This window comes from Arvicola amphibius, chromosome 1 (assembly GCF_903992535.2).
Source record: "Arvicola amphibius chromosome 1, mArvAmp1.2, whole genome shotgun sequence".
In the NCBI taxonomy this organism is placed as follows: Eukaryota; Metazoa; Chordata; class Mammalia; order Rodentia; family Cricetidae; genus Arvicola; species Arvicola amphibius.
Genome location: NC_052047.1, coordinates 175,025,248 through 175,096,391, shown reverse-complemented (window position 1 = coordinate 175,096,391; position 71,144 = coordinate 175,025,248). Strand labels below are relative to the sequence as shown.

Sequence of the window (71,144 nt, the reverse complement as noted above, 5' to 3'; positions counted from 1 at the left end):
TTATTTCCCATAGCTGAGAACATGAAAATGGCAAAAGCAGCACAAATCCCAGGGCCACTAGCTGAACACCTCCAGGATAGTGTGGGGGTTTATAATAAAGCCAAGCTGATTCCCTGCTTATCAGCTCAGCAATCAGGGGTTAGGGGCTACTCCCAGTAACCCCAGACAGCGAGGACCAATTACAAGTGGTCCAAGCAGGGAAAAACAAAACAAAACAAAACAAAACTAAACTAAAAATAACTCCAGAAGCTCCAGGACCCAAAAATCAAAGCACCGCTCAGTGAGTGCAGTGCTAGGGGTGTTGAACAGCACTATGGGAAGCAACCAGAGGTGAATGTGAGCGAAAGCTGACTTGAACAAGGGAACCTTACCATTTGTAGCATTGGAAAGTGGTCTGAGTCCAGGGTCCCTACATGTCCTCAGCCGGCCCACCCGCAGGCAGGAGGGAATGTGGAGAGAGCCTGTCCAAGTCATGCACCAATTTTATTCTTTTTGGAAGGTCAGTCCAATAAGGGGTGATGGTCCCCTGAGGGGCAGCAGTGGGCCAGGAGGGGCCAAGGCAGGTCACCCCAGGTCTTGGCAGGTTATCTCAGCAGGGCAGCTGCAGATGGGAGACCACAGCAAGTAAGAGACAGGCAGATGTCCATGCAGAGAGAGTTTGGGTATAGAGTTTATTTCGTGGGTTCTGGAAGAATAGGGGAAGGGGGAAAGGGAGGGAGAGAGGGGGTGAGAAAGAGGAGGAAAAAAGAGAGAAAAAGGGAGAGGAGAGAGAAAAGTTACTTCTTTAAAAGAGAGATGGGGAGAGAGCATGCAGGCAGGTTAGAGGAGGTGAGAGATCAGCTTGCCTGGGAGGAAGGGGAGGGTTGGAAGTGGGTGGGGCTTGTATCTTAAAGGGAAAGAGTACCCAGGTGACAAACCAGGCCAGTAGACCATAACAGTAGTAATAAACAGGATCTTTTGTTGGATCCATGGGTCAAAATCTAGAATAACAAAGGGCACAGTCAAAACATTTTTAAAACAAATAAATAAACAAACACTCCTTATAATAGAATCAAGATAATATAAAAATATATCAGGTTTTCAGACATCAGTTGTAGAAATCTCCCTCTTTAAATTGGTATATTACTTTTTCAGGTCTGAGCAGGGCAGAGATATTAATGTCTCCCTTCTTATGAGTCCAACTCAAAGGTCTTGGGTGCCATAGACAAAACCAGCCACTGGGCCTCCCCATGGAGGACAGCCAACCCCTGTAGCTATCCCCAAATGACTGACAATGATGATATCTACATTTCCCATTTTCTTCTCATCACTAGAAACTACATTTCTTGTGTTCTCTAGCACAAGCATTGAAAGGAACAAGTATGCCGATATTCTTATAGAAAAATGCAAGACCAGAGACAACCCTTTATTCTAGACCTTCTTATTTTTAAATTAAGTTGTATCTCCAAAAATAATACTAGACTATTTCAAACAACAACAAAGCAAGCAAACAAACAAACAAAACCAATCCTCATGTAAGGGTCTGTGCTCTTCCTAAGGGTTCCTAGCACACAGTATCCAGGAGTTACTAGGCCTCATTGTTATGGTTTTGGCTCTTTAAGAGACAAGCCACACCCACTCCCGACGACCCCTGCCCTGCCCGCCATCTCGGATCTCTCTCTGTCTCCTCTTGGCTGCACACACATCTCTCTGTCTCTCCGGCCCTTCTCTCTTCTCCTTCCCCCCCCCCTCTCTCTCTTCTAAGTAATAAATGTCCAGTTCTGATCCATACGATGTGCCTGTTACATGTCCCTACCCATACGCCTGCTCGTTGGGAACCTGCTCAGTCGCTCACTGCTTGGTGAGCAGCCCGCCTCGCCAGGGACTCACCGCTCGCGGCTGCTCTGTGAGCTCGCCACCTGCTCATACCTGCCTGCTTGGGTGGCTCTCCCGGGACCTGCGAGTCTCTGCCTGGGACTGGCTACTCTGTGGGCCTGCCTGCCTACGGCCATCCGCCGGGGACCCACCAGCATTTCCCGCCGCCAGCTGCAGGGATCTCGCCAGCATTTTAAAAAAATCATAAAACTCATGTCCCAAGAATTCCAGGAATGTGAACCATGGCTATTATGATGTTCTGGATCTTGTTAAGTGCCAAATAATAAATATTTTCTCTGTTTTTGTAACATAAGAGAGCACTGATATAATAAATTATTTACTGAAGCAAAGGGCAAGCTACATCTGACCTCGGGATGATAGTTTGTTTGCCCGTGTTCTATGACTCTATGCATCCTTCGTACTCAAAAGTATCTTGAAGGAGGGAGGGCCTATCTTCTGCATGGTCTTATTTATTAGCTACTGCTTTATCTGAAGGGTCCAAGAATAAGAATATTAAAATGTAGATTCCAGAAATAAGACTGTAGAAATAAGAAATATAAAGTTGTAAGCCTAGGAGACTGAGAGCAGACTGTCAGCAGCTTTCTCAGCAGCTTAAGGATTAGCTATTAACAGTGCGTTACTCTGCTTTACAACCCAGAGCTCTATTTACAAGGCCAAAGCATCTCTCTGCAAACTGAGAGCCTAGCACCCCCTCCCCTGCCCCCAGCCATCCTTGATTAATGATGGATATGAGCTGAGTCAACTTTTAGGAAACAGATGTATGACCTCTGGGTTACATATTATCCCTGCTATGTGAAACTGGCAGCATCAAAGGGAAGACCACAGGGCTTCAGTAAACACTGCCAGAAAGTACCAAGGAAGACAATAGATTAAGTAAAACACTACTTTAACTAAATAACTCGGTTAATAAAGATTGTAAAGTAAGGCAATCTGTGTTAGGAATATTTCTTAATATTAGTTACCTGCCAATGCAAAAATTCCTAATCAAGCCAAATCAAAACAAGCCAAATTAAGAAATATGCAGGTTTAATGGGAGATCTGCGTTCTCGGGTGACCCTGAGGGGGAAACCGGGAAGCTGCAAAGTACGCGACCCCCAAGAGGAAGAAAAGGAGACCACATGTTCTTCTTTTGGGGGATCATTTAAGTACCCTGGGGAGTGGTCCTGACCCCTCCGACCTGGCCTGCTGGGATTTGAAGTCCAGACCAGGCCTGGGGGCTGGGATAGATGCGAGGGACTGGGACCTATGCTCCTAACCTAACAATCTGTATCTGAGTTTTACCTTGAGACTGTAAAAATTCCTTTGTTCAGACCTAATGCTTGGTGCCCCTACTAGAAAAAGGTGGATTTAGAAACTGTCCTTTGCCACAGCCTTACAAATTTCATCTCTGGCTGTGGTCTCAGCTAGTTGATAAACTTTTTGTGCCCCATGGAGATTTTTTATTTTATTTTTTCTTGGAATTTGGTTTCTGGAATAACGTTTGCTTCTGGTTTATTAGACTTTGGTGGTATGGGTATGGCCCCATCTTTGTGTGACTCCCCTGAACCCAACATTATCCTTTTGGAAAACATACTTTTGTTTTATCTGAATCTTTGTTGGTAAGCAGCATCATTGTGATTTTTCCAGAGCTGAGCTCTTGCTGTCCTGACTCTTGATTTATACTTCTTGCTTTGATCTATACAGGGGCTCAAAACCTGACAGTACTGCCAAGTATCCTCCTCACATAAGATATAAATGTCACAAATGCCTTTGGGAGCCTTCCTCATCTCTGAACTCAACAATCCGAGATTCCCAGTCCCTGTTAGCACCCTTTATCCCGCCCTTTCCTTTACCAAAGTTTTGAATTTAGAAAATATTAAGACAAAACAAAACAAAAAAAGGAAAGAGAAATGTTCCTTGTGCGCTCCCAACCTCCACAAAGAGAGGAATTCCCTATTAGCCATCTCTTTAAAACACCAACCCAGCAACAAACACACACGCACACGCACACGCACACGCACAAACACACACACGGGATCGGGGGCGGGAGAGCATTACACACTTAGTATAATTACAGAATTGAGAGACTGGGGCATAAAAAAAGTTCCTTCAATTTCCGGCGCATTCCTTCTGAAATAAACAACCTGGACTGGGCGAGGGTGGGGGTGGGGGAAGTTGTTTGCGACCGCCTGCTGCTTGAACTGAGGTCTGAGTAGGAGGGCCACCCAGGCACGTCTCAGGAACAGGAGTCCACCAGTGCCCCCTCGTGGGCGAGTCCGGGAAACAATCTCCACCCAAGTCTGCTAAAAACCGTCTCTAGATCTCTTCTCCGTGTGTTTTGCTGATGGGTAAAAGAGCAGTAGCCACAGATGACCAGGACTTGCTTTTCGGCAGAACGGAAGCTGCAGGTGGGTGCCTCGTCAGTGGGTACTGCTCAGGGCCGCCGGGTACCACTCCCCGCAGCCAAGTGTGCTCCGCGCGCCACATTTGGGGTTTGCGGACCGGAGCTAGCCTAGTCAGAGCTACACATTCAAAATGCCTTGCCTCATTTTGTGTGTCCTAAATATTTGTGGCGTTAGTTAGGTGTGTGTCTACCATACATGAATGCTTTGGGGGGGGACGCGCTACTGCTTCCTAGAGGGAGTCGCATCTCCAGGGGCAACTACATCACTCAGCTAAGGGTGGGAGCTTGCACTCACTCAAGCAACCTAGCTGGAAGAAACACTGCTCCTTGGCAGCCTTGCTTTGAGGTAACAAAGCTTCCCCTTGAGGTCCTGCTTTTGTCGCCACGGGGTGCCTTTCTCCACCGCTCTTAGCTTTGGTATATTCCTCCGCACTTTGAGAGTTTGCAACCCAAACACTTCCAGAACGGGAAGAGGGCTGATTTTATTCATTTATTTTATTTTACTTTATTTTATTCATTTTAGTAATTCTTCTAGAAAGCCCCTCCTTTCCAGCCTCTGGGCCACGGTGCTCTAGCTTAGCTCCAGAAAAGAATTTTCCTTGCACAATTCAAGACCAGACAGGATACTTTAATGTACTTTCCCACTTTTAATGTTTACTGAAATTGTTCCCTGAAGCAGATTCATTCGCAGACTGTAACATTCTGACCAGCAGAGATAATACCTAATTGATTCTTACAGGATGACTCCCTTGTTTCCAGCTCTGTGGTGAGGGTAGCATCATATTGACGGAGAGATCATCCTCATGGATTTAGTTCTCGGAAGATCTCTGGGATTTAAATTGAAAGGGAGGCTCAAAAGATGGCTCCACAGGCTAAATCGCTTGACTTTAAGCTAGATGACCTGATTTGGTACCTGAGTCCAATCTCAGGGAAGGTAAGATCTGACTCCTGCAAGCTGTCCTCTGACCTCCGTGTGCCACCTCTGATAAATGAATGGATGAATAGAAAATAAATGTAATTAAAAATCCTTTAAAAGAAAGTAAGGGTTCCATGGCTAGACTGTTGCTCAGTGGCAGCAGAGCTCCTGCTCAAATTCCTGGCTTTCATCCTTAGAACTGAAAAGGAGAAGGGGGTGGAGTAGAGGGTGAGGGGCGGGAGGGGGGGCAGGGGAGACAGCTAAGACACCTGACTCCATTGCTTTAGTAGTAATAGTGAAATGCCATCCCGACAATCCGTCATACCACTCCGTGATGCCCAGTGGTTAAACCCTGTCACTAGATTATACATCTGACCTTGACAGTTTCTTCTGCATCCTAAATTGAGTCACGTCTTTGTAAGATATTTCTGCGGGGTATCTTTTTTGGTATACTAAACTTTTGTTTCCCATCTATAAGTGTAGTGTAGTTCTATTTATTGTTCCATATGTTTGTTTGTTTCTTTCTTCATGTTTTCAGAGAGAAATGCAATCACCCTCTATGGGGAGAGATTCACAATTCTCCTGTGTTAGACTAGACAAGCCATAGTCAGGTATTTTATGGTGAGTGATCAAAGTAGAATATCACAGAACCCAGTGAGATAGCAGCTAGGAAGGCTAGTAGGCAGATAGTGTAAACGAGATCAGAGGTAGCTGTATGAGAAGATAGGTCAGGTGTAATTAGAGGTGAAACCTGACGTCAGTGGAATATGGGGAAGAGTGTGTTCAAACTACTGTGTATATGTTCATGAACATGTGTGTAACCCTTTACAATTCTATTGTTTATTTCGAAGACGTTGTCAGTGGAAAATATATAGAACAAAGCAGGGAGAAAAAGAAAACTACAAGAGATGAAAACCCATGAGAATGATCAGCTTTTGGACAAGGACAACCAGATGCATAACCAGGGGTCAAGAAGAAAAAGATAAGGCTAAGATATATGGCCCAGTGGTTAAAAGCACCAGCTGCTTTTCCAGAGGACCTGGCTCAGATTCTCAGCACCAACAGGGTGGCTCACAACTGCCTGGAACTTCAGTTCCAGGGACTCACCTGCCCTCATCTGGCCTCCCCAGACACCAAGCACTCATGCAAAGCACAGACATGCATGCATGTGAAACTCATACACATAATAAAATTATAATTGAGAGAGAGAGAGAGAGAGAGAGAGAGAGAGAGAGGTTAGAAGCAATAGAAGCAATATTTAAGGAGATCGCGAGTGACCGCAAAACTGCTTAAATATATCAAGTCCCAGATTCAATAAGCCCCATAAGCTGTACAAGGAGAAACTAACCATGATTCCCAGGTTTATCATAAAGAAAGCAACCCCCACCACACACCATTAATCTTTGTTGTTGCTGTTGTTTTCCAGAGCTACTGTTCTTCAGAGTTCCTGTTCTTCAGGGCCCAGGTAGGCACAAACACTCATGAATGACAGCCAGATCAGGTGTTCCTGTTTCCCGCTTGCTGTGGTTCAATAGGACATTGTGGGGTTTTGTTCATAAAGGACAGTTCCAGGAAAAAGAACAAGGAGCGTTAGGAAACATTACCGAAGCGCTTGCGGCTCTTCCTTTGTACCTTGGCTATCAACAGTAACATCTCCGTGCGCCTCAAGCTGGCTCTGTGACTATAATTGTGCTGAGAAGTTTGTAGCTTAGCAATTTTGTATTGTTCCCCTCCTAATTGTCAGATGAGAAGAAATTCTAGACCCCAGTTCTTTAGGCTATCTGATAAAATATGAGAAGAGACTTTACAGCTGTTTTAATGGAATTTACTAAATAGTAATGTAAATATGTTTAACATATGAAATTAAGCTGCTGGATTTCTCAGTAGGATTCTTAGAGAGAATGTTTTGTAGGTAGTGCTCACTCGAGGACCTTGCTATTGTATAGGTCTGAGTGAGGTCTGGCCCTTACATAAGCCCCAAAGATGTCAGCCTGCTTGCCTGAGGACCATTCTGCGAAGACCTGCTCAACCCCTGGCCCAGGATAGTCATGAATGTGGTTCAATGCAAAATTATGACTTACTTAAAACATGAGGTGTGTGTGTGTGTGTATGTGTGTGTGTGTGCATGAGAGAGAGAGAGAGAGAGAGAGAGAGAGAGAGAGAGAGAGAGAGAGAGAGAGAATAACTTTGTAAATGATGTCATGTCTCAGTGTTAAACATCTGTATTCCCCACTTGGTCTCAGGATACCTAAAAAAAGGAGATATGAGAAAATCAATGCATACTTGGCAAAGCTGGTATTCAACCAGAAAAAAAAAACAAACAAACAACAACAAAAACTATTGAAATTCCAGGACCACCAGAGGGATAGATGGGAGTATTACTGTATAGGCATATTGGTGTGTGTCTTAGGAGCAGGAGACCTTAGCCATTGCTGAAAGGAGAATGGAGAGGCCCTGAGAACAGCTTGTCCAGAGTCTGAGGCTATACTGAGGTCAGTGGGGGAAAGGACGGTCAGAGGCCCGGTCCCACTTAATTCATACCTTACTGCTTGTGAAGTGGTTTGCTCTGATGGTGTGCTCTGAGCTGTATTTCAGTGGTGTGTGTCCTAAATTAGAGAGTTATTGATAATGCTTGCCCATGGAAACAACAGAGCCCCAGATATGAACACTGGCCTCGAAATTCCCATTTTTATCATCTTGTCTTCTGCTACTTCTCAATAGGCAAACAGGGATTGGGTAGGGGAACTTCAGGAAAGGGAAAGGCCTGGGAAGAGGACATGAAAAGGCTACCTACCCCTTTCCCAGGGCTGCACACCAAGTTTAGGTTGAAGAAGGGTAGACAAACTGTGTAGTGGCAGTCGAGAGTGGACTAACCGGGCAGGGTAAGGGATCACTGTAAGACTGTATAAAGATGGGGTATGGAATGCTGAAACAGCACCCCAGAGGGTAGGAATGGGCAGGAAAGAGGCTGTTTCTTGGTGGGTGCATCCCAACAAGTTCAACCTGTTCAGTGTGAATGAACATCAGACGCACAAGTTAGAACAAGGAAGAAAGGAATAAGCTGGGAGCTTGCTTAATTGTGTGCTTTCGGGAATTCTGTAAATCCTCCAATTCTTAGAATGATTGGAAGCTGTAGTCTCGGAGCTGGCCAAGCAAACTACAGTTGGCAGGAAGTTACAATGAACTCTTCTTCCCGATTCCCAGGGCTCATGGACTTAGTGGGGCCCCTGTGGGAGAAGCAGATCTGCTTCCCGGGTCCATAAGCCACTGCATTCCGATCCTTTCCTCGCGAAGTTCTCAGAGATTTGGCCTAATCTCTACCCTCTCTCCTGTTCCTCATCTATAACAAAATGAACACTGAAGACAAAAAGCAGTAGCACACTCTCTGTCTTCTCTGCATTTCGTTTGCTTTTAAACCATGGAATGCTTTTCAGATGGTAGGATGCCGAAAGAAGATCCACAGAAAACGGGAATTATAGTGGAACTGAGCTTGGGCAGATGGTGTTAAGATGTAACTTAGTTCTAAAATATCATATAAAAGTATAATACGAACACTAATTCCTCATTAGCCATCTATTAAGATAAAACAGCACAGCCTGAGAGACGGCTCGGTAGGGAAAGTGCTTGCTGCACAGACAAGCAGACGTGAGTTCAGATCTCCAATACTCAGCTGAAACCCTGCACACCTGCCGGGAAGACCTGGCATGTAAGCAGATCCCTTAAATTCATGGAAAGTGGATCTGGTCAGTTCAGTGGGAGAGCTGCCTCAAAAACGAGTGGAGAGTGACTGAGAAAGACACTTGGCATTGACTGCTAGCGTCCACACATGGACACATGACAGGAGCATTTACACACACATACATGTGTGAATATTCTTACTGTTAGGAGTTTTTCCTAACGCGAGCTCTCTGCCGACACAAAAATTCCAATCAAGCCAAATCAAAACAAGCCAAATTAAGAAATATCCAGGTTTAATGGGAGATCTGCGCTCTCAGGTGGAACCGGGAAGCCCTGAAAACGGGACCACAGGAGGAACGAAAAGACCATGTGATCCTCTTTTGGGAGGTCACTTAAATACCCTGTAGGAATGGTGACCTGGCATGCTGGGATTTGGAGTCGAAACCAATACAACCCTCAGGCCTGGGGGCTGGGGACTACGCTCCCAACTTAATACTTACATTACACACCTGCACACACACGAATGAATGAATGAATGAATGAATGAACAAACACAAATATTCACACACCCATGAAAGGCAACGTTGTCACAGAGGTTTTGGAGGCTACACATGATGGCACCCTAGCCAACTTCCTCCCCTTTGTCCCCCACCTCTGGCAGTGATTTTGCAAACCAAGAACAGCAGAAATGTAAATTGCAACAGTAAACCCCAAATTATTACAGGGAAAGACTGCCAAACCACACCAGGATGTGAACCACAGCTTAAGGCTTTTCACACCAGTTTGCTCGAGGCCCTGTCTTTTTAAGTGGCTTGATTGTGATATAAACAGCATGTCATAAAACACCCATTTCAGCTGCTCAGTTCTGTGGATTTTAGTTTTCTAAGAAGTGTGGTTTAATAATCCCATTGTCTAATTAATTTAATTCCAAGGTATTTTTTTTATTACTCTCCAGATAAATCCTATCCCATTAGCAGTCAATCCCCATTTCTTTCTTACCCAAGTCTCTGTAACCAATGATATGCTCTCTTTATCTATGACCCCACCTCTTCTGGACATTCCACAGAGATGGAATCAAGGCAATATGTGAGCTTCTCAAGGGCATTCCCTGGGTAGCGTGGCCTAGCACTTTGTCCTTTTTTTTTTTAACTGCCAAATACCTACTACATGAATATACCATCTGCAACTTTCTCTTCAACAATTGACGGGCCTTTGGGTAGTTTCCAAGCTTCATTGTATGAACAATACTGCCATGAATGTACGAAGACAGGTCCTCAGACATGCATGTTTCTGTTCTCTTACGTGTGTACTTAGGAATAGGAGTGCTGGGTTGCGTGGTAGCCCTAACTGTAGCCGTTTGAGGATTTCCCAGGTTATTATCATTGTAGCACTTCTTAATCTAGGGCTATCTCATTGATGAGAGCCAAATGTTAACACTTCCTGGGCGTTTGTGCCAGGAACCACTGTATTGCTTTGCATGGGATCTGGGCAGTTCTTTTCATAACATTATGATGGAGAAGTTATGGTCAGGTCTCCATTTCTGTGTGTTCTACAACTGTATTTTTAACCAAATATAGATTCAAAATATTAAAAACTGCATTTGTGCTGAACATGTACAGATGTTTTCCCTGATCGTTCAACTATTTCCTGAACAACACAGAATGACAACTGTCTATAGAAGAGTTTACATGGCGATAGGTGTCTATAAATACTTTTGACAGCACTTAAAGTATATGGAAGGACACAGTTGATTAGGTTATATACAAATACTATGTATTTTACAAGGATTTGAACATTTATGAATTTTGATATTCATCAGGGCTTCGGGAATGAGTCTCCCATGGAATCTGTGGGACAAATGTACTAGTAATTGCCTCAACTGACAGACGACAAAAATCAGCGATGCTGATGCTATGTCACAGATCAGTAATGTGCACTGAGAGGCAGCATCTAAAGTCTGAAACCTTAACAAACTGGGACCTGTGTCAGGCGTTTTCTTGACATCAAGTATCACTTGGAAAAAGCAAGCAACATAGGTAATGCTGCTGGCAATCTCCACCTTACAGAAAAGATGCCCAGGAAAGAAAATGCAATAACTGTTGTGGAAAAGCCTGCACAGTGCCCTTTAAATTACTAGTGTATTAAAAAGCTGCCAGAAATATTATTTCTGACACATGGTCTAACAATTTGCCTTTCACCAGTTTTATCTGGAGTCAGTGTATGCAGGTGTGGTAAAGGGCACGTGAAACTGGAGACACTGGCTTCATCGAGAAATCCTGTTTGAGATAAATCTTAGAGGAGGACCGGGTGTGTATTGGGCTGGGAGCTTGGCAGTAGGTGTAGCACGGACTGTGGCATGGATGGAGATGTTCCAAATAGAGGCTGTAATAGATAGAAGGGATGGCTTCCTAGGGGCTGAAGCTTATTGGACATGGCAGTTTAGGACTGGAGAGAACATTTGACCAGAAAAAAAAAGGCTGAAGATGTAATGGAGAACAAAGCATGCAGACACAGTCATCCTAGGAATGGGCAGAAGCAGTCAGGTATCCTTCTGAAGGATGGTGGACCACAGAAGCAATGTATGTATGATAAGGGGAAGAGTCACTTGCAAGACCCTCAGAGCTCTTGTTCAAAGTGATATGTTGGCATTGACATCATGTCAAGGCCCCAATCTCCTTTTATGTATTTTTAAGAATAATGAATTAATAATAAGAAAAAATACGTATTTTTAAGAAGTTAGGATGAGATGGTTTATATGTGTATATTAAAGGTTAGAAGTGTACATAAATACTTCTAACCTTTAATTGTTAAATGCTAAATACAAATTTCCAGACCACTCTCTGAAGGCTTGACTGGTGCCTGAAACACAGCTGAGGGCCTCCGGGTATGCTGTCTGGATTGGGCATGGTTCTCAGTTACACTTATGTGGAAGGTCACGGAAGGCACATGCTTGCATATCAGCTCAGGGTTAGATCTTTAGCGTGCGCTCACCGTTGATGCTAAAGAGAATGGGCTCTTATTCTGAAATGTCTAGAAATTCTTCTGGTGCTGGTGTGTGCCATGCCTTTCGCCATCCACAGGAACCAACTAGAACAAACTGCAACTCACTGGAAGGGCCAGAATATATTGGACAAGGAAGCAACCCTGGCTTCCTGCCTGGAGAGTCCTGGCTTCCACTACACCACTTTTCCCTCATAGGCCCTCCCCCTGGCTACATCATGTTCGCTCTCTAACTTGTTTTCCTTGGTCATTTCAACTAGATGCCAAGAACAATTTCGTCAGAGTTTACAACAGGAATGAAAGAAAACAAAACAAGATGCCTCCGTTTAGGAAGCAGGGCAGTCACAAGAACTTTTGGAGCACACAGAGATGGTGTGCCTTGGATTCTTGAGCACTGACATATATGTGGGGCTGATGGATATGGGGAGCAGTAGTGGGCAAGCAATGGTCTGGTAAGATACAAGATCTCTGGGTACCAGGGTAGAGTACGATGTCTTTGAGTCTCAAATGAAGAACCAGAGTCTTCTTGAGGAAACTTTGGCCTTTTTCTAATGGAATGGCCAGATGATATTCAAATTTTTTTTGTTTTATTTTGTTTGTTTGTTTTGTTGGTTGGTTTGGTTTTCATCCTTCTCCCCACTTTTCTGAGAGATGTCAAGATCTCGTGCATCCTAGGCTCATGAGAGGATGTGAGCTTGAACTTCTGATCCTCCCGCTTCTACTTCCTGGGTCCTGGGATGACAGATGTGTGCCACCATGCCTGGTTTGTGGAGTCCTAGGGAGTGAACTCAGGGGTTTATGCATGCTGCATAACTGTATGTGTGTAAATATTACCTACATCCCACCCAACCATTTCAGTCTCTGAAAACTGCCCAGCCCGTGACTCCCCACACTTTCCTGTGCAGGCCAGGAGAGAGGACTTCTGTGGGAAACTGGGACCCACATACCTCCAGCACAATACTCTGTGGGCAGGAGCCAGATAGCCTTGCTCAGCTCAGTTCAGTCTTAGACTGTGTGTCTCATCTGCAGAAAAAGAGCCCTGTTGAGGGGGGCACTGGTTCTGTAAGGCAACATGAATCAAGTACGTGGGCTTGCATCTAGCTCACAGGAAGTATTCAGTAAGTAGTAACTATTGGTATTTTTTATTTAAAAAATGTTTACATTTATTTATTTGCACTCTTTCCCTATGTGTGTATGCACATGCACGTGTGTGTGTGTGCATGCCTGTGCACGCACATGTGCATGCGTTTGTGCAGATCAGACAACAACTTACAGAATGAGGTTGGTTCTCTCCTTCCACTGTGTAAGTTCTGGGGATGATACTCTGGTCATTAGGCTCAGTGATAAGCATTCCTTACCTGCTGAGCAATCTTGCTAGTCTAATAGTATTTTTCGATGGTATTAGGATTAACTAGGATTCATGCAGGCTAAGTCACACATATTTCAAGTTGTATTTGCTGAGTCTAGACATAGGCATCACCTGGGAAGGCATCATGATAATGAAGACAATGAACAGAACCTGTTCCTCTGAAAGGGTGCTCTTATACCTTCTTACACCTTGGTAATCAGTCTCCACTTCCACTTATCCCCAGATCTTATCTCCAGATAACCTAAGCTAATCTTTCTTTTTTCTTTTCTTTTCTTTTCTTTTTTTTTTTTTTTTTCCTGAGACAGGGTTTCTCTGTAGCTTTGGAGCCTGTTCTGGAACTCCCTCTGTAGACCAGGCTGGCCTCGAATTTACAGAGATCTGCCTGCCTCTGCCTCCCAAGTACTGGGATTAAAAGTGTACGCCACCACTGCTTGGTGCTAATCTTTCTGCTACTGGAGTAAATTTTCATTTTTAAACTTTTATGTAAAGGAAATCATGTATATACCATGAGTCATTCACATTGCTGGGTTTATCAGTAAAATGCTTATTGATTTTTTTCATGTAGAAGAATATTCTACTTTATGGATATAACACATTTTTCTATTTCCTGTTGGGGATATATGTCTTGTTTCAATTTGGTGTCATTATAAATAAAGCTGCTATGTGTACACAGGCTTTCATTTCTCTCAGGTAATTTAGATTGTTTCATTTTATTTTCCAGATGGGGATTTCTGTCTTAGTCATGATCTCTATGGCTGTAATAAAAAAAGCAACTTGGGGAGGAAAGGATTTATTTCAGTTTACAGTTCCACATCACCATCCATCACTGAGGGAAGTCAGGTCAAGAGCTCAAGGTGGGAACCTGATTGGTTGCAGGAGCTGATGCACAGACCATGGAGGGGTGCTGCTTACTAGCTTGCTCCTCACAGCTTGCTCAGCCTGCTTCCTTAGAGCACTCAGGGCCACCAGCCCAGGGATGGCAACCCCTACAGTGAACTAGGCCCTTGCACACCAATCATTAATTAAGAAAATGGGGCTGGAGAGATGGCTCAGTGGTTAAGAGCATTGACTGTTCTTCCAGAGGACCTAAGTTCAATTCCCAGCAACCACATGGTGGCTCACAACTATCTATAATGAGGTCTGGTGCCCTCTTCTGGACTGCAGGCATACATGGAGGCAGAATGTTGTATACATAATAAATAAATAAAATCTTTTTAAAAAAAGAAAGAAAATGCACCACAGACTTACCCACAGGCCATTTTAGTGGGGGTCTCAATTAAGTTTCCCTCTTTCCAAATAACTCTAGCATGTGTCAAGTTGACATCAAACCAGCCATCATAGGGCCTCATTCTGTAGCCAAGTTTCTGTCAAACTCACCACCCCTTTGGGTAATTATTAAAGAGTAGAGTACTTGGGTCAAAAAATAGGTGCCTTTGTAACTTTTATTTTTTTATAATGCTCACACTGTTTTACATTCCTGTCAAAAGTGTATGAGAATTCCAGTTATCTGCTCTTTCATCTGTTATGAGACATGGTCTGTGCGAGAGTTCAAAGTCATTCTGTTCTTCATCAACATTTGTTATCAAAAACATAACGGCTATCCTTGTAGGTATAAAGCGGTACTACGTACTACTTCATTGTCACCACAGGTGGCCTTTTGAAGAGCAAAAGCTTTCTTAAAATCTTTTAAAATGTTTTGTTCTTTCCTCTTTTATGGTGTGTGTGGTGTGTGTGTGTGTGTGTGTGTGTGTGTGTGTGTGTGTGTGTGTGTTGTATTTAAGGAACCTGACTATGCAGACAGCAAAGCTGGAGGGGCAGAGCCATCTGAACCCACTGAGGGTGCTCATGGAGCTGCAGGATTTGCTATTTACCCTGCTGGGTTTTGGTTTTGGTTTGGTCCAGTGTTGACTGACTATGTTCCCATTCTTCCCGTTTGGAATAATAATGTATATTCTGCATTATTCGTATGTTGGGAGTTTATAATTGCTAGCTTTTTTTTTATTTTACAAGGATTTACAATTAAAGAGATTGCCTTGAGCCTCAGAAGAGATGTTGGGCCTTTCCTTTGTTGTGACAAAACCATCACAATCACAACCAAGGCAGCTTACAGGAGAAAGAAGGTTGTGGTTTTGGTTTTGTTGTTGCTCAGTTACCCTGGACTGTAACTATGAGTTGTCTGCAGGCCATCTTTTGGCCACTGCAGGGCTCATTTCACTTCTTTTCTTTCTGTTGGAGCTTGTTCTCCTGCCCTGTGTGTTGTCCAGTAGGAAGCTACTGTTTCATCACTTGCTGTTTTTCTTGGTTGTGTATGATGGGAGAGCAACCCTGGCCCTTGCTAGCCTATCATGACTGGATGTAGCTTTTCTAATAGCATTATTGTTTAAGTATTTGCCAATCTGGTTTATAATGTCGAGTGCCTATCCTGGGGCTGGGATTGTAGCTCTATTGCTTGAGTGTCACATGACAGAATGACAAAAGAGATTTTCCCTTGGCGTGGTTTCAATCAAGAGCTTATCTGTTGTGTGTGTCTGATTTATTGCTGCTGTTTGTCTGTCTTGCCTCTTCCTAACAAAGAGCGTTGCTCTGTGCTTATTGAACAGTGCAAAAACATGGTATGGGAAGGGAATGAGAATTTTTTATCTTTATTTTTATTTTTTTTTTACAAAACTCTTTAACAGAATTATTCAACCTTACTGATCTCCAACTGATACAGAAGAGTACTTAAACTGTACACAGATGTTAGAACCTATCCACATGTTGCTTCCAATCTTTATGGTACATGTGCATGTTTGTTGTTTAATATTGCTATCAACCTCTTGGCAGAAATCATTCCTAACACACACACACACACACACACACACACACACACACACACACGCAAGCACAAGACAAAGTCAGGTTAGTTACAATGTGTTCTTCATGGCAGGATAAAGTTAAGCAGGCTGAATACACAGTTGTACATCAGATTGACTACATAGTTCTAAATGATCTTAAGACAGATTATCAACTTGCTTTCAAGGTCTGGCAAAAGTTCAATCTCTCTTAAGACAAGAGATGTTTTCAGAAAAAGACATCACCACTCTATAGTATAATACTTGCTTTATTTTCTTTTCTGTTGCTGTTACAGGACACTGCTCAAAAACAACTTGCAAATGAGAGGGTTTGTTGCAGTTTACAGATTCCGGTCTGTCATCAAAGGAATTCAGGACAGGAACATAAGGAAGAAACCCAGAGGCAGGAATGGAAACAGAGGCTATGCAGGATGCTGCTTGTTACTGACTTGCTTCCTCTGATTTGTTCGAGTCAACATTTTTATACAGCCTAGGCCCAATTGTCTAGTGATGGAGCTGCCCGCAGTAGGCAGGTCTCTCCTATACCAATTAGCAAATAAGAAAATGTTCCTACGAACATCCCCACAGGCCAATATGATAGAGAGATTTATTCAGTTGAGGTTTCCTTTTCACAGATATATCAAACTGACAACTGATGCTAACCAGCTAACCATGACACCTAGCATATATGAATCCTTGACTTCTGTCTCCATGACCCTTACCCCCCACCACCACACAAGCCTACCTTGAGGGCATTGACACATAATGTCATTACCACCACCACCACCACCACCACCTGCTTCCTCTCATAATTAACATCTGGGTGAGTTACTAGTCATTGTGGGTTCTAACAGCCTAAAGCCAAGTGCATAAGTTCTCCCTCATCTGGACAGTGAGACTTCTTGGTAAGTATGGGCTGTTTGCTCATTCATTCACACAGTATGATGTGAAGTTAATTTTCCTGGATTGCATTTTGGGTGGCGCCACTTTCTGGCTCAGTGACATAAGGCAAAATAACCTTCCCAAACTCAATTTCTCTTTATGTAAAATGAAGATACAGAGGTCTTGTTGAGGATTGAGACCCCACGGAAAGGGGCTTCGCGTCACAATGAATCCTGCTCAGTGGCAGGACTCTGCTTACTGGAGCCATCTCTGACCCTTGCTGGCGGCTCCTTCCTCTCTCTTGGTGCCAAGAGCAACATCCTCAGGTCTCCAGGGTCTTCTCAGCCTTTGTATTTGCTCAGTCTCTAAGTACTTGCTATGTAGGTTGACTTCATGGGAGGTCTCATCTAGTCTTCCGGGCTTCAATTCTATATCTAAACTTAGTCTCAAATAATATCTGTAGCTTGGAACTTGACTTTGAATTCTAGCCCTAAATATTCTGGTTTTCATCAGCATATCCACATAAATGGTTTTTTGTTGGTCCCAGCTCATTTCCGGTGCTTCCCAGATCTCTCCTGTATTGCAGTGGGCATAGGGTCCACCCTGAATATGTGGCATTTCGTAAACTACTGTGATACCCAGCTTCAGCCTGCATTTCATCAACAGGAAGGTTTCCAGATGCCAGGGCAGAGAGAAATGAAAAGTCCGACATTTTTAATCCTTCTGTTGTTTGCAGGACTCTATGGCAGAGGCTGCAGCTAAGTCTTCAGTCTCAGCTGAAACTGTCTTCCCCTATTGTGCCCCAGCCACTCCCATTGTCATTAGTAACCTCTCGGGCACCTGGGCACACCCGGCTCAGCTTTTCAGTGATGCCTTTACGTTTACAACCAGTTTTTTGTGTTTGGCATAGCCTCAGCGATTTCCTTTTCTGATGTGACCTTACTTGATCGAATTCTTTAAAAGGCATTTCAAAAATCAACACACCCATTATGTAACAAGCTTAATTCGCTTCTCAGCTCCTCTTCCTGGTATTATCTCCATTTTCGCTCCTGGTACTGCTGTTTTGCTCGCTGAGACAGTGCCCTCCTTGGCTTTTTCCTCCCTCTCCTACTTCCGTTGAGTTCCCTGGCAAGTGCTGTTGTTTCTTCAAGAGCATCCCCACAGCTGACTGTTGTCTGCCTCCTCTGCTCTCACTACCATTGTCCAAACCATTGACTCTTGATTGGACTCTCTTTGGAGTCCAATAGTCTCTGATAGTCTCCTCTCCACAGCTGAATTCAGTTACCAGAGTAACCATTCTGTTAACCTTCACTAACTTGTTTTCTTGGTTAGAAGAAAAAAAAAGCACCTTGGTCACTGATCCCCAAGCTAACTAGCACTTTCCATTTTATTTATTCTTAGTGTGTTTCTTCCCCTTAGAACATGAGCAGAGCAGGGGTTTAGGCAGCACAGTGAGTACTTCATGTCAGGATCCCCACTAAGTGTGTTGTATGATGCTTGTGATTTGTTTTTATTTATAAAACTCATGTGTTCTACATCTCAGCTTCTTCAACTGTAGGTCAGAACCTCACATGGGGGTGTCACAAAAAAATTGACCACAAAAAAAGGCTCCCGAATGTGCAGTGACCAAAAGAGAAGCCAAAATCAAGCATGTAGCAAGGTGGATGTGTTTCTAGCAGTACTTGCTTGTGTTATTTTTCACAATATCACTGTAGTCATGGCTCTGAACATGCAATATGTGCACTTTGTTCTGTGTGTGCCAGTGTGCATCACAGACAGCCTGGAATATTTTTGTTCACATTAATGACTATTCTGAACATGCAACATGTGCACTTTGTTCTGTGTGTGCCAGCATGCATCACAGCCAGCCTGGAACACCCTCGTTCACATTAATGACTACTCTGAATATTCAATGTGTGCACTTTGTTCTGTGTGTGCCAGCATGCATCACAGGCAGCCTGGAACACCCTTGTTCACGTTAATGACTACTCTATGCTATGAGTTGCAGTGTTTGTACTGCACATACAAAGTTTTCTGCTCTTTATATAGTGATAATAGTTAAATTATGGAAGCCAAGGCTTTTAATATTTTCCTGCCATCATCACTCAGCATGTCAGTATAAAAATCAGCATACCTTTGGATTCTATTGTGTTTCAATGTTTGATTTTAAATGTTATTGCTTGGGTTCCTGACTGCCTTTCATAAAAGTCATAAACTGAAGTTGGGCTTGAGATTAGGACAAAACCTCAGGAATGTTTGAAGTGGCTCTAAACATACCTCTGCCATTCTGCACTACATATTTATGTGCTGCGGTGGTCTCACCATGCGACAGTTATGACATCAAAACACCAACCTGCCATGAAAACTGGATGCTGCTGGACGGATCCTGCAGTGAGAAGTATTCAGTCAAGATTTCTTTATGTAAAAATAAGCACACCTGTTTCTAGTATACAAATTTGTTTCCACAAATGGTTAAATTATGCATATATAATTATATATAGACATATAAATATATGTGCTATGCATTAACCAAATAATTGTTTTAAAATAAATTTCTTTGTGATTTATCATCAAAACATGATTGATTTGTGTACCTATTGCGTATACCTATCTAGTGGAGGTTGAAAGATAATTTCTGAAATGAAAAGGGGTTCCGAGAGGGAAAAGTTTAGGAGCCCTGCTAAGTGGTGTGTGAACAGGGTATCCTCCAGCTCTGGAGCAGGAGGCAGCTCTGACGTGCATGGCTTGGAGCAGGGCCAGGCTGGGCTGGGCCATGGGGTAGACAAAAGACGCATGCTCCTTTGAGTCTGCAATGGCTAAGCAGACGGCCGTGAGGGGTGGAGTCACCAGGGCACTTCCCGGCAGCTTCGGCCCTCCCACCAGATCTACGTAGGCTGCAGGCTGGCCACTCTGCCTGGGCTGTAGTGGGCTCTGCGCCTGGAGATAGAGGTTGGAAGATCGCTCTGGGTGAGTGAAGGCCTCGGGTCTGGCCCGGTGCAGGGGACTCGGGAGCTGGTGTCCTGCGGCTCTCTAGGACAGGTAGGGGAGGTTTCACCATGGTCTCTGGCCCCCCAGTTGCTCTGTTCCCGGGGCTCGTTCTACCCTGGTACCTGCAGGTGCTTTGAGGGTGGTGATGCCTTGGGTCTTTTCAAGAAGCAATCTCTCCTTCACTGAGAGCCCTCCGCTTCTTGGTCAGGCGCGACCGCGGATCAGGGAACCTGCCCCGAGTTCTTGATCTTGCGACAGATAGAATGCCTGCTTCTCAGACTTCTTCATCCATTCCTCCCGTTATCTCTCCTAGGAAGTGTTAGCCAAACACAGGGTCAACAGCGATCTTGGGCGTGAGTCCTGGTTAAAACCTCAGTATAATTAGCTAGCTCTTTGCTTACAGTATTTGACTGGTGTTATCATGATAACGTCAGTTATCATGAAAAAATGGGCTTACTAGTACTGTCGAGTTGGTAGGAGTAGACTGTAGGAAGCCCTGTTTGCAGGCTGGGCATTGCCAATAGTTTGGTTGTTATTGGAAAACTACATCGGGCCCTTATTTTCTGCTGTCACTGAATTGCAGAGTTGCCCCAACCCATTTTTCAAAAGTAACACCTGTATGTTTAGTTTGTGCAGAACTTGGCAGAATCCTGGAGGTTCAAAGTTGAATTAGACTTCAGCTCTGCCCTTCCCTCTTTTTTGGGGTGAAACGAATGCAGACAGATAATGAATTGGATTATGACAGAGCCATAAATAGTGTGATAAAGGCGTTCTAAGCGCCTAGAATATCACACCAAACCCAGCTCAGAGCCTTATGAGAATTTCTTCTATGAGAATTTCTTGTCAAGTTTATTGAGCCACAGTGTTATGAGGAAGGAAAATCTAAAAAGTCTAATGGATGATCTTCAGCTTCCTTCTGGAGTGAGTGAGTGCCCTTTGCCCAAGACGGCATCCAGGTTCTGTAAAACCAGCTGCTTATTTTAAGCTATGCTGAGAACCTTTAGTTTGTTTTCACACCTTTACCTTTCAGGTTATTTTTTTCTTTTTCCTTTTCTTTTCTTTTTTTTTTTGGGGGGGGGGGGCGGGGTTTTCTGTGCCGAAGGGCCTCTGGGACAGTGTTCTTAAGAAGATAAAAGGTAGCGTTGGGCTGTACTACGTAAAGCCAGGCTGGTAACTAAAAGCAGTAGGCTTGCTTGGCCAGCACAAACGCAAACTAATGTCCTTTTATGTCTAGAATGCTGAGATTCACCGTTGCTTGGAGAAATAACTTCAGGAGAGGTTGTATCTACTGAAGGGAGTCAGATCTCCTCTGCAATCTCCTGAGAACCAATTTCCAGAAATGTGGAATACTTGATTTAAGAGAGTCTTTATTATTTTCAAACAACAGTACTGAGGTATTAACATAAACTGACAGGACCCAGTTTTAACATGTGCAAATACCTGTGAAATTAGTATATTTGGTAGTACAAAGGTAGGCACCACCTCCAAGAGCCCGTGTGCTGATCGTTGAGGATTTTTGGCCTCTTGCCAGTTCCTCTCAGACCCTAATCAGCTTTCTGACAGTATAGACTATGTTACATTTTCTGACAGTATAGACTATGTTACGTTTTCTGACAGTATAGACTATGTTACGTTTTCTGACAGTATAGACTATGTTACGTTTTCTGACAGTATAGACTATGTTACGTTTTCTGACAGTATAGACTATGTTACGTTTTCTGACAGTATAGACTATGTTACGTTTTCTGACAGTATAGACTATGTTACGTTTTCTGACAGTATAGACTATGTTACGTTTTCTGACAGTATAGACTATGTTACGTTTTCTGACAGTATAGACTATGTTACATTTTCTGACAGTATAGACTATGTTACATTTTCTGACAGTATAGACTATGTTTCATTTTCTGACAGTATAGACTATGTTACATTTTCTGACAGTATAGACTATGTTACATTTTCTTCAAGAAATTGTTGAATTGAAACAGTTTCTTCCCTCTCAACTCTTCCCGTTTCCCTGTAGTTTCTAGAGCCTGTCCTGGAACTAGCTCTTGTAGACCAGGCTGGCCTCGAACTCAGAGATCCGCCTGCCTCTGCCTCCTGAGTGCTGGGATTAAAGGCGTGCGCCACCACCGCCCGGCTCCCCTGACTTCTTTGATATAGCATAATTACGTTGAGATCTGTCCATATTGTATGTTCACTGCTGAATTATGTATATATGTATTATATGTATAATGTAATTTGTTTATCCATTCACTCATTTGCTTTGGCTCTCCACCCCCACTCTGCCCCCACCACCCCCGCTTTTGTGTTACACTGTAATTTTGAGTCATCAGTGGGGTGATCATGGTTGGTGACTGGAGAGTTTCTCTTTTCTTTCTTTTCATTTTTGTTCACTTGAGTGACAGTTTTGAATCCCGGCATATGGTTTTGGGAAAGAGAAAAATTGCAGACAGTGGCAGGTAAGAACTAATGTTGGCTGAACTTGGAAATATATAAATCCCAAGCAGAGGGGATTTCTGTGGCTCCTCCCTTTTCTTATCCTGTCTAAGATTCCCTCTATGTCACTTCTCTAGGAATAGTTTGTTTGAGAGGAAGTGGCGAGTGGGTGTGCAGCATGAGTTAAACTCGGGAGGTGTGATGGTTCTGGAGGCTTTTTAGTAAAAACAAATCCATGCTTTGCCCTTCCAGACACAGTTCGAGCCGTTTGTTTCAGAGCTGTCTTTCCTGTGGGATTTTATCCACACTTGGTTCAGGATTTTTAAAGAAGAGCTTCGCTCTGTCAATGCATGTTCATTCAGTCGGCTGCTTTAAACAGAAGAAGATGCAGCTCCTGGGCATGGTGGCCTATCTCATTCTTGCAATCCTGCTTTTTGGGGGACCCATGGAGTCCGTCTCAGCTGTGGACCCTGAGGCAAATATGAATGTGGTGAGTTTCTAAAATTCATATACTTTTAAAATGCAACAGTGCCAAGAGTTATTTTCTTAAATAGAGTTATATGAGCTGTAGGAAGCCATAATTCCAATCTCTTTATGGCTCATTATGATCTTCACTTTCCTGAACTGCAGATGTCATTTTCCCACTAGGGCTTTTCCCCACTAGGTACCGCTGACACAGCAGCTTCATTAGACTGCCGAACACAATACAGGGCTTACTCTAAATAATGTGTTTTAGTAATTTCATTTTTAAATTGTTTTAAACATTCTTTAAAACTGAGAAAACGGTGTAAGCCCTTCAGAAGAATGCCTTTGCCGAGTGCTGAACTTGGGCTGAGATTGAGACTGTCTAGGGAACAGAACATAATACAGTTGTAAAAATGTTAGATGTTAAAAAATATTAAAATTAGTAATCTTAAGTAAACAGTGAAATCTGGGAAAAGCACGCATAAAAACACAATAGCAATAAAATATAGGTTATTAAAGAAACAGAAGCTTTCAAACAGGCACTGGATTGACCCAGCTGAAGAATCTGGTGACTGCAGAGACAGAGTAATTCCCAGAAGACAAGATAGTAGGGGACGATACAAGACAAGGTTAAGCTTTCTTTTGGCACCTCCCCCTCAACAGTTCCTTCCTAAGAAAATAACAAAATTAAAGTCTTTCACGTATTTGTGACAGAGAGGATAATGAACACTTCAGTCTTCCAAGTAACTGATTTATGCTTTTCCACCAAGCAACACTTTCCATGGAAAAGGAGAAGTGAGTTTGAGGACAGCTTCCCATCTTTCAGCTTTTCTTCAGCCTCGTCTTCATGTTCTAACCAATTGTTTCTGGCTCCATGGATGAAAATGAATTTTGTTTTATTCTTATTGCTTAAGCCAGGAATTTGATGAAACATGAAACATGCTTACAAAAGAAGTGTTTATTTGTACCTGGTAGGTACGATAGAAACAATAAGACCCCAAATTTGAACATGCTACAATAATGCGCTACCTATGAGTCTAAAAGATTGCGTCCTGGGATGGGATCTTGGTTACTAGATTGAGCAGACCCAGGTAGCAATGATTTCCTTTAAAAAGCTAAAAACAAATGTCATCGTGTTTGTCTTCTCCTGTGTCTATTATTTCTGAAGACTGAAGAACACAGTCCAGCATAGACTGTCCATTGTCCTTTCTCTCCTCAGACTGAAATCATCACATACTGGGGCTACCCGAGTGAGGAGCACGTGGTCCAGACGGAGGACGGGTATATTCTGAGTCTTCACCGAATCCCTCATGGGCGGAGCAACCATTCTGACAGAGGTATGGCATTCTCTATGGCAAGATGTAACAGCTTTTGGAAGTCACCACATTGTCTGAGTTGGTGACCAAATTCAGGCTTCATTTGATAATGTTGCTACAGGACAGGCTGGAAGCAAAATTATCAGCTAAACCAGGCTGGCTTGCCTAATTTCATAGTTTGTACTGGATTCAAAGGTCAGATGCCATGTAGAGTGTCAAAATTCTACTTCCATTGTTTCTCAGGTCATCATTTATCCAATGAACTTTTCTGTGCATGAAAAAGATTCATTTTGCAATTTTAAAATTACTGAATTTGTTGAAAAGATAATATATTAAAATTCTGTAATATATTCAAGTAACATATAATATACAAATAATATATGCAAAAATCAAAAAATATACAGTAAATCCTTCTTTTCTATCTTTCTGTTTTTAAAGCGTTCTTATATAATATCTTCATTTAAAATCTTTGTACCTTCCAAACATTCATTAGAAACCAAAATGGATTATTTTTATGTTGCCACCTTTTAAATTCAAAAGTTGTTATAAAGGGCACAGTATTTTATTATTTATTCACGAGTTGTTATAAAGGGCACAGTGTTTTGTTATTTATTGATTTATTTGCTGTCAGCAGGCTCACAAAAGCTGAATTTATTTACCATCACAAAAATCTTCACCATAATTCATAGAACCCTTACCTGAAGATAAGTGTATTCCATTGTATGTTTGTATCCTGATTTGCTTAACAAGTGTTTAAGTTAACATTAACTTAACAAGTGTTCCGTTAATGAACATTTGGGCTAATTTGAATTTTCACCTAATAAATATTGCTGCTGAAAACAACAAAACAAAAAACCAAGCATATATATTGTGTAAGTTTATTTAGAAGGTAAATTTTTCCCCAGAGAACTTTGAAGTCAGAAGATATGTGAATTGTGTTTTTGACAGGCTTTGGGGAAATTGCTCTCGATGGATGCTTGTATTGACAGTGAATTTTGTTAGGAGGATATAAACGTCCTTATAGATTTGCTTTAAAAAATATGGACCTTGGCATATATTTATATCTTTCTTTGATCAGTTTATAACACAAGCAAAACTGTGGTGCTGACGTAGATGATGGCATTTCTAGACAAACTACCTGAAAGTGGTAACAGCCGTCAAGATAATAAGTCTGCCTTCAGTCGTCTCTCAAGATACAGCCTATTGCTCTTTGGAAAAATAAGGTCTGGGCTAAGGTCATTGGCTGGCTCTCCCTTCTGTTAGGGCTTTAACCAGACAGAGAATGTTCTTAGCCTCACATACTTCTCAAGGGATTCTTCAGAGCAGACCACAAATCCTGGTCGAATGTGAGCGCAGCATCAACATCTGCCTTACGCTTCTCCTGGGTCACATGCTATACCTATTGTCTTTCCCCTCAGGCTCTGCCTATCACAAGACACTAAATAATGCTCACATGGCTATGGGGGTGTTCTTTGTGAAATCCGTCTGAGATTTTGCTTTAGTGTTTATAGCTCTATACCATTGTATTTCCCTCGTGAATTTTTTTGCAAAATGAATGATAAATTGCATTGATCTGTGTTGCCTGCTTGCAAACACATAAAAGTATATATCTAATGCAAGAGCGAGCATGTGATTTCCCTGAGTATGTTTCCTGTTTTAGACTCTATCTAAAGACAAATAAGTATGGATATTATTTCCAAGAAAGTACTTGGTCAATTACTAATTACTAATATGAGCCATTGTTCAAAGGTCCTAGGTCAAACCATGCTGAGAGAATGTACCACCTCTTTCTACATCCATTCCCGCTTCTGTCTCCACGCTGCTTTCCACACTGTAATTAAAGCACACAGGGCTCCTGCCTTGTGCACGCTCATCACACTGTGTCAGGTGGAGGTGCTTCCTGTGAAGGAAGGTGCCCCCTCAAACAAAGAGACTGCAGTCTTTGGCTGGTCCCTTGCAGGCTGGGGAAGTGGATACTCTTGTCTTCAGAATGCGGACCACAGACCTAGAGTGTTCTCAGCCAAATCTGGCTTTAGCTTTAGGTTCCCATCTTCCTTCACAGTTCAGAGGAGCCCCCACCCTCCCCTAGGGAGGTCAGTGATCTGTGTATTTACCAGCGAGCCTCAGAGGGGGCTTTCCAATTTCTGTGACTCAGTTCTCTAAAGGGGTCGTTATTTTCCTAAGGACTGCTTAGATACTTTTACTATGGTTTGCTCTCTGTGATCCAAGCTCAAGTAGGACAACAGCTCTTTCTTACGTCTGTTGAGGACCAGTGTGCTGGCAGCGATGTTTATCTGCCATGTTGAAAGTCAAAAACGCTGAAGAGAATCCACAGTCCCCCAAATGGCATCATTTTCATGAATGCCACTTCCCTTCTGACTTACTATCAATAGCACCACTGTCCTTCCAATGACCTAGACAAGAAATTGCAAAGTCATTTTCGTTTTGTTTGGTAGGCTGGGGGTTGAGCCCAAGTGCTCATGCATACTAGGCAAGTGCCGCTGCCAAACTATATCCACAGCCCGTAGAGAATAGTTCTTGATCCATGGTTTCTAGATTACCCACAAAATTTCCCTTGTTAATTCCTTTCTCCCTTGTTTTGACCATACCTCACTTTAGGCCCTTGCAGCCATTCAGATGGGCACCTGAGACAGTACAGAAACTGAGAGAATCTTGAATAACTCACTTTTTTGAGGAGAAGGGGTGGGGTCTCCATGTACTAGAGAAAAAGAATCTCAAAGCAGGAAAATGGAAATACAATATTATGTTTTGTGAAATTATTGCTTTTAACATATAGAAAGTAATTTCATATAGCCTTATTATTTACAGTTAATTATAAGATGCATTAAAATATTTGTTTATTGAGGTGACATTCTTGGGGAGCACTCCTTTACAGATAAGTGATTAGTGGGCTCTTTAGACAGTATGAATAGCTTCACTGGGGTGTCACAGGTTCTGTGTGAACACAGGGTTCTGCCCATGTCCGGCTGTAAGCTCTGCTGCCTGCTGCCTCCTGTGCCAACCTCTATGTCTTCCTCTGTCCTATGTAGGTTTTGTAGATGAAGTATCTTAAGGCCCCACTAGTGTGTGATGTTGTGAGGCCGCAGTCTTTATGAATCCAATGGATGAAGATACACTTGTCTGCACTTTTCACCCCATCCAGAGCAACAGACTTTTGTATTTGTGGCTATTGGAGAGATTCCTGCAATTTTCCATCTAAAGTACATTTATTTGATGTGTGCACACGTGCGTGTGCATGCGCACGTGTGCATCATGCATGTGTATATGTGTATGTCCTAGTGAATGCCAGAGGAGACATTGGCTATTCCTCTGTCACTCCCTACCCTAGTCCATTGAGACAAGGCCTCTCACTGAGCCTGGAGCTAGCCTGGCAGCCAGCAAGTCCTAGCAATCCTCCTGTCTCCATCTCACATTCTGTTAGGTTTCATATGTAGGTGGTGAGGGATTTGAACTCAAATCCTCACAGTGTCACAGAAAGTATCCTTTCCCACGGAGCCGGCTTCCCACTTTTAGGCAGCTGTTCTTATCAGCTGTTGAGCCACCAGTCTGCTGAGTGCTTAAGGGAACTGAAATACAGAAATGAAATATCATACAGAGAAGTGGTTTTGTTTTTATCTGCTCAACCTTCATGCTGAGTGTTAATGTTCCAAGGCTCTCATTTCATGCTTGGACTAAGAATTTGAAAAGCTTGTACCTTTATAACATACTCCTGGCAGACTTCAAGATATCTAGATTTTTGTGTTCTTGAACTATACACTCATTTCCTGCTCAAGACAGCCAAGGCAAAGGGTACTCACTTGGGCATTTTGACTGCAGAGGCAGTATTCCTTGAATTGACAGTGTGCCCTTATTAATAAGTTGATCCCATGATAAGCACAATATAAACTTTATTTAGCTACAACACGGAATTACTACTTGTGTCAGCATTAGAAATAAAATAAACAAGGTAGATATTTTCACTAATTATCTAACTGAGAAACCAGCAAGTTTTTAAAGAGAACCTTATTTGCACCTGAAACCTTATTTTGCATCTGCTGGCCTGGGCGTCCAGGGCCCTGTAGACCTGGAGACTACAGGCGACATTCAGAAGCAGGTTTCTCAACTGTGGCCTGGGCACGGTCTCCCCAGGGGTTGCTCCCCAAGCCAGTTGAGTCATAGGCGAAAGTTCACAGCATGACTTGTGAGTTGTCATCCACAGAAAAGCCTCCAGGCCTTGGTTTTTATTTGGTTATCTATATTAGCATCCTGACCAATCCTAGGTTTTTCTTTCCTTAGAGAAACCGTCCCTTTGAAAGAAATCATTTGTGGGTTTCTGGCTTTATTTGATTTAATTATTAATTAATTAATTAATTTTTAATAATCACAGTTTCAGTAGGCCTACATACTCTGGCATGTAATTCCTTGTGCCAGAGGCACCGAGCACATGCAGGTTGAGCTGAGCGCGTGCCCAGGCTTGCTGAGCTTCTGCTCGGTGCATTGGATAGAAGATTGCACTTGGATCTTTGAAACTCAGCAACATAATAGTGGTAGCTGCATGGTTTGCCTCCCATACCCTGGTTGAGGTTGGGGCAAAGAGGAAATGTAGCACAGGGGAGCCTGTGCTGTTGCTCGCTTGCCCCCTCCTTCCCGTGCACCGCTCCCCTTCTTGTCTAGCTGCTGCTAAATACCGTGTGTCTGGGAGATGTCCCCAGACACTCAGAAGAGCTCAGGCCCCTGGGGCTGTATCTTCTGTGTTTGTTTAACAGCAGTTGGGTCAACAATAACTCACATGGAGGATGGCATGTGTAATTACGGCCTTCCCCACAGGGCTAAGTGCAGTGGGAGCCCTGAGCAGGCCAAAGTCTTCTCTGACTCATTTACTTTGACAATGCTGGAGCCCAAGGACTCAGCCTATCCCTGAGAACTTCTTTAGCCCTTTGGGGACTGGGGCGAGCAAAGCACCGAGACTCTGAATGTTCCTTGTTCTATGTCACATTTGGGTCAAAGTTTCCCTTTCTTCCAGAGTCAGAGACAGCCACGGACAAAATCTATGGGCTTACTGTGTGTGTGTGTGTGGGGGGGGGTCCAGCTAGAGGTTGTGTCACCTAGTGGGAGCATACCAAAAGTACCAGCCTCCGGTATATGTGTGATGGTAACAGATTGCTTAACCTCTCTGAGTTCTAGTTTCTTCATCTGCTATATGAGAGAAATAATATTCAGCCCATTGTTGTCATAAGGACTGTGAGGCACCTAACTCTGCACAGTGAGGCATCTAAGCCTGCACAGATTGGTACCGAACCTTCTCTCTTTCTATCTTTCAAACATCACCATCATCTCCAATCCCTGCTTTCTTAGCATCTAATCATCTGTGGCAGGGAGTGTATCCTGAACTCCAGGGAGAGAAGGAAGTTTCCAGAAAGATGTCTAAATTTATTTACTGTGGGTAGAAGACCCTTAAGATGCAAACAGTGGGTAGAGCCACCTGGAAGTCAGGTGCATGTGTTATCATCTCTGTGTATACTCCCATGCTGATACTGCCTCTGTGAGCCCCTCTACTTCCCTCCAGAGAGAAATCATCTCCCGACGTTCATCTACTGGGAGCTCATGTTGTGGTTATGTGCAGCTTCTCTGAGGATCTGGAAGGGCAGCGGAAGGCAAAAAGGCAAAAAGTTCAAGACAGGGATGTTGGGCACCTTGATGTTGTGCGGTATAGATTTTATCTACCATATACTGTGTGACTGGGGGACCTGGTCTTCTCTTCAAGATTCAGTCTGCAAAGAAGAATAATAGAAAGGGTGTCTCTCCACTCTGACTGTGTGGTGAGCTCTGTAATGCAGTGTTCTATAGGGAGCGTTTGGAGCACCTGTAGCTCTGTCTGTGCCTGTACCTAGATGACTCTTGGTCTTCACTTACCTGTGGGTAATGAATTTCAGTATCCCTAGCGGGGATATTCCACAGATACTATGTTTTTTTATACAGCTATATCCATGATAAAGTTTAGTCAATACGCTAGAGTTGGTAGGAAATTGGCAAGAGTTATAGTATACTAGAACAATGATCACAGTGTCTTATGATAAGATTGCCAGCATTGTTAGCTTATGCTGTGAGCTATTATTATTAAGGAAGTCTTAAACACAACCACGGCCAGAGTGTTTCAGTAGATCTGCAGTTGGAACAGCTACATACGAAGTGGTTGCTGGGTGGGCCGTGTACACAGTGTGGACAGGGTGGTTCACGTTGTGGGTGGGTGGGAGTCAGCACCTTGAACAATAGGAAAGTGTGGCCCTTTCCCGTGATCGCTGCTCCAGGCCCAGCAGTGAGTGATGTGGGTCCCATTGCTGCCTTGCTGCTTAAAGACCACAGTGACTGTCACCAGGGGTGTGAGAACAGCACTGTGTTAGAGATGGGGCCCGGTGATGCAGGGTCTTTTGTTTACTCAGGCAGTGCAGGTGGCTGCCTTTCTGGCAGAGCGACTTTGAAATGTGAGTCCAATGGCCGGGACACTGACAAAGGCCACATCGCTTTCGAATTGCTTTCTGTGGACAAGCTAAATGCCCCCTGTCACACATGAATCATCAGATAAATCATGAGGACTCTGGGTTAGCCTGTTTCACAAATGGGGAAAACAAGGTTGTGGGGGTTAAGTAATTTCCCTTGAAAAAACAGCTGGGGTGACTAAAGACAAGCTTCCTATGCCTTCTTCCCTCCCACTCAGTCCTCGTTGTTGGCCCTTGGGGTGCAGTGTTGTCCCTGATAAAGCCACTCACTTATCAGATTCTCTTGTTCAGCCTCTCCTTCTGTATATTGGCCCTAAGCCCCGCCCCGTTTCTTTCTCCATAGAGTCCTCTTCCTTTGCCCTGCGCCTCTTTACTCTGTCACCTTCTGATCTGGGCTAATGAAGGGAAGGGCAGCCTCAGACTTCTGAGCCTTGAATTGGAAGTTGTAAATCTCCGTTTTGTATAAATTAGCCATTCTTTGGTGTTTTGTCACGACAACAGTCTAGGGACACAAAAACCTAGAGTATTTTAACTATTATGTTTTTAAGGCCAATTCTTCAAACTAGAATTAGACGATGAAAATTCACTCAGGGACCCTTATTTTGGGTAACTAAAAACCCAGTTGTTGTTTTTAATTTGTGTGGAACTGAAGAGCAAGCCTGGGACTTCACATACGTTAGGCTTTGCTGTACCAGAGGGCTATCAGTCTCCAATCCTCTCTTACTAATAATTGAGAAGGAGGCCCTAAGGATCCCCTCTGGAAGCTTGGGGAGGAGTATCTATGTCATATGGCTTTTTCCTGGGCATTTTAGGCAACTCGTTCTTTCTTGGCCCAGCTTGCTGAATCAAGTGCCTGGCCATAACTTCCTGTAAGTAGGTTTGAGTATAGCTCTGGTGGGCTGAGAGCCAAAGGAGCTTCAAAAACAAGGCCTTTGAGGCCAGGCTCTGTGTGTGGAGTTCCTCATTTTCCAGGTCAGGACAAGAGCCAGTGCTGGGTCTGTTTCATAATCACTCAGGACCGTTTCAACATACAGCAAGTTTTGGCAAAGGATGCTTGGCTTGCCATGAGCTAGCAAGAGACAGAGCTAACATTTTTGTGCATACTTCTCCACTTTAGTTTCTGAAATTCCTTTTCCTTTAGATCACTGAAGCTTTGAAGTGAGATAGACCTGGATCTCAGGGTTGGCACAGTGCTGACAAAGTGTCTTAGGGACAGTTTTCTCCACATGTTGGTCACCTTATCCTTAATATGGATGTGAAAAATGTAAGCCTTATACAACATGATGCCTTGACTATAATTTGTACCTGTTTGAACAGTTTAACGCGATGAGCCATCCAGACTGTAGAAGCTTGCTTGGGTTATTATGTGAGTAGAGTTGATCACAAAGCTCTTAGGCTGACGTCTATCACAGGGATGGTTGTGCTAACCCTTGGACATTGAGTTTGTCTGGAGCAGAGGTCCCCCTTGACTGGCTGCTGAGCTCCTGTGAACTGGGTGGGTATATGTGGCCAGTTCTAGGAGATGTAAGCTGAAGGGCGGCTCTAGCTTTATACTCCCTTGTGTGGAATCATGGACATGGGTACATATCACATTCAAGGTCTCTCTTACTGTTTTGTTTACAATCTGCTTTTGTAGAAAGATACACAATCCTGTCATGGGGTGTGTATGCTTTTCCCAAGCTAGCAAGGAACTTAAGATGTCAGGCTGCAGAAGGCCTGGCAGTTCCTGGGCTAGGCAAAGAATTCTCCCGTTTAAAGTTAATTCCTTGAGGTGGGTCCATTGTGCTGGGTGGGGTCTTAGCCTTCCCTAGGCACTGCAAGGCCCACCTCACCTCACCCTGGAAGTCTAAGACCCCCTCAGTGGCCCTGGCTACCAGGAATAAGGTTCAGTCAATCCACTGAGACTTCATGACTAGTGAAAGCTGAGGTCTGTGTCACGCTGACATGCTCAACTTTGGCCTCCTCACGCTTGATTTTATTACTTCCTTCGACCTCAGCTGGTTCCTCATTAGTCCTCAGCTGGTTCCCCATTAGACCTCAGCTGGTTCCCCATGACTTTTTGGAGCGAAGTGGTTTCCCATGCAGACTCCTGTCTTGGGAGGCAGGAGGAATCGCCCACACACCAAGCCTTCCTCTTGTGAACCACAGTCATTGCCAGGCCTGGCTTCACCCAAGGTTTACCTCATTGGGCAGGCAGCATTACAGTGTACAACCATGGGGTTGCTGTCCCCAGCCTGCTTAGGTGACTTGGATGGAGTCATTTTGCCTGTTCTTCGTTAGGAAAATGATGCTTCAGCTTCTTTGGATTAGCTCTCAGATGCAGGAAATTCAGGAATTGGTGTCACTCTGGTTACCGTTTCAAGCTTCTAATGATTATTTTTCATATTTCCCAAGAGGAATCCAAGGCTTCATTGAAGGCAGGAAAGGCACATCTAGCCCAGTGCCTTGAAGGGAGCTCCTTTGCAATAAATTCGGTCTTGCTGATGTAGCCAAAAGTGCCGTTAGGAAGCAAAGAAGCTAATGGACCCCAGGGTTGGTCCGCTTTCTTTTCCATGTTTCTCCAAGGTGGTGTTTTCTTTTGCTTTTGCTCCTTGCTGTGTCTGCAGTGCTGAGAAGGCCCCGTCACACTGCTGGTGCAGCAGAGGGGTTTGCTTGGTGAGTGACTGCATCAAGTGTCAGCCCTGTAAGTCTCTGGAGGTCAGGTTGTCTTGGGGTGGAGAGGATGGGTTGTACTTCTGAGTCTTTGTTTTTCTTGCAGTTTAACTGTCTCAGGAAGAGGCGAATCGATGATAAGTTTATATACACATTTTGAATTCATGTGTATATATTTTTAATTTAGCATTTTTTTAACAGTTTTGAGGATTTAGTGCACAAACACTACATGTTTATGATACCTTCCCTTCCCCCGTCCCCACAGTTCCTCCGTGTTCCCCTTCAGATTCCCATCTCAAATTCATGTCTTCTTCTTCTGTAAGACTTTGTTCTACAACTATACATTTTTAAAATTAGACTTTGCTTTTTTAAATAACAGACTTAGGGTCACTTCAAGATTAAGCAGATGCAGGGCTGAGCAACCAAGACTTCCACATTTTGGCAGTGAATAAATCTGCAATAGACATCAATAGATAGAGATTTCCCATATGCCTCTGCTCCAGCACGTGCATGGCCCCGTCCTCTATGAGCACCCTAAGTTGTGTGCATTGACCACTGTCACTTTCCATCTATACTTAGTTGTGTTCAAATGTTAGAAATGTTGAGCAAAGCTGCCGCCCTAAGCACTCGTGTGTGTCTCTGCCATCCCATTGCCGTTATCTCTGTTTAGGGTTCAGCCATTGTTGCTGGTGTATAGAGCCCTCTCGTTGTGTGTGACATTTTCCTCCCAGTTTATTTTGTTTGGAATCATTGGGAGCAAATTATAGGAACATTTTGCAAGTTCCCCCAAATAAATTAAATTTTATTTTGATGCTTAAGTCAGTGGTTTGTTACCAGACATGAAAAACAAAAACAAAAGGCGGTGCTTTGCTCGTCGATGCCATTTAAAGGAGACATGCCCCTTAGCTTGTAAATTTGTTTCTGTTGCTCCATTTGCTTTGGTTCCTCTCAACGGTTGACTGTTTAGCAGGACATCACGTTTGCTGAGAAGATGAGAATAACACCTAAACATCAATGTTTTCCAGGTCCCAGACCAGTTGTATATCTTCAGCATGGCTTTCTGGCAGATTCGAGTAACTGGGTCACAAACATTGACAACAGCAGCCTGGGCTTCATTCTGGCGGATGCTGGCTTTGATGTGTGGATGGGAAACAGCAGGGGAAACACCTGGTCTCGGAAACACAAGACGCTCTCAGTTTCTCAGGATGAATTCTGGGCCTTCAGGTATATCACAGTCGATTTTGACTTGGGTCTGTATCTTTAGCATCCTTTAGGTAGACACATGGGGATTTAGCTGGAAGGTAGGTTCAGGAGTGACTCTGAGGTTGTATAAGGAAGCCAGTGTCTTTTGAACAGTTCTAAAACTTGTCAGGAATTTAATAACCAATGTGAAGGCAAATATATATATAAATGATTGCATAAGTGATTAGACTCAGTTTGCAATTCTTAAGTTATTCTTAACATCCCTGGCATTGGGGAGGAGCTGGCAGATTAAAAATCAGCCTCTCTCCTTATAACACACATACTCACATGTACATGTTCATTTGACTACTCTCTCGATCTCCCATTCTTACTCCTTGCTGAGTGACACTTAGCACAGCTATAAACTGTCTGTGTCTGTTTCCTTATCTATAAAATGAGGATAATAAAGTCCTATCTCATACACTCACTGGGTCCTAAAGTAACTTTGAGGAAGGAGTCTCCGCAGAGCCTGGAATATTCTAAGTACTTTTCAACCATTGGATTGATGCTACCCCCCCCCCTCTCTCTCTCACACACACACACACACACACACACACACACACACACCCCTACACCTACCTACCTTGTTAAAGACTACAGCTTAGTGTACCAGGTATTATAGAAGGCTTTAAGAAAGAACTTTTACCAAAAGGCATTTATTAGAGAATGCTTATTGTGACATTGTTTAGAACAATGGATACTCAAATAATTCTTCAGCCATGCCCAGAGTGTGCTAACGCGCTTCAGGCCAAGTAACTGTACTGCTCTACCTTTGGTGCTATTTCAATTGAAGAGTCCTTTGTTTTTTAAATTGTAGTTTTGATGAGATGGCAAAATATGACCTACCTGCTTCAATTAACTACATTGTAAATAAAACTGGTCAAGAACAAGTGTATTATCTGGGTCATTCTCAAGGCACCACCGTAGGTATGTATACGATAAAGTGGGGGAAAAGCAGTTGTCTCTGAAGGGAGCTGACGCAACGCAAAAATGTTGTTACTTCAAATACAGGTTTCTTTGTTTTTTAACTGTCCAGCAGAAATCATGAATAGGGCAGGGAATTTTTAGTAATAATCTACAGAAACTCAGAATTTACTGTACGTTGTTAAGTATCTTAAAGTTGAAAGAATTGATGTAAGGTATATCTTGTTATGTGTTTTCTAATTTAAGCAGCATAGGGATATGAGAGGTTTGAAAAATGGGAAGTCTTCTAATGTCAGAAACTTCAGAGATTAATCCCATCATTCGGGAGGCAGAGGCAGGCGGATCTCTGAGTTTGAGGCCAGTCTGGTACACCAGAGTGAGTACCTGGACACCCAGGACTACATAAGAAAAAAACAAAAGCAAAACCCTGTCTTGAACCCCTCCCTCCCAAAAAAGAAACTTCGGAGAGTCATTTAAAGAAAACACTTTGAGTGTTTAGTGCCAGATTGGGGTACAGCTCAAAGTAAAGTGCTTGTCTCATATATTTGAACCCCAGGGTCTATCCCTTAGCACCACCGAAAATAAATAATCAGTAACTAAAGAAATAAAGGTAAGAGAAGCATAAATAACTAAGATGACAGTTTAGACTCAGGTTTGAAAAGCCATTTGCATTTTTAATTTATGTTGATTATAAAAGTAATATGTTTTCATGTGTATGTATATTTGGGTGTGTGAGAGCATGTGTATGTATGTGTGTGCATGTGTGAGAGAGTGTGAGTGTGTGTGTATATGAGCATGTGTCTGTGTGTATGTGTGTGTGAGCGTGTGTCTGTGTGTGTGTCTGTGAGCGTGTGAGCGTGTGTGTCTGTGTGTGTGTAATAGAGAGCATGAGTGTGTGACTGGGTATGTGTGTGTGTCTGTGAGTGTGAGTGTGAGCGTGTATGTGAGTGTGTGTAGACCAGAGGATAACCTTCGCTCTCAGTCCTTTGCAGGCATTGCTCACCTTGTTCTTTTGAGTCTCTCACTAGCCTAGGCTAGCTAGACATTGATTGGGCTAGACCAGCTGGCCAGCCAGCCTCCAGGATGCCCCTGTTCCTGCTGGCCCAGTGCTAAAACTAAAATTGCAGACCACCGCACTTGGCTGTGTGATGTGGATTTTGGGGACTGAACTCAGGCTTTGTTTGTGTGGCCAGCCCTTTATGAATTAACTTCTCAGTTCATTATGTTTTAATTATAAAGAAAAGTACAAAATTTTGCAAAGTTTTAAAAAAATACAGATTAGCATTAATTTTAACAAGTAAGTTTCTCTAACGAGAGGCTGGGAACATGTTCCATAATTTATTCAGTTCTGCCATTTGGGGTTTACAACACAACGCCTTCATGTTCATGGCTCGTGGTCTGTATAGAGTACATTCTGTAAGGAGAGTCACAAAAGGAAAGGTGTGGGGGCTTTTCAGGGTCTGAACACGTTACTAAATTGCCTCGGCCTTCAGAAAACGGAGCTGCCGATTCTTCTTTAATTACATCTTTTGTGACTAGGTGACTTGCATGTTTCTAGAGTGTTCCAGGGACAAGTAGCATGGGGGAGATCTGAAAGAAGTGTGAAAGGTACTTTACAGCCAGTGGAGTCTGTTGTGGCTTTGGAATCACTGTGTTCTGAAGATTAGGAATGGGAGGAGGGGGAGGGGTAGAGTGGCGGGTGGAGCTGTAGAGATTCTCCCCTGTGTTGCTCCTGACACAGGGGAGACTTTGTGAATATCTTACCCTGGCCTTCTTTCCATGTGAATTATAGGCTGAAATCTAGACCTAAATTCTGTTTCTGAGCCGGAATGTTTGAGGAGCTCTGTTCAAGTGTTCGAAGCCAGTAGCACTTGAGCATGAGTGGGCTTCCTCTGTAGGGCACAATGGGTGACCTTTATTGTGTGTGTGTGTGTGTGTGTGTGTGTGTGTGTTTTAGGAAGTACTAAAAATTCTAATTCTCTCTTTTGCCCCATAGGTTTTATAGCATTCTCACAGATGCCTGAGCTGGCAAAGAAGATTAAAATGTTTTTTGCCCTGGCTCCCGTGGTGTCTCTCAATTTTGCCCTGAGCCCTCTGGTCAAGCTTATACGGTTGCCAGACATTCTTATTGAGGTACTTGGGTGGCACCCACCTCCCTTCTTCTCAGATATTCTCTTCTGAGCTGAGAAATTAGTCATTGGAGGCGAATCGACAGTGTTCTCTGTATGTATGTGCTATTGCTGGAATATACATATTGTATATGTATGCGCAGTGGGTGGACTTGCCTTCACTCTGAGTGCAGAGGCGCCTAGGGAGCCACTTTCTTAACTAGACACACAGCTGCATGTATTCATAGTTAACATGTTAGTTAGGCTTCCTACCTAATACGCAAAGAAGATACAAGGAAGTCTTTGAAAAAGGAACTTAGAGTGCTTTTCATCCACAGGGCAAGTGAGTGCACAGGAGTAGACAAGAGATAGGAGACAAAAAAAAAAAATGCCATTTCTATGTGTCTGCCCCTAGCCATACTGAAAATGATCTAAGGCATTATTGGGCCCTTAAACATATCTGTGCAGAGCCCTAGAGCTGTGCCATTCTCAGTTGCATTCCAAGGGGAAAGAGCACTCATGAGGAGGAGTTTAAGCTCATTAAGAATGGACAGTCCATTATTCCTGCATTATATATTTTAAACACACACACACACACACACACACACACACACACACGAAATCCTGTACACAGCATTATATACAGTATGGGTTTTTGATGGTTTGGTTGTGAGCCTAACCTTTAATGACTGAGCCATAAGTCCTGTCCTGTAATGGGCTTTTGACAAGAGAATCATGCACTGGATTGTGGTCCCAACAGGTTACAATGAAACTGAAAACTTCCTATCAATTAATGAGAGTTCAACATATAGTTCACATACAAGAATCTATGGTCACCAGAGTTATATGAAAGCGTAGGGCATATAGTTATGCATAGTATTTATGTCATCGTTGGCTTCAACTGCCAACTTGACACAGCTTAGAGTCATCTGAGAAAAAAAGTTCTAATTGAGGAATTGCCTAAGTCATACTGGCCTGTGGCATGTCTGTGGGAGACTGTCTTGACTATTAGTACAGGAAGTCTCAGCCCACTGTGGGCAGCAGCATCCCTATGCAAGCAGTCCTGGTTGTATAAGAAAGCTACTTATAAGAAAGTGTCAGCCTGTGAGTGTGCCAGCAAGGACCTCTGTGGTTCCTCCCCTTTAAGTTCCATCACTGATTTCCCTTTGAGATGGCATGTGACCTGGATGCAATAAACCCCTTTCTTTCCCAAGTTGCTTTTGTTTGGAGTGTTTTACAACAACAGCAGAAGTGAAGCAGAATGCCGTTCTTGGTCATGGAAATAACCATCGCTGGCTTATTCCCACCCTATTCTTTAGATCATTATTTTAGCATGTTCTCCTTCGTCTCACAAAAGTGCTTATTGTAAAGGCATGTGGCATGATGTGCCAGCAGTGGCCTCATGAATCTCGTGTTCATCACATTTTTTTGATTTTGTCAAGGGTCTGTGTCAAGTGATTTGACCTACACCGTCTAGAGTTGTGTAAGGATACTACGTGATGGTTGCACAATGCTAGTGTTACTTGAGAACTTGATTCTTATAACTTACCCCTGCTATTAAGTGACTCATTACTTAGAGGTGGGTGTAACGTGGCTCTCTCTCTCTCTCCCCCTCTCTCTCTGGCCATTTTAAAGTCTTTTACGGGAAATATGTACAATGCTCTTAATGAGACCCTCAATGAGGTAGAACAACTGTAATGTTGTACTCCATTGTCTTTGTAACTGCGGTGCAGTAAGTTTTAGGGTACAAAGAGCTACCGCTCACTAGACTCTTGTGGTAGGAATTCAGTGCATCAGCAAACATGCTGGCAAAATTTTGTTTTGACTGTCTCCATTAATAGAAGTATTGATTTATATTATAACGACTTCAGAAATTACAAGTACTTCCTGAATACTAGGCCTCCTCCCTAATACCTGTTGTTTTTTTTTTGTTTTTTTTTTAGAATTACTCAGTTTGGGGATCTTTTCCTATAGACCCCCTATATGAATTTATGCACATAGAGATGCACCAAAAGAAAAATATTGTTTTGTTTCAGCACAGATGGTACCCAACTCCATAGATTGTTTTGCAGATTGCCTATTTCTCCCACGGAGAGCTAGCCTGTTAATCGATTTGCTTATTAACTGCGGCATAGGCAGTTTTTGATGATGAAGACCTGCTGTTAATTAGCTGCACTACTATGGTAGACATCCAGGTTAGGTGGTAGAGCTCTGGAGTAGACAGGGGAGTTGTGGTTGTCAGAGCTCCTGGTGTAGGCATGCATGTCATAAATCTAGCTTCTTCCTTAGAGTTTATGAGTTAGCTTTGAAAACCAGAAAATGCCACACTTCTCCCATCCCTCTTTAGAAATGGTGTTTTGTAAAATCTGGAGTGGAGATCAGGGATCTGTGTTTTTGCAAAACATTCTTTATAGTTTCTGGTGAAGACTATGGGCCTGGCACTTGGGATTCATGGTATCAGACTAGAATGCTTTCTGACACATACCAGGAAAGTTAAAATAAAAACAAACAAGCAAAAAAAAAAAATAAATAAATATTCCTAAAGCCGTTGGATTAAGCAGGTGTGAAAAATGAATGCTGCTTTTCTGGAAGAAAAGTGATCCCCTCTAATCCTTTGAAAAAATATAAAAGTTTGATTTATAAACTATCCAAGTTAACTACAAATAGTTAGGCAAATTCTCCTCTATCTGTATCTATCACCTGCATGGATGTGGTTTTCTGGGGAGTTTGCCACAGTCGTAGCTGGATCAGTAGTTTTCGGCACCAGGTCAACTTTAGCTCCTTCATCGGCCCAAAGGCGTGGTGGACTGTGATATGAGCCAATGATGTCCTGCTAAACAGAGAACTTGACAAGCGCGTGCATTTGTCACCGTGACTGTTATGAAGACTAAGCCAAGAGTTGTGAGTGGGCTTGCCTTCCAGGTCACATGACATTTTCTCCATGTGGAAATTCTGGTCCTTTTCAGCTACTTTTGCAGCTGTTGGGTGAAGATCATTTAGGCCTGATGTCTGTTTTCAGGTTTGATACATTGTCCGACAAAAGATTGACTTGACAGTGTGCTGGCTAGTTTTTGTCAGCTTGACACGGGTTACTGTCATTTGGGAAAGAAAACCCCAACTGCGAGATGCCCCCTATCCAGCTGGCTTGTAGGCAAGTTTTGGGGGGTCATTTCTTAGTGATTGATGCTGGAGAGAGCAACCCATTTGCAGGTGGTGCCACCTCTGCGCAGGTGGTCCTGGGTTCTAGAAGAAAGCAGGCTGAGCAAGTCATGAGGGAGCAGGCCAGTAAACAGCACTCTGTCACGGTTTCTCTATCAGTTCCTGCCTTCAGGTCCCTGCCCAGTGTGAGTTCCTACCCTGGCTTGCTTAGATAGTGGACAGTGATATAGAGCTATAAGCTGAAATAAACCCTTTCTTCCCCAACAGACTTTGACCATGGTATTTTACCGCAGTAATAGAAATCCTAACTTAGACAGACAGAGGTCCCAGGCTATCTATCTATAGATGGCCAAGTTTTCTTGAAGAGACTAGAGTACAATATTATACATTTAAACTAGTGTGATATTTACCTGGCGGATCAGAACACTGACTTTTTTTAAAGGGAGGACAAAGGAAGCTGTGTTTCGCCTTCTGCGAATCAGTGATGAGTCAGAACAAGCAGTAGTTACGCATGGTGTCGAGCTCAGCGTGAACTCAGTTTTTGTCAAAGTTGTTGATATTTCCCCAGTCATCCACTCAGAGGCAGAGAAGCAGGCTGCATGGGAGGCTGCACTCATTTGTGTTTGCCGTTTCCCTGTGCTGGTCTCCTAGGCCCTACAAGCAAAGGTGTTGCATGTCTTGTCCTTCCTGGTGGTGTGCTGGTGAGCTTTGGCCATTTTGGCTGTGGAAGCATCATCCTAGTTTCTGCCTTCGTCGGCAGTTTCTGTTTTATCTTAGTTTCAGTTAAGTGTCCATTACTATCTTTGTGGCCAGAATCCCCATCTTTAAAAGTACACTAGAAAAGACCCAGTCGCTAAATAAGACCATTCTCAAATACTGACAGTGCACACTTAAATGTCACTCTTTTAAGGGGACGTAACTCACAACATTTCCTTCATAGATATTTGGGTTTTCCGTTCTTGCTTGTCCTAGCATGGGTGAGTGTGTGCAAGAGTGCAAAGGGACAGATCTGAGTCCAGCATAAGGAGGACCGGTCTCCTGTTGTTGCATAGGAGTGATGGTCCCGGCTGTGCTGGAACACAGATTCAGTGACTATTGGTTAAGGACAATGTAGACTAGGGACTGGGAAACTTCTTTTATAAAGAGCCAGAGAGCAAGTGAGTTTGACCTTGTGGGCCAAGTGGTTTCTGTTGACTGTTCCTGTCTACAAAAGCCAGAGATAATTCGTAAACTGATGTGGTGACTGTATTCCAGTAAAACTTACAAAGCCATGTGGAGCTGGGGGCAGAGGAAGTGAGAAGTAATTAACCATCTGATGGGTTCAGAGTAATTGTTTAATGGGCCTAGATGCAAGAGTTCTGAAGATGGGTCATAGGGATAATCACCCAAGTGTGAATGTGCTTGCCACTGAACTGAACAGTAAAAAGTGATTCAAATAATAAGTGTTTTATCACCATAAAATATTTCTTAATAAATTAAAAATAATCCTTCATGGTAGCTCACACCTATAATCTAACCTTTGAGAGACTGCGGCAGCAGGGCTCTCATGAGTTTGAGGCTAGCCTGTGCTATGTGTGTGTATATATTATGCATGTATATATGTATGTATACAGAATTATGAATCCAGCTAGAGCTATCCAGCAAGACTCTATTTTGAAATAAACAAGCAGTGAACAGCCTACAGGGGCTCTGGATTTGGCCAATATTGGATTGGAAGGAAACATGCGTAGGAATGCTGAAGCAGGTACACCAGGTTGCAATGCTGACGGCCCTTGGGTTTCTTTTTATCTTGCAGGACTTGTTTGGACACAAACAGTTTCTTCCTGAGAGTGCGGTGCTGAAGTGGCTGAGCACTCACGTTTGTACCCACGTCATCATGAAGGAGCTTTGCACAAATGTCTTCTTTCTTATATGTGGCTTCAATGAGAACAATTTAAATGTGGTATGTTCGCTGGCGCGGAGGCTTGGTCTCAGCTGTCAGTTATTATCTACGTTAGAGTCTTCCATTTAAGAACACAACAGTCAGCTTTAGCAAGTGGTACCATCTGCTGCTGCCTTCGGGCTTGCTCCTGTCACCCTTCTACATAGAACCCATATAGAAACAAATAATGTGTGGATCAGTCATAGTCATAATATTTTTATAACATTCATTCTAGTAATGTGTTCTATAAAAAAAGCTATGAGTGGCCGGGCGGCGGTGACGCACGCCTTTAATCCCAGCACTCGGGAGGCAGAGGCAGGCGGATCTCTGTGAGTTCGAGACCAGCCTGGTCTACAAGAGCTAGTTCCAGGACAGGCTCCAAAGCTACAGAGAAACCCTGTCTCGAAAAACCAAAAAAAAAAAAAAAAAAAAAAAAGCTATGAGTGTTTAAACTTGGAATATCATATACGTATACACACAGAGATACATATTATACTCATTTCTCTATACATATGTATTCATGTTTGTTCTGAGGTATAAATCTCTGGCTTACAATATGCTTGTGCTTCTAAATGCATTTGTGTTTTGGAATGTTGAATTCTGAAAACAGGCTCTAAAATTCTGGAGTAAAGGCGGGTGTGGTTGCCTTTACTGTAACCCCATCCCTGCATTCCTGTAACCCCAGCCCTTGGGGGCTGAGGCAGGAGGATCTTGAATTCAAGTTTGAGCTGTTTAGTCAGATCCTGCCCTGCACAGAATATTCTGTAATGAAGGTGGTAGGGACTTTGAAAAAGTGATATTTTCATTTTTTTCTTAATGATTAAAGGAAGACTTTGAGTTCCTGAAGTTTGGAAGCTTAGGAAAGCATGAAGGAGACAGACATGAGCCGTGGCTGATGAGCCGTGGCTGATGAGCCTTGGCTGCAGCCTGTGCCCCTAGCATCTACCTCGCTGCTGCTTTTCCGTGCTCTGCAGGTGTGGGTGTGCTTATTGGATGTATTTGTAGTCAGATATATTCTGACCGCTGAGAGATTAATATTCTGAAAAACTATGTACAGATTTCTATATTTTGTCCTTTGAAGAGCAAGATTGTGTTACCGAATATCACCTTACCACTGTTTTCATTTTCTAACTCATTATGTTCATCTTTCAGTCTAGAGTGGATGTGTATACAACACACAGTCCTGCGGGAACGTCTGTACAAAACTTACTACACTGGGGCCAGGTAAGCATGCCAGGGGTACAGCTGGGCACATGTAATGGTAGCATTGAGTAAAGTTGGTACTGGCCAAGCCATGGGTTCCCAGAGCAGTCCACGTCATGCCTCTCACAAACAAAAACAACGGCTGGGCTCTGGTTCTTCCTACAGTCCTGGGTGCTTGTCACTGAGTTGGGGCACTTTAGTTATCGTCCATGATATATACTGTGTTGGGCATGGGCTCATCCGGCAGTGATCTGGGCTGAGGTTTGCTCTCTTCTCTCTCCCACATCTTTCTCCTTTATTTCCACTTCAGATTTATATATCTCTTTCCTATGCCTTTCCTTTTTTCTTCCTATTTTTTTTATTGTGTACCAGATTTACTTTATTTCATGTTTGGCAAAATATGATTTTCCAGGGGTAGAAACTATCATTTCGACACTAACACACAGACGCAACGTGCCTGGAATACCAGTGGATAAACCAGAGCCAAAGCCATCATGCATGATAATGGGATCACTAAGTTTAAAATAAAATTTTGATCATTTTATCACATAAGCATGTATGCCAGTTCTAGAGCATTTAGAGTTCAAATATAGATCAAAAATGGTATCTTAAAATGAAAATAAAATTATTTTAATAATCCCATACAGATAATAAGTACATATTTGAGGTAGAAAATGTCTCTGCATTTTGTTTTATCTTTTATTTAATCATTTCAAAAAGAAGCAGTTATAGGTTGAATATTTGATGTAGAAGGAGATTTTTTTTTTCACTAATAATGACTTTACAACTTGCTTCCCTTTCTCACCTGACAATAAGGGAGGACTTAGAGCATGGTTATAAGAATGGTCTTTTCCAGCTAACCTTATCTCAAACGTCAAATGCTTGGCTGTTTACGCTTCAAACCAAGATGCTTTAGAGGTGTATTAGATAGCAGCTTCTGAGTACCACGTAGACACGATTGCATCAGAAACACTGCACTTCTTAAGCATTGCACCTTTCAAATGAAAATAAGATGTGAGCTTGCACACTGACCTTTAATAATGAAGCGTATGGGGCTAGGTGATGGCCCAGTGGATGAAGGCACTTGATGCCAGGCCAGATGACCTGAGTTTGATTCCTAGGACCTACAAGGTCTAAGAACAGAATGCACTCCAAGCTGTCCTCTGACTTCTATATGTGTATTTTGCATGTGTGTGTAACCACACACACACACACACACACACACTCACACACACACACACACACACACACAAACTCCATACATAAGTAAACTAAAATAAGTAAGATACTTAAAATAATAAAATAAAACCTATGGATCAGCAAGATAGCTCAACTAATGTGCTTGTTGTGGAAGCCATGCAATGTGTAGTCAGTTTCAGAACACATAGGTAGAAGGATAGAACCAACTTCACAGAACATTGTCCTCTGCTCTTCACAAGTGCACATACGGCCTCCATGTGCACACAAGAATAATAAACAAAAGCTTACAGACAAATCAAAGCAGACTCTTGTGTCTGCAGAGAGTCTAATTTATTTTCAGTGGAGAATCTGTACTTTGGGTTTTTATTATTACACTTTTATTGAGATATAAGTGACATAGTACAATTTACATTATACAACTTGATACATTTTGTCATAACCATAATGTCATTGCCTAAAGTATGACAGGAAACACAGCTGCCACCTCTAGAAGTCCTCTCATATTCCCAGATAAATCCTTCCCCCACAACAACCGATTTGCTTTCTGTCAGTCTCCTTTCTTTTGCCTTTCCTAGGGTTCATGTGAATAGAGGCATATAATACAACATTTTTGTTTGCTTTGGTCTGACTGTTTTTCTCAACATAATTATCTTGAGGTTATCCCTGTTGCATTTATCAGTAGTTCAGCCCTTTTTATTCATAAAGAAAGGTAGTTTTAGAAAAATTTGTCCACCAGTTTCTTCCTCTAGCCCAGTGTGCAAGTCCTGGGGTTGCCCAGAAAGCATCTCCTTTACCTCGGAGCCCTGACTGAAGAAGTGTGTTCAGAGACACTGGCTAATAAGAGCTCCCTTCTCACAGGCTTCTCCTTAAGAAGCCTCCTTTTAGGTTATTGTTGTCAGGAAAGCTAAATGTCAGCTGACAGCGGTTTGCTGGGGCTTAGAAGAGGGGTCGCCAGAATGCAAGCTGTCCATGCTAAGATTGCAACACACTTACCACTTGACCAGTGCTTTAGGCCTCGGGAAGCACTCAGATTCACAAATGCCCTTCCTTCAGTCTGCGCAACTCTCAAGTATATTTCTGTTTATGAACATCTGTTTTCTTCATATGTTCTCGTGCCAACCCCTTCCCCCTACACATGTGAACATTTTACCTCTCCATTTGGACATGTCTCAAAAAGGCCCCATTTCTGTCACCTCAGGAATCAATGCATTCCCAAAGATGGCTGCCAGCTGGCTGAGGCATGTTGAAGACAGATAGTGAGCTACTTGTCAGCTTAGTGGCCACCAGCAGCCCATGTGTGGTATGCCGTATGCTTCAGCAGATCACAAGTAACCATTCGTTCTGGTTTTGCAGGGGCTCTTGGTCATGTTGAAACTGTGGCTGCCCTGAGACCATGCTATGTCGTCATCACAGTAGGGTCTTCCTTCGTCCTCAATGTCCTAGGCCCCCACTGGGCCCTGGGTTTGGGGAAGAGCAGCTAGATTGACTGTAACCCTGGCATCTGCTCTGATCCCAGCCCCATTCATCTGCCTCTTTAAGCGGCCTACCAGGGTCAAAGACTGCAGACTGAGGGCCATAGCATTACTCTCTGGTCAAGTTGACCTTGTGATTTCAGCCTTTTCCAAATCCATGACTCAGTGGAGAGGACCCTGTGCCCTTTGCCCTTCTGCTCACTGTGATGTCCTTCTTTTAATACAGGAGTTACTTTGTCCAGCCATTTCCTAGTGCTTTCTTGCTACGGCTTTTCTGCTGAGCACTTGAGATGGATTTGGTACTTGTGGTCAGATGGCCTCAGGAAATGATACTGGTTCTCAGCTCATTTTTCTCCCTTTCTTCTTGTTATTTAGGCCAGAACCCCAGGCCATGGGATGTCACCCTTGTAGGGTACATCTCCCAACCTCCTCAGATAAGCCTGCCTGGAAACATCCTCATAGACCCAGACATGCCTATAAGTGTCTCTTAGTTAATTCTGAATTTAGTTAAATTGACAATCAGGGTAACCCACAGCAGCTTCCAGGCTGAATCTGACAAGCTTATAACCAGGTCCCACTAACCAAATCCATGCTTGTCTCTTCCCTCCCTACCACTGCCCAGATCCTGGGGACTTAGTCCTCTTGGAAGAAGCCTGACCTCACCTAGCTTTACAGTGTTAGCCACACTACTCTGAGGATACTGATGAAATAGATTTCTGGGCCTATCCCACATCTGTCCAGGATCTAAATTCTGAATGTGTTCGTCAGATCTGCGTCTTAATAACTACCTTAGATCATTCTGATGTCATCCAGTCTTTGAATCTTGCTGCTTTTTGTTGAAAAAAATGTACATTTGATTAACTTTTTAAAAACAGTGCTGGTAGCTTGAAGTCCCGAGTGACTCTGAGCACACTGAACTCAGGCTGAGCTACAGTCTCTTTCCCACTCACCTGGGGCCCTATACACAGAGATGACGCGCGAGAACGTGGGAAACTACAGTGTGCATTCTGCGGCAGTGCAGGCTGCCATTTTCACTCGCGGTTAGAGACAGATGTAGATGCACAGGTGCTATACGTCTGTCTATATTTGGCTCAGTCTATCACAAGTCTTTAATACCTGTCATCCGCAATGGCAAAAAAAAAAAAAAATGGATGCTAAACATCTCTACTGTGGCAGTTCCCTCTAGAGTCTAATCTCACACTGTTTTTATCCTATCAAAAAGAAATGTGTATGTAGTTGATGAGAACTGAAAGTTCACATCTATCAAAAGCATTTCTGACAAAGAATGTCTGGTTTTGTTTGTTTGTTTTTGTTTTTGTTTTGTTTTCTTAGCCAAGTCCCATCATTTGGTCAAAATGAACAATTTACAGTTCTTTTGGCCTTTCTTTTTTTTTTTAGAGTTTTAATTTATTTTTATTATGTATACAATATTCTGTCTGCATGTCTGCCTGAAGGCCAGAAGAGGGCACCAGACCTCATTACAGATGGTTGTGAGCCATCATGTGACTGCTGGGAACTGAACTCAGAACCTTTGGAAGAGCAGGCAATGCTCTTAACCGCTGAGCCATCTCTCCAGCCCCTCTTTTGGCCTTTCTATTTTGGGTTTAATGCATTTAAATTTGGGCAGTTAGAGGACATATGAACATGTGTTGTTTGAACTTTTACAAATAAATGAATTTTTGTTTTTATCTTCATATTAAACTCTTATTTCATAATGATAGTATCACTAGTTAAAATTGTGTTGTCATACAGAGAAAAATTAATGCTATGTACCAGGTCTGAAGAAAAATGTTCAGCTAATAAGTCATTAAAACATGAACAAATGGGGTTGGGAAGGTGATTCAGGTAGCAAAAATGTTTGCCATACAAGCATGAGGATCTAATGACGTCAGGATGTTTGGCATATGCCTATAATCCCAGTGTGAGGAATGAGGGACAGGAAAAGTCCCTGGGGCTTGCTGGCCAGCCAATCTAGCCAATCAGTGAGCTTCAGGTTCAGAGAGATCCTGTGCCAAAAAGCAAGATGGAGAGAGACTGATGCCGAAGATGCCCCAAATCAACCTCTGGCCTCCATACATATGCAAGTGTGTGACACACACACACACACACACACACACACACACACACACACGTATACTCTCAAAAATCTGCGCAAACAATACATATAGATAAGTAGGGTAGACAGTAAACAACCATATGTTTGTACAGGAAAGCATTGCTTAAGAGAGGTCTACATTTTGGGTAATGTTTCAGCAAGCGGTTTCATTGTTGTTTGAACATCATAGAGTATACTGAAAACAATGATGGTTATAATGTCATGTAGTGGTGCATCCTTACTGGACCACTGTGTACATACGGTAGCTGATAACAGTTGGAAACATCAGTATGCATGTATATCTCCAAGTCAAATCACTACTTCCTTGAACAAACCGCAGAAGCAATTTTTAGTGGAAAACATCCACACAGATAAATTTCATCTTATGGGGGTAACCCTTCTGGTCATAGCAACCGTGCAGTCGGAAACTCAGTCATGTGGTAAAGGAAACCAGAGCGCTGTTTTAATTTTATTTCAAATAATGATTTGGAGCCAGGTGTGGTGGCACATGCCTTTAACCCCAGCACTCAGGAGGCAAAGGCAGGTGGATTTCTATGAGTTCGAGGCCAGCCTGGTCTTCAAAGTGAGTCCCAGGACAGCCAGGATTGTTATACAGAGAAACTCTGTCTTAGTCCCTCCACTGAAATTGTGTGTGTGTGTGTGTGTGTGTGTGTGTGTGTGTGTTATTTGGAAATGATGAATAAACCTGGATTTGGGTATAACTTGATTTCTGAGGACCCGACTGACTCTAGCAACCTATGATATTTTCTCAAACTTCAGTGTCTGCTAACATTTTTCTCCAAATTTTATCATTTTTAGGTTGCTAAACACTATAAGTTTCAAGCTTTTGACTGGGGAAGCATTGACAAGAATCATTTTCATTACAACCAGGTAAAACTTTTCATTGAAACGAGCTTTGAAAACTCACCAAAGAAGTCAGCTTGGGCCTCCAGAACTCGACTGGGCTTGGCTGCTGGGGGAATGTTGTTGACAGAATTGGCTAGGCAGCTGGTTTCCCTCAGGCCACTCAGATGTCTCCAGCTCTGTCAGTGGTGCAATGGTACAGGTCTCCTGTCCCCATCCTGTCCGGCTGTAGATCAGGGGCCATTGAGATTCAAGGATCACAAGCATATACTTTAGAACCAGCATGCCCTGGGCTGTTGCTGGCTTGCTGGAGATGAGACCTCAGACATATTACATGGCCTAACCCTTTTCTTCTCTGTGCAAATAAAATTTCCATTTTTGAGCACGGAGTTCCCTGAAGTATAAAAATCTTTCTGTGTTTCTTAATTCTTGAAGTAGCCATTGTGTGTGGCTTAAAGTTTAGAAAATTGATCCATGGAGGATTTGTGTGGCTTCTCTCACATTTGGAGGGAGAAGGTAGGAGGATCGACGTGCAGAGCTGCTCCGCTGGGTCCTTGCATCCACATCTGGGGACAGCCATGGCGATCGCTGAGGATTAAGTGGTCCCTATAGTGTGGCAGAACACCTCCATGTTTCCAGTTCTTCCCTTGTAATGGCTACCCGAAAACACAATCAAAGTGATTCTCAAAATGTGTGCGATTTTGTTTAATTTTAGATCAGACTTGCTAGACATTTGCTTCTCAATGGCGAGTGCAATGATTATAATTTTAAAAATTGTACCAAAAACAATTACAAAGGTTTCTGTGACTCTTTTTTTCTTATAGAGTTACCCTCCAGTGTATGACATGAAGGACATGACTGTACCCACTGCTTTGTGGAGCGGGGGCCAGGACTGGCTGGCAGACACCAGTGACATCAATATCTTACTGACTCAGCTTCCCAACTTGGTGTACCACAAGCACATTCCTGAGTGGGAACATCTGGATTTTCTCTGGGGTTTGGACGCCCCCTGGAGGATGTATAATGAGATAGTCAGTCTATTGAGGAAATACCAGTGAAAGCCAGACTTGAGATGGGTACCCTTTACTAGGGCAAAAAAGATACTTGCTTAATTTCTGTAAAATACTTGTGTTTTCCTCACCTAGCTAGATCTTTTGCTTTTTTTTTATATGCAAGAAGATGATGACTTTGAAGCTATCCGATGCTCTCTAGTCAGTAAGAAGCGTGCTAATTATGATTATCAAGCTGGTGTCACCACCAGTGATACCTTCCTGAGTCTTTAAAGAGTGTGGGTGATGTGTGGAGATGTCATCGTAATCATTTTGTTACTTCTTACAATTGCTTTGCGTGTGTGTGTGCCACATAGACATGCGTATGCGTGTGCTATGCCCTGGCCAGACCTGATGCCCTGGCCAGACCTGCTTTGTGTGGAGGTCAGGGCTAGTATCAGGATGCCTTCCTTGGACACTTTTAATCTTATTTTTTGTGAGAGGGTCTCTCGCTGAACCTGGAGCTTGCCGTTTCAGCTAGACGGATCGGCCAAGGAGCCTCCAGGATCCCTCTTAACCAGTGCTGGGCTTACAGGCACACGTTGCCCCACCCAGCGTTTTTACATTGGTTCTAGGGATATAAACTCAGGTTCTCCTGTTTTAGGAATGAGCACTTCACCCACTGAGCCGCCTCCCCAAACCCTCTGTAATGTAAAGGCTTCTCGATTACCTTTCTGTCCCACCCAACACATGTGAGCACATACAGGAGACATCAAGCCATCGTTTGTAAGCAAGAATAAATCTGTCTCTGATTTGAATTCAGTATGAAAGTACCTTGTTCTGGGCTTGACACGGCAGCGCGAACCTGCACTTGGGAGACTGGGACAGAAAGGCTGCTGTGGATTTCGGGCTTTTCTAGACAGTGAGACTTTATCTCAAAAGACCAAAGACAAATAAAACCAATAAAACAAAGTGCTCAAGTCTCATTTTCTTGCCTTAGATGCTCCCCAGCCTGATATTTCGGCGTTTACCTGTCTAAACAACATTTTTCATGCTTTTACGAACTATCTAGTCAAATCCAGTGTTATCCCAGCCTTTTTAGAACTAACTACTCTCTCTTCAGTTTTTATCAAACCCCAATAACAAGCATTTAGCAAATATTCAGATTTTCCAGGCTAAGCCAAGGGGTGGGGGAAAAGTCAAGAATCTTGGAAAGCAGATTGCACTGATTAAAAAAAAGCAAATCTCTTGCAAATACCTTGAAGATTGATACACTTGGTAGACTCAGCTGTGTGTGTTCCTGTGTGGCAGGCCATCGGGTCACCTTTCTGTGAAGAAGCATCCTGTGGAGGGACAAACCATGAATCATCCGGCAGTGCGTGCTGCTACCGTGAGGGCGCCTGCCTGAAGCCAAAGCTGGCTGCCTGGGACGGGGCCTGCTGGTTCCTTTCCACGCAAATGAATTGGGTATCGTCCGATCAGCATTCAGCTCAGGAATTCTATTTTGAACACTGGTGTTGTATGCACTGTATGGTGTGCAGGACGCCCAGGTTTGCCTGCTTCGCTTGCATTGATGTCTCTTTTATCAGCTGATAAGTTTTGTTAGTTGATAAGGTTTCTGACCTAGTTACCTTAGATGCAGCAATGTTACTCGATTTTGACCCGTACATGCAGGCAGCATGATACAACTTTGTAACATTTTAAAGGATCATATTTAAACTTTTCAATAAACCTCAGCCTCCCAGGCCTGAACAGTTGGGTGATGTTTGCTTTTTAATGGCTTAGCCTGTACTGTTTCTTTTGGTGGACTCAGGAGTTTTTCCTCTCCTCCCATCCACCCCATGGAAACTTTACTCACACAAATCATGAATAATCTGGGGGAAGAGGAAGGGCAAGGGCTTCTGAGCATAAAGAGGGCTGGGACTTTTGCCCATGTCAGCAGGGCGCTGAATTCAGACCAGGCAATAAGGAAGCCCTTCCCTAGGCAGAACCTTGGGCTGTCTGTCACATTCTTCCTTGAATAAATGTGAGGCCAATAAGGCTGACAGAGACAGTTCATGTCTCAGAAGACAGATCAGAGAGCTCAAACTACTATGCTCTTAAGTAGAGAGTGCGTGCCACCATTCATCTTTGGACACCCAGAGTCCCATGGACTCTTCAGTATCGTGATGATGTGGGGACTGATAAGACAGGTACATGGTTTTTTGTTGAAGTTTTGTAATTATATTTATGTACATAAAACTCAGCAGTACATTTAACCCAGTTTAGTGGCAAGTTCTTTGGCCTTTGCCTTTTCCAGCTTGGCAATTCGAGCCACAGATTTAGGACCCAGGACGTTGCCTCCTGGGTCCAGTGGCGGCGGATCTCATCATATCTGTCGTTGTAGTTGGTCCTAATAGCTTCCACCAGCTTGGCCAGAGCACCCTTGTCTTCCGAGTTAACTTGTGTGAAGGCAGCAGTGGTGCAGGTCTTCCTATGGACCAGCTGCCCCAGCCTGGCCTTTCCCTTGATGATGCAATAGGGGACCCCCATCTTCTGACACAGGGCGGGCAGGAAGACCACCAGCTCAATGGGGTCTACGTCGTGGGCAATCACCACCAGCTGAGCCTTCTTGTTCTCTACCAAAGTGGTGACTGTATTGGCGCCTGCTCGAAGGACAGGTGGTCTCTTAGTTGGGACATCCCCTTTGCCAGCCACTTTCTTCTCAGCACGGGCCATCAGCCTTTGCTTCTTCTCCTGCTTGGTCTCTGGCCTGTACTTGTGGGCAAGTTTAAGCAACTGGGTAGCTGTTTGCCGGTCCAGGGCCTGGGTGAACTGGTTAATAGCAGGAGGAACTTTGAGCCGCTTATAGAGGATGGCCCTCTGCCGCTGCAGCCTGATGTAGCGGGGCCATTTGACGAAGCGTGTGAGATCTCTCTTGGGCTGGATGTCCTGCCCAATGCCAAAGTTCTTAGGCCTCTTCTCAAACAAAGGATTCACCACCTTCTTCGCCTCCTGCTTCTTCACAACGGCGGGGGCCGGGGCCACCTTCTTCCCCTTGGCCTTCTTTCCCTTGGGCATCTTGCCGGGCTGGAGGAGAGAGAAAGAAAAAAGGGATTGTCCAGGTACATGTTTTGATTTAGATAAAATGAACAAGTGACACCTAGGTCGGTCCAAAGACTGTCACAGTCTCTGTGGTTTTTCCTGGTAGCCTCAGAAAGGACTGACATAGTCAAAGCAGTAGGTGTGTCTCCTTGCAGTCACCCTCTTCCCTGGCGATAGGTCCCCCAAAGAGCCCCCTTCTTTCTCCTTTGACCAAGGTGAATGGCTTTGCCAACAAAATATAGAACTTTAAAAAGCGGGGTGGGGGGGGGGCAGCTGCTTCTCTGGTAGAAAGAGAAAGGGGGCAGAGCCAGACCCACCCGACTCTCCCTGAGGCTGAGTGAGATGGTGAATCAGCCCTCCCCCTGACCACCGGGGAGAAACACACCCACTGACTCTGGAGTCTGTCTAAGCAGGATCTCATTTAATGGTAGCAGGCAGGAACTTATATAGCATTGTGATAGGGGTGGAGAAGCTTGGGATGGGTTGAGGCAGAGTAAGGAATAAGGGCCAATAATATTCTGCCATGCTAGCAATGGCTGGGCCAAGGCAGCCTAGGTTGGGTAGCCAGAAACACGCCTCCAAACTCGAGCCAGGCTCAGGAGGTTACACTAGGCCTCACCAAACTCAAGTTAGGCTTAGGAAATTACACTGGGCCTCATGCCCAGGCCTCATGAGGCCCAACAGGCAGTGAGTTGGAATTGCTAGCTGTCACTTTCCCCAGATGTGTGGAGAGCATTCTAGGGAGGGCCATACATGACTTGGGTTTTTCAGCCGCAGCAGCTGCTAAAGGGCCTCAGGGGTACCCAAGAGTGTGTGCTAGCCCACTTCCTCCATACTGACACCAGATGGCAGGATGAACAGTGGTCCACAGTATATCTCTTACTGGACTAATCTCTGTCTTCTTTTCAGACTATGCCCTGGGAACTTTTCGAAAGAGAAGCACATGGGCCAGTCTAGATGCCGCACACTGCGGCCTCGGTCTGCGCTCTATGCGCTAAACCCCAGTTCATGAGCTTCGGGAAAGGGGCTGGAGGTTGAGAATACACACGCAGAGACAGACCGGCACACCGACCTTCCAACATTGGTACCAGAAGCCCTCTTTAATAGCACCATGGAGGCTTAAATACACTGTAGTCAATGGCCAACAGGTGAAAATCCCATCCTCTGATCCTCTAAGCTAGGCACAGCTTCTAGTAACTTCAATTAGAAGCTTCTAGCAGGGAAGAGCAGCTGAAGGCCAGGACTCATTAGTCCCAACATCCAGCTGAAGGCCAGGACTCATTAGTCCCAACATCTAGAGGTGCAGTTATCATGGCTTTTTGTCACCTTGGTTTTCTCTGCCTGTTTGCCTCCATTTGTGGTTTCTTGTCCTGGATACATAGCTAGGCCTCTGTTGCCACCACTCCTGCCTCCTCCCACCCCCGACCCAGGGCTAGGGATCACCTTTGTGTGTTCTGGGCGAGCATGCCACTACTGAGCTGTGTTCCCACCCTCCTTGGAGGTCACACTAACTTAGTTTGTCTTGGTATCTGTAAGTTGAGACTGGGGCCACTAGAAATCCTCTGACGGGCTGGTGAGGACTCCCAGGCTTCTCAGCTGGCTTTACCAAGTCCTGTGTTGAGCACAATGTAAAGATCTCTGCAAGCCTGCAGCCTGTGGAGAGGAAAAGTTAATATACTTTCTCCTTGGGATTATTACCCTGTAGCCTTTTGGCTGAGACCAACTGTAATATCCCCTAGCTATTTGTGATCCTTCTCTAAGATGTAGTCTTGTGGGGAAATAAATGAGGAATGGAGAATGAAGGGGGAGAAAAAAAAAGTCAGTTTTTCATCTCCACAAGAGGACGCTCTTGCCTTTGCTTGTAAACCTTGCCAGTCTCCCTACCCAACACTTCCTGGTTTGGCTTGGTTTTGAGAATCTCACTGTACCCAGACTGGCCTGGGACTTGGAGTCCTCCCGACTCCCCTTCTGAATGCTGGAACTAAATGCTTGCATCACCAAGCCCAGCCCCTACAATAGCTTTTAAGAAAGCTTTCTCTGGATGGTCCTCTTAGGAGCCTTTGGGAAATCTCTTGAGCCCGTTGGGAATTTGATAATGGGTGGAGTCGTGAATGTGGTAAGTTCTAGTCAGGATGATGATTGATTTTTGTATAATGAATAACATCTGAGAATGTTCTCCCAGAATAGTTGTCCTCCCAAATATGACTTGAAAATAAAAATTGAGCGTAGGCATTGGCCGAATAGGTAGTAGAAAAAGCTTTAACTGAGCCTCACACTAATAAGTATCAACATTTGTTGATTTCATTGTCAGACAATGAAGATTATTTTGTGTTTGTGACCACTAAAGATGTTGATGTGATAAATTAAGACATCTAAAATGGACAGTAAGTGGATGTTTTGACCTTTAAAAGAAAACGATTTGTTTTTATTTTGTGTCTGAGTGTTCTCCTTGCATGTAAGTGCCTCACAGATATTTAGTGCGCAGGAGGCCAGAAGAGGGCACCAGATACCCTGAAACCCAGAGTTGTCAGAGGTCATGTGAGTGCTGCCTTCTGAACCCAGTCTGAACAGGAATCCGCTTCAAGCCCTAAAATGCTGAGCCATCCCTCCAACCCCTCTCGTTTATTCTTTAATATATTTTCTACAATATATAACCCATAGATTTTTAAAGTAGAGAAGCCACTCTGATTTCCTGGGATGCATGAAAGGCAGCGTCAGGGAGGAATTATTCTGATGAAAAATTGTCAGTCATCCTTCAACAGAATTTGTTGTATCGTGTTAGGTTCAGATTTCAAGTCTAATTCCAAGCTAGTCAAATAAAATCTTTTGTAGTAATTACACTTTCGTACCTGGCGGGGTTTAAGCTATGTGTTTTGGAGCTTTAAAGCCTTCTAAAGCTTTGACCGCTGTGGCAGCCTCTTTGGTGGGGGAGGCATACAGGGCTGGTGAGAGTTTTGATTAAGAACACGTGTCCATGTCTGACTGCTTCAGAGAAGCCGGTGACAGGTGCAGCAGTATGGACAGCACTGACCTATAAACCACATGATAAACCAAAATCATATGATCCGCATCTGGGCTGGCAGGAGCATAAAGGGAGCTTAGGGGGTGCAGCTAGAGATAACATCCCCCGATTCTTCATTAGCATGTCCTACTATTGTCTATTGTTTATCAAGGATAATTAATGGTTCCTGAGCCATTAATTACTATATGAAATTTACTATATGGAAGCAGTTTCAATGTTACATTTGAGAGCAACCCTGCCTAAGAACTGAGGTGGACTCTATCTTTTGATTCAACTGTAATTTATTGTTTGGACCTAGCTATTCTTGATATATCGAGATTGAGTCTTTAACCCTTCATCTTTGAAATATGAAGTCGTATTTTGATCTTTGAGGTCATTTAAACCTCTTTGGGTCTTGCTGCTAATCTTTTATATCCAAGGAGAACTGTTTCATTCAGATAGCTGCATAAATTTTCCTAGTTGGGAATGAAAAGAAACCACCAAACTCATTTTTCAAAAGAAGATAATGCTAGCATCAGACTTTGCTAGCTACATGCTTTTTTGGTGGGACTACCGGAAGATGTTTGGTGAGTTGGTACCAAAAAATAGTTGAGACTGAGTTAACTATGTTCAGACTCTGAGAATAACTGGAGGAGAAAGGATTCTTGTCCTTGAAGGCTGTCCAAGGGCTCCAGCCAGGGTGAAAATGATAAAGAGGAAGTCTAAATCAAATGGAAAAGTACAAGACGTAGCGTGGCCAAAGTCCTGATAACATGTGAAATCACAAAACATCCGCTCGTGTGGACAAATGTCGCTGAATGTCAGACCCATACTGCATCTCCTAGTGCTCCACAATCAATACAAAGACATCGATAAATATGGAAATATAGAAACCTCTTGTCATCTGTTTTCTAAAATGAACATGGAGCATCCTTTGAACATTCTTTACCTCCAGGATAAAGCTCAGGACGGGTGGGAGTTGGAGGTCAATGACAAAGCGAGTGCCAAGTGTGCACTGGGCTCCAGGTTCCTCTCTAGTTCACATGGAGATAACGGGAGGGGGCAGAAGAAGAGCTAGAGAGCAAGCGAGAAAGAGTGTGTGTGGGGGGGGGTCTTGGCTTTGAGTGAATAACTCCTAGGATCCTTACTCTAAAAGCATCTACTCACTTAGAAAAGGTTACATTTTTGAGTCTGCAGAAAATACACCTGGTATATGCTTAGCAAATTCAAGAACACTCTCCACTTTACTTTAGCAAATGCCATACAGGACTCAATTTTGTTCTGGTTCTGTAAGTTCTGATTAGTCGTCTGTTATATTATGCCCGTTTCTTTGGCAGCAGGTTGTGAAGACTTTAACCAAGAGACCCCTTGAGGTGGTGGCATCTCTGCGGTGGACACAAATATCTGTCCTGTGAGCCTCAGGCGCAGGGACTGTAGGAGGAGAGCTGTTCTTCAACATGCCTTGAGGTGCAGGGACATGGGGACAGAACATTCTGAAGGCCTGGCTCCCAGGTTTTGCTTCAGGGGGTCTGATGCCGTAAGCATATCAAGACCAATAATGACAGAATCACTGAAATAGAATGGGGATGGTTGGTTTTGTGTTGGAAGCAGAGAGGCTTGAGAGCACAGATAGTAGTTAAATGCCAATGAAGCGATACCGCCCACCTTTTATAGTGTGCAAGCAGACCCAACACACCGAAGCATGAAAGGGAGAACAGAAGAATAATGTGTGCCTGAGGGAACGCTGGGGAAGTCTGCTGAGCATCACACCTGTGCCTGCTGAGATGATGCGCTCTAATGGTCCCTTGGGGACCTTGAGAGGCCAAAAGTGAAGGAGAAGTTTTTAACTGTTTTTCTTCCCCCCAACAAATCCCACATCTTCCTCTCTTCCCAGAGATGTGCATCAAGAGAAGGGATGTGTTTATCAGGGAAAAGAAAGAAGAGCTTTCCTAGGTTGCCCTAAAAGTGAAGAAGGAAACAGTATGGGTGTGTGAGAGGAATTAAGGAGTTGATTGCTGTCTAACTAGAGGAAACCCACAATAGGGAGGCAAGAGACCCGCATCCCTCTGCTCCCTCCTTTTGCTACTGCTTCCCATTGGGAAGACTTTTTTTTTTTTAAATCTTTCCTCTTTCCTTTTGTGTGTTGCCTGTCAAGAAGCTCAAAGTCACTTCTTACCCCTGTCCCATCAATGGCAGATAGACCAGTAGAGGATTGCAACATTCCCAAAACATTCTAGAGCTTTTGCTCTTCCTTCCCTTCCCTTCCCTTCCCTTCCCTTCCCTTCCCTTCCTTCTTTTCCCTTCCCTTGCCCTCTTCTCCCCTCCCCTCCCTCTTACCTTTCTTCTCTCTCTCTCTCTCTCTCTCTCTCTCTCTCTCTCTCTCTCTCTCTCTCTCTGTTTTTCCTTCTTTCCTTTTTCCTTCCTTCCTTCCTTCCTTCCTTCCTTCCTTCCTTCCTTCCTTCTTTCCTTTCTTATTTTTGAGAACTTTAGTGAGTTTATATTTTTTCTTTAAAACATTAGCATACAAGACATTAGATATCATTTCAGTGTTTTCTAACAAAGTGTATTTTAGTAAATTCCTTCCTATCTCCCCCATTTCTTTACCTCCCTTGAATCTCCCTTGTAACCTCCCCAGCCTTTATTTTTTTCATATCACATATATTCTTTTGCCCTCCACACCCTCCTCGACACCTCTTTTACATTCTTTTCATATCCTTCCTAGGTTTTTAGGTGTTTCCTTCATTTATCCTTATGTATGTACATACACATATATATTACAATAAATATATCACAATATATATTGCACACACATATATCTATGAGGGAAAATGTGTAGTTGCTATCTTCTGAGTTTGTGTCACCTTGTTTAATATTATGTTTTTTAGGTCCATCCAAACTCCTGCAAGTTCCAAAATTTAATTTTTCTGTACAGCTGAATCAAATTCCAGTGTGTATGTATTACACTTTCATCATTCACTCACCTGTTGATAGACATCCAGGCTGGCTCCAGGTCTTTCCTATTGTGAATTGGGCAGCCATGAACATGGATGGATGGGTATCTCTGTGGTAGTGTCAGGGAAATAACATGCCGTCCTAGTGAGGAATCAGTCCATAGACTCAGAAATGAAGGAAGAGTCAGCCTCCAACAGAAGATTTTGTTAGCTTGTATATGCTTAGGCACATGCATTTTATATACATTGGCATCTTTAAATCTGTCGGGTCTGGCTCCAGCTGAACAATTTAAACAGAGCCAGGAGTTGACAAGTCCCGCTGCTTAGGCAGATAGAAGATTTACACAGTAAAGATATTACATACTGTCAGAATTATTTTAAGTACGACAGCATTGTTCTTTTCTCATGTAGTTTTACCAAAGATCATCTTGCCCACCAGAAAGAATTATGTTTTCCCTTTTGAGAGAGCACAGGGTACTTAATGGCAGACCAGGACTTGCCGGTGGTGTGACCTTATACTACCCACTGCGTGCTGTCCTTTAGAAGTCTGTCTTTGGTGTGGGAATCGGGCTTAATGACTGGGCATAAGTCAGCCAGCTGTCTCCTTTGCCATGGGAACCAGAGCCTAGTGACTGGCCAATATCTGGCTAGAATATAAGCATTTATATTCTAGCATCTAGCATCTTAAATTCCCCTTATGTCTTGCAGGTTTGGTTAGCAGGCTACTTATCTTTGGGGTATTATGAAGAAAGCCTTCCTTAAAGTAAGTTCCACTTGTATGACTAAATGTTTTCTAAGATGACTATTAGTAAGTCCTTTATAATACCAACTCTATCACTCTGTGTCTTCTTCACATCAATAGGGTATGGATGGTATATGGCCAGGAGTGTATAGCTGGGTTATATGGTAGTTTTGTTTTGAGACATCTCCATAGTTGATTTTCATAATGGTTGTAATAGATTTTATAAAATTGTTTTTACATTTTTTTCTGAGGCTTTTATAAGGACAAAAACTGCAGTTTAGGGGCACCGAAGAATGAATGAAGAATGTACGTATTTCTCCATCAGTGATAACTCTGGGACACATAGCAAATGGGAAGTCTGAATTATGGACTTCCTATTGTGTGTATAGCATACACACACACACACACACACACACACACACACATATCCTGTTTATAATAACATACACACATTTCCTGGGTTTATGTTAGTCCCATTTATTGTTTTGTGTTTTTACAGTATGTGTTCCTTTCCTATAATATATCCTTTTATCTTTTCTTCTTGTTCTTACTTGAGGTACTGAGGGGATCCCTAGAGAACCTTGAACCTTCATCTGGTGACAGATGGAGATAGAGACAGAGATCCACATTGGAGTGCTGGATTGAGCTCCCAAGGTCCAGTTGAAGAGCAGAGCAGGGAGAATATGACCAAGGAAGTCAGGACCAAAAGGGGTTGGTCCACCCACTGAGACAGTGTGCCTGAACTAATGGGAGCTCACCAAATCTAGTTGGACTGGGACTGAACGAACATGGAATCAAACTGGACCCTCTGAATGTGGCTGACAATTGGGGCAGACTGAGAACCCAATGATAATGGCACTTGGATTTGTCTCTACTGCATGTATTGGCTTTTTGGGATCCTATTCTATTTGGAAGCACACCTTCCTAAGCCTGGATGGAGTGGGGAGAGCCTTGAACTTCCCACAGGGCAGGGTACTCTGCCTTCTCTTAGGAGGGGGGAGGGGGAAAGGTGAGTCGGGGAGCGAGAGGGAAGTGGGAGGAGGAGAGGAAGTGGAAAATTTGAATTGCATTATTTATAAAGTAATAATAATTATTAGAAAAAAACTTACTTGATTTTAATTGCAAATATCCTGGTTGTTACCTGTGAAGTACATAGTTAAAATGTTGTGAATCTGTTTTCCTCTTGTGTGTGTTAAGCCCTTAGATCGAGGGCTGTGAAGGCACAGTAATGGGAACACTGCCTCCTTGCTGATAGAGTTTACAGTTAACCCTTTTAGCTGGTGCATGGCAGGGAGTAGGCAGAGGCTGTAGCCCACTTGTCCCTCAGGGTTTACAGCAGGCTGCTAGGACTTCTATGGCGGTTTTTCCCTTCGAAAATAACACGGGAAAATGCAAGCTTGCATAAGACTATGTCAGCTGCCAGAGAGAAAGGCTGCCTTAAGGACACAAACACAAGAAGGAAAAACTGGAAGAATGGCTCCTGGCTTTCCACTGGGGTCTCTTGTACCAAGTGTTAGCCACCTAGAGGAAATGCGGAGTAGCGTCTCTGTGCTGGATTCCCCAGGGGCTCAGTTCCAGGACACAGTGCTGCACTGTGTCCCACAGCCCCAACATTTCAGAGGGTGTTGAAGAGTTGAGAAACCTGGAAAAAAAATGAGGGTTGGGGAAAGTCGGAGCCTAAAGAACCTCCAAAGAAATGGCAGGGGAGATGGGACATCTCCCGCATTTATCAGGCCTCCTGGGAGGCTGCAGAATTGCATAGATCTTTCCCTCCGCCCGGCTTTGGCTTTGAGGTGCGTTGGTCCAAATGAGGTGGGTGTTAGGGCCAGCATCCTCTATTCTCCATCCTAGAGAGAAGGCTGACAGTGACTGCCTTGCAGGATCTGGTCCCTGTTCAGGGCACCCAGTCTTTAAGGGGACGGGAGGATCATTCTCACTAATTGGAGCCTGGCCGCTCCTTTTGGGAGCTTTGGTGTACGACGCCAGGTTTCCTTTGTAAAGGAGTCTGTACTGTTAGCAGCGCATCCATTAAGAGAGCACTGGGGTGAGGTGCGTATATTCTAAGGTCTCCAAGATGTAGATATACGCTTTGACCCGGTCAAAACAGACATTTTAAAACTCAGAATCTTGCTTTGGCTGCGAAACAGCACTTTCTGGTGGTGATGAACACACTACTTTGTAGCGGCGATGGCGGGTGAACTATCCTAAGCCAGGATTGCTCACTCCTGTATCAATAGTACGTCCCGGAAAAGTGAGCAAAACAATGCTGTATTCCTGGGGACCGGCTTTAAGTGCCGCCGCATGCATGTATGTGGAAGAAACGATTCTATGCAGCTGTGAAACAGGACAGAAACTAATCCACCTAATGCACAACTTTGGGCTATTTAAGCAAGATTCTGTAGCAGGGAGGAGAGGGAAGGACAGCTGACATCACTGGGGGCGGGGCCGCAGTCCTAAGAAAAGTCAGCGGGACTGGGGAGACTGCAGCTGTGGGGCACAGTCTCAGCATGAGCTACCACAACCGCTCAGAGCTCCAAGACCTGGGCTGCTCCAGTCCGCTGCTCCTACAGCCCCTCTGGGACACCATGAGGACCAGGGAGGCATTCGCGCGCTCACCCTTTTTCCCGGTCATCTTTTCCATCATCACTTATGTGGGCTTCTGCCTGCCATTCGTGGTGCTGGACGTCCTGTGTCCCTGGGTGCCCTTGCTACGACGCTACAAGATCCACCCCGACTTCTCGCCGTCCGTGAGGCAGCTGCTGCCCTGCCTGGGACAGACGCTCTACCAGCACCTGGTGTTCGTGTTCCCGGTGACGCTACTACACTGGGCGCGCAGCCCTGCACGCCTGCCGCAGGAGGCTCCGGAGCTCTTGCAGCTCCTGAGTCACGTCCTGATCTGCCTGCTGCTCTTCGACACTGAGATCTTCGCGTGGCACCTGCTGCACCATAAGGTGCCCTGGCTGTACCGAGCCTTCCACAAGGTGCATCACCAGAACGCGTCCTCCTTTGCGCTGGCCACGCAATACATGAGCATCTGGGAGCTGTTTTCTCTTACCTTCTTCGACGTGCTGAACGTCGCGATACTGCAATGTCATCCACTCACCATCCTTACCTTTCACGTGGTGAACATCTGGCTGTCAGTGGAGGACCACTCAGGCTACGACTTCCCGTGGTCCACTCACAGACTCGTACCCTTTGGCTGGTACGGGGGCGTGGCTCACCACGACCTGCATCACTCTCAGTTTAACTGCAACTTTGCTCCCTACTTCACACACTGGGACAAAATGCTGGGCACCCTGCGTTCCGCGGACTCCAGAGAGCTGTGCGCTGCTTCACACTTGAACCAGGAAAAGAAACAGACTTGAGCTATTGTGTTTTTTTTTTTTATTTTCAGAAGCAAGTAACTTATTAGCCGATGAACTCTATGAAATTTGATGTTTCTGCAATCTGAAAAAGTAATTTATACAATGTTTGTACATCAGTTTAATTGTAGTCTTGGTGTCAAATCTCAACTCACTCCAATGTCACTGACTTCGGGACACAAGCTAGACATTCAGCGCGTGGTCTATTTGAATCATTATGATCTCTAGAATGACTTGTTTGTAGAAACAAAACTCACACTGGAACTGGGCTAAACACACATGTTGGTGCGTGCAAGACCTGATTTCTGACTCTTTAAGTATCAAACTTGTTCCTGCTGGGCAGTGACCAAGGTTATAGCATTTCTTTTCTATTTTTGAGCGAAATAATATATTTATATTGAAAAAAATTTATTTGTATTTTAAAAATAAAAAGAGCACGAACTAAATAGGCACTGGCTCCTGCTGAACCTGATGCATGACAGCTAAAAAGGAAGTGGGGGGTCTGGGCTGCTCAGCGTTCTTTGAAGCATTTATCCGCCCTCTTATGGCAAGGGAAATCTGGTATGGGGTGTTTGGGGCAGGGAAAGGGTTTAGGGAAGAAGTGGGTGGTAGGAAGAGGGGGTTGTGTTGGGTGATGGTGGTGGGTGGGTCTGCCTGCTTTGATTCAGAATGCTTTTGGGCTGTTTTTTTTTTTTTTTTTTTTTTTTTTTTTTTTTTTTTTTTTTTTTTTGCTTTTTTCCTTAAGAAGTACACGACAGGCTTATTCTGCAGATTGTTTTTTTTACAGGAGATTCACATCAGACATTGTACTGAAGAGTGGTATGTGGGGCCCATTTAGAGTGCGAGCATCAGAGTAAATTAATGGCTTGGTGTCAGCAAACCTGATAGGTCAAGTCTGTGCATTAGAGAAACCGATCAATTAAGCTCCATTTTTTTTTTTTTTTTTTTGGCAGTGCCGATTCTTAGCTGGTACAACTGACCCTTAGAACGCTGTCCCCTGGGGTTTTGTATAGGTTGTTTTCTTAATGCAGACACATGTGAAACTTTTAAAAACCTTTTTTTTTTCCCTCAACAAAGGGTAAGAGTAAAATTCCATCTTAGATTCCCCTGTTTCTTCACTTGTAAAAGGAGATGGGACACAGATAGCATGTGAAAAATCAATCCCCTGTTACTGGCCATACAGAAGTCACTTAGTTACTTTAATGTTAAGTTGAGGGTATAGTTCCCATAGGCTAAAGTTATAGAGGGAGATGTCAGAAGTCTGTAGCTTTGTGAGTAACTGTGGGCTCATCATATATGAACCTAAATGTTTTTATTTAAGGGTTTAAAAAAATCGTCTGCCAAAGGAGAAATCTGGGAAACATCTTCAGGTCTTTCTAGTGATTGGCAGTATGCGGCTGAGAGGTACCTGGCCTCTGCTGATCTTCTCATGTTCACTCAGATGTGTTTTCCTGGCTTCTGATCTCAAGTTACTTCCTCCTTTATCTGCAACTGTACCAGGCTGGGACATAAAGCTCTCACTTATTTATAAAAAGTGAACTTCCCAGAAAGAGGAAAAAAGATGCCGGGGAGGGGGCTGCAATAGACAGGCCTCATCACCTCTGCCACGTGCACAGTGAGTGGGGAGAGAAGATGATATTCAGGCAGATGTGGAATATTTAGCGCTGCGGTTAGTTACTGTGAGGGCTCTAGGCACCCTAGAGCCACCCATGTGGCATAATAACAATCTGTCTTGGGTCACTGTCAGAGTCTGTAACAATGTGTCATGTCATCTTGCCCTGTAAGGGAAGTGAGATGAGGCAACTGTGCACATGGTGAGTGCTGGGATTAGGAACACTTTCTCCAAGTCCTGTTCAGCAGCTAAGCCCTTGTGGAGGAAGATGAGGGGGTTTCAGTTAGGTGAAAGGCCACAAGAGAAAGACAAACAGGTCACATTTGTATGTTTCTTCACACTTCATTTTACTTGCTCTTTGAAACACCTCCCTAAATGAGTAGGGTAGTTCTCCTCATCACCAGCAGCTCACACTGTAGATGGAGAATAGATCCCACATAGGTAAAGTATCATTTTCCAAGTAGGAGTGAGATAGGCATTGGAACATTCTTAATTAGGAAAGCCAATGAAATGGTTTTTCTATCTCCTTAGTTAGCTTTCATTTATTGTGGTGTGTGTGTGTATGTGTGTATGTGTGTATGTGTGTGTGTGTGTGTGTGTGTGTATTTTCTTAATGTGATTCTTGCTTGTCATCAGTGAGGTTTCTTTAAAGCACTTACTGCTTAATTTTCTGGCTGTTTCCTCTTAGTGGATCCTCTCTAACCACAGCAAGAAAGCAAGTCACAGGCACATTATTTTAAAATCTGTATTGTGTGCAACAAGTGTCCTTTCTCCCACCTCCTAATGACCTCAAAATTTTCCTATTAATTACATTATAGCATATACACATGCATACTTACATAATACCTATATGTGTATATATATAATATATATAGTACTGTATATCACTATGCATACATGTAATCAAATTATATAGATGTCTATCTATGATTGCATACATATAAATGCAGGCATTTATATACTATATATGTATATATGTACTATAAATGAACACATTGTATATATTATAAACCTATTATATGTTATAAGAGCATATATGCATGCATGTATAAGTCATGCTATATATAGATGCTATTTAGGCATGTATAATATATATACACAAACCATATTTAAACACACATATGTTCTACCTATATACTCTGCTCTTTCTTCCCTTTCTCTTTTCTCCCTCTCTTTTATACACATACACAACCATTTCTGTTACGTTAACTAATTGTATCCTCTCCCAGAATAACACTTGTTTCTTGATATAGATTGGCTCAATGTGACATGGATTCTGAAAGCAAAGGAAACGCACCTTAGCTATTAGTCAGGTCTTTCTTCTGTGGCTTCTTCTTGTTCTCCATCCTCAATCACCAGACAAACTCAGTTTCTTACTCAGCTCATGCTCTCGCTGCACAGTCCTGTTCTAGAGAAGATAACAGGTCTCTAGAAAAGTGTCAGATAAGCACATTACACTCACTTGAGGTGGTAAGCAGTATCAGGAAGACAGTAACAGGCTGCTGAGGGATCCCAAAGAGAGGGAGGCATTGGACCCAAACTGTGAAGACTTTTATGGGTTCAAAAAGCAGGGATGCAGGCACAGCCTATACCTAGTGGGAGACAGACAGTTGCAAAATCAGAGAGATGAGGAAACTCGACGTATTGAAATTGTAGCAGGAAGCTCAAGGCCCAGAATGAGTCATATAGGAACTTGAGACATATTCGTCTCAAGGCATCCAGGGACTGGGGTTGGGATGCAGCAGACAGTGTTTGTCTTACCTCTTCCTAAGCCATCACACTGCTCAGTGCTGTGCCCACTTGCTCGTGCCACAGGGGTTGTGAGAGATCACCTGTAAAACAGACCAGAAGCGAATGTTAGGGCTTGCTAGGCACGGTGGCACATTTTAAGCAAAGGAGAAAAGTGTTTCCTGCATATGTAAGATGATAACTGGTACTTATTTCAATTAGGAGGCAGACCCAGGCATTTGTCTTGATTCTGGCTCTGCTGCATATTCACTGTGTGACCAGTGCGGATGCTCTAGGACTCAATGTCCTCATAGGTAAAGAGATGTATCAGTTACTTCTCTGCTGCTGTGACAAAACACCATGACCTAAAGCAGCTCATGGAAGAGTTTATTTTGGCTCATGGTTCCTGAAGAGAGTCTGTCATGCCAGGGGAGACATAAGAGCAGGTGGCAGGAGCAGTAATATGAGAGGTCACACGGGAAAGAGAACACAAACCTTAGGTGAGATGAGACTATAAACCCTAAAAGCCTGACCTCAGTGACATAATAAAAAAATCAAGAATAGCTTATTTTGCTCCTGGGTGGGTGGTCTTCCCTTGGGGCTCTACCCTCAAGGAAACTGATTCTCCCTCTTCTAGCTGCTATCAACTGCCTTAGCTAGGGCTGGGACTTAGAGCCCATCTCTCCTCTCCATTCTGGAATTTTGTCTGGCCTAAACACATGCTGGTGGTCTTGGTGAGTGTTGTCTCAACTGCCATGAATTTGTATGTGTAATTTTCCTGCTGTGTCCAGAAAACATTGTTTCCTTGCAGTCACCCATTTCCTATGGCTCTTACAATCTCTTTCTGCCTCCTCTTCCCTAAGATTCTGGAGGTTTGGGTGGAGGTGGTTGTGACATAGATAAGGTTGAACATTTGGCAGTATCTTATTCTCTACACCTAGATCAGATATGGGTCTCAGAGGTAATTACCATCTACCGCAAAAAAGGTTAAGCAAGTGTTCTCTCTACTGGAGTGGAAAATCTGAGAAAGAAGGAACCATGTATTTTATCTTTTTTTTCCCTTTGAGGGCCTTACTTTTGGAAAGTGCTCTCTAGCTGCCTCAGAGTATAGGTCACAGGCCTGGGAGCCCGAGGCCTGTGGTTGAGCTGCTGATTATCTGCTCTGAGTGCAGTCGTTAAATCACTCAGAAAGTCAGTTTCTATCGCTGTGAAGTAGGTGGATGTTAGAGTATCAAGAAGCAGACTTCACTACTTCCTAATGTTTCTGTGCTGATCAAAGGAGGCAAAGCAGTAGGGCGTTGACTGAGCGATCTGATCCTGTCTGCAGAAATAATGATCTGAAACTCCTCTCTCCCTCTGCCTATCCCGGATGTCACGATGATCTACCTTTGCCATTCAGCAGCTGTCCCTGGAGTTCCATTCTGGCCTCCCTTCCTTGTATCTCCCATCTTCAGCTTCATCTGCTTCTCTGTAGAATCAGAGGGTAGTCTGGGAGATGGACATTCATCCACATAGTACTAGGGATGCTGATATGAGGAGACGTTCTTACCTGTGGAACTTCCATCAAGTAATACAGAGAATGCCAGGGTTGCAGCTCCTATGAGATGTCACCCATGCTAGGTTACATGCATGCTCTAGGTGATGCAGCTGCTTCTGAGTCATCCACATTCCTGCAAGTAACTCTTCATCCACATACAGTAAATAAATCCAATAAGTGTATTGGTTCAGAATGTTAGACATTGGTGGTGTTGCTACCTTGGTCTGACGTCAGTTCCTTGTATGGTGTGAACAAACATTTGTTCATCTTTCTTCAAGAATAGTGTCACACAATGAGTAGGCACTACAGAGCTCCAAAACCGAAAGGGACTGGATCAGGTACTATAGCTGACACCTAGGCTGGCTAGCTGTAGTCCTTTTGAAAGCAAGAGACCGTGTCAGTGGCCAGGGTGAGGGTACCATATCAGGAGGAAGACTCACTCTCCTTCAAGCCAAGGGCAGCTGTGTGATAGAGAAGTGGACATTGACAACAAAGAGGATTTCAATGTAGCCTCTTAGAGTTGGGCATCATGTGGACAAAGCCACTCTTACCGTACAGGTCCCATGAGAAGGCTGTGGGCTGGACACACTTCAGTTCTAGCATTGCTAGAGGAAGACAGCTCACGTGCTGTCCCTGGCCAGTTAGGAGAATCCACAAGCGCTAAGGCCAAAACACCCTATCCAGTTTCCTCATTTTATAAATAAGGAAACTGAGGTTACAGGGCAGGAAGTGACTGTTTTTGGTTCGCACAGATGGTCTAGGACACAAAGACCTGTGCTCATCCTCTCTGCTGCTTCCCAGCCACACTCTGGGTTTCCAAAGTCCTTGGGTGCGTACTTCTGTTGACTGTCAAAAAAAGTGGTTATGGGACACTACATAGTCATTGTTGCAATCCACTTTGTTTGCTAAGTTTTTGCTTAAACTGCTGGGATTACATGTAGTATCTTTCTTTCTTTTCTTTTTTTTTTTTTTAACATGTAGAATCTTCATGAAATGCTTCCGATCTCTCTTGTCACATATTTACTCAAAGAAGTTCAGTTTAGACAGTTTAAGAAAGCATCCATGAATGGAAAACCCCTCAGCAAAAAATGGGAATGGAAAACTAATAATGTAATTATAAGGATGAGTTTAAAAATGTGGAATAAAAAGTCAGCTAGAATATATATTAGATTACTCAACATAAAATGCAAATAAACATAGTAGGAAGTTGCTTGTTTCATTCCCGGCTGCTTAGTCCCAAAATAATCACACAGAAACTGTATTAATTAAATCACTGCTTGACCCATTAGCTCTAGCTTTTTTTTTTTGACTAACTCTTACACCTTAATTTAACCCATTTCCATTAATCTGTGTATTGCCACGTGGCAGTGGCTTACCAGGTAAAGTTTCATTTGACTCTGGTAGGGCTACATGACTTCTCTCTGACTCTGTCCTTCTTTCTCCTAGCACTCAGTTTAGTTTTTCCCCACCGAGCTAAGTTCGGCCCTGCTATAGGCCCAAAGCAGTTTCTTTATTGTTAATGGTAATCACAGCATACAGAGGGAAATCCCATATCAAATAAACCCAGGGTGACGAAATAGATTGATAGTGGCTTGGAGACAGGGAAAGGTGCAGACATGGACTTTCAAAGATGCTGGAAAACTTTGAGGGATGATGGATGTGCATACTTTCCCTATTGTGCCAACGGCTTCATAGGAGCATGGGTTTGTCAAGTTCTCTTTATCAATAAATCATAAGAATTGTACTTTATTATATATCAATAACACTAAATAATGATGATGTAAGTCGTAATATTAAATTAATACAAGGACCTCATGTCATAAGATTTAACTTTGAAGTAAAAAATATGGCAGAAGACTTGGTCTCTCTCTCTCTCTCTCACACACACACACACACACACACACACACATGTTCATACACAATCCACACATACTGGTCCCTGAAGCCATGGTTGTATTAGATGAAGTTTTAATTATGGCTTCTGCTTTCTAAACCTGGTCTGGAAATCTAGTCTATGTGTGAAAAAAATAGACCATTTTCTGAAATATAGGATATGTAAGCCAGAGAATTGAAGTGATAACGCTGAGCTCATTATCCATGGCTCATCAATGATGATGCTCATCCATCCACCCCATCAAGGAGGGATGAGTGGATTTCAAGGGAGGACAAAAGAGAGACAAACTTCCCTGGAAAGAGAGTAGGACTAAGTTGTGTTCTGAGAGCATTTGGCAATTTTGTGTTTTTCAGTGAAAGATTCCAGCTCTAGGCCATAATTCTGCTGTACTTTCTGGCCCAGATTTCATGATGTTCAGTGATTCCCACTTCTTGGTTGACCAAATGTCCTTTTGCTTCTTGTGTTTAAGACATCATGAAAACTCTATGGCTTCCTTTTGTCTTTTGATTGGAGAGGAAACCCCTCTGGTATAAATGAATCTCGGAGGTTATAGGTGGTTTCCATCAATGGAGAATGAAAAATCACTTCCTGAGTGCTGGTCAGAACGGTGGTGGTCCACAGGTGAAGGAGGTCAATTGACCACGTAGTTGTTTAAGGCCAAACATGAAGAGAATGCTTTGATATTATTTCATGTCAGCAAAGCGCATCTGTATCAACTAATCTCCAAGGTGGTCAAGGATAACTATCTTACAGCAACTTAAATGT

At 43.5% G+C, this 71,144-nt stretch overlaps 2 protein-coding genes, 2 long non-coding RNA genes and 1 pseudogene across 7 annotated transcripts in view; 3 read left to right on the top strand and 2 right to left on the bottom strand.

The window, feature by feature from the left end:
• LOC119823021 overlaps positions 1-2,026 on the bottom strand; it is a 4,639-nt gene extending 2,613 nt beyond the window's left edge. Inside the window, exons 1-3 of the long non-coding RNA XR_005286889.1 lie at positions 1,909-2,026; positions 905-980; positions 1-601 (exon numbers count right to left, since the gene is read on the bottom strand). The exon at positions 1-601 is cut by the window's left edge and continues 1,124 nt beyond it. This is a non-coding gene — a long non-coding RNA (uncharacterized LOC119823021). The remainder of the gene's footprint in view (positions 602-904; positions 981-1,908) is intronic.
• A 2,121-nt stretch (positions 2,027-4,147) lies between these two features.
• LOC119808106 lies at positions 4,148-6,728 on the top strand. The gene is made up of 3 exons (XR_005284401.1): positions 4,148-4,262; positions 4,998-5,192; positions 6,601-6,728. It is a non-coding gene; the product is annotated as an uncharacterized LOC119808106 (long non-coding RNA).
• Positions 6,729-19,766: 13,038 nt separating this feature from the next.
• On the top strand, positions 19,767-51,440 carry Lipa (lipase A, lysosomal acid type). 4 transcript variants are annotated; one of them, XM_038324496.2, is made up of 10 exons: positions 19,767-19,901; positions 22,614-22,851; positions 24,046-24,163; positions 34,317-34,515; positions 35,351-35,460; positions 37,454-37,590; positions 42,520-42,666; positions 43,798-43,869; positions 49,435-49,506; positions 50,304-51,440. In XM_038324496.2, the coding sequence occupies exons 2-10, from the start codon at positions 22,708-22,710 to the stop codon at positions 50,535-50,537; spliced, it is 1,233 nt and encodes a 410-aa protein (XP_038180424.1). In that variant the 5' UTR covers positions 19,767-19,901; positions 22,614-22,707; the 3' UTR covers positions 50,538-51,440. The 4 variants fall into 4 exon arrangements, with proteins under 4 accessions (XP_038180424.1, XP_038180420.1, XP_038180411.1 ...); XM_038324492.2 differs by having other exon boundaries at positions 19,817-19,973; XM_038324483.2 differs by lacking the exon at positions 19,767-19,901 and adding an exon at positions 20,635-20,843.
• Positions 51,441-52,722: 1,282 nt separating this feature from the next.
• LOC119824615 lies at positions 52,723-53,534 on the bottom strand (annotated as a pseudogene).
• A 9,213-nt stretch (positions 53,535-62,747) lies between these two features.
• Ch25h (cholesterol 25-hydroxylase) lies at positions 62,748-63,611 on the top strand. Its single transcript, XM_038317824.1, has one exon. It carries the CDS (start codon positions 62,754-62,756, stop codon positions 63,609-63,611), a length of 858 nt encoding a protein of 285 aa, XP_038173752.1. The 5' UTR covers positions 62,748-62,753.
• Positions 63,612-71,144: the final 7,533 nt, after the last annotated feature.

What these genes read in the sequence shown, in the direction of transcription:
- Lipa (XM_038324483.2), top strand. Translation starts at nt 20,821, where the DNA reads ATGATCTTCAGCTTCCTTCTGGA. An exon ending in TGCCAGACATTCTTATTGAG is followed by an intron (nt 37,591 to 42,519) that starts GTACTTGGGTGG and finishes TTTATCTTGCAG; the next exon opens with GACTTGTTTGGACACAAACA. An exon ending in ATGAGAACAATTTAAATGTG is followed by an intron (nt 42,667 to 43,797) that starts GTATGTTCGCTG and finishes TTCATCTTTCAG; the next exon opens with TCTAGAGTGGATGTGTATAC.
- Ch25h (XM_038317824.1), top strand. Translation starts at nt 62,754, where the DNA reads ATGAGCTACCACAACCGCTCAGAGCTCCAAGACCTGGGCTGCTCCAGT.